At 54.4% G+C, this 59,963-nt stretch overlaps 2 protein-coding genes and 1 long non-coding RNA gene across 6 annotated transcripts in view; 2 read left to right on the top strand and 1 right to left on the bottom strand.

Moving 5' to 3' along the window:
* Positions 1 to 3,163, top strand: part of IL1RN (interleukin 1 receptor antagonist) — a 6,503-nt gene extending 3,340 nt beyond the window's left edge. For both annotated transcript variants that reach the window (XM_070046853.1, XM_030837395.3), the window contains 2 exons: positions 508 to 620; positions 1,832 to 3,163. In XM_070046853.1, coding sequence (XP_069902954.1) covers positions 508 to 620; positions 1,832 to 2,047 — 329 coding nt within the window. In that variant the 3' untranslated portion in view covers positions 2,048 to 3,163. The remainder of the gene's footprint in view (positions 1 to 507; positions 621 to 1,831) is intronic.
* Positions 3,164 to 14,015: 10,852 nt separating this feature from the next.
* On the top strand, positions 14,016 to 51,631 carry PSD4 (pleckstrin and Sec7 domain containing 4). Of its 3 annotated transcripts, none has more exons than XM_060309585.1 (17): positions 14,016 to 14,105; positions 34,946 to 36,030; positions 37,138 to 37,263; positions 37,563 to 37,641; positions 38,133 to 38,514; positions 42,311 to 42,520; positions 42,958 to 43,038; positions 43,174 to 43,286; positions 43,496 to 43,554; positions 43,712 to 43,801; positions 44,823 to 44,866; positions 45,216 to 45,376; positions 46,451 to 46,521; positions 46,613 to 46,776; positions 47,301 to 47,445; positions 47,727 to 47,870; positions 49,391 to 51,631. In XM_060309585.1, the coding sequence occupies exons 2-17, from the start codon at positions 35,059 to 35,061 to the stop codon at positions 49,646 to 49,648; spliced, it is 3,099 nt and encodes a 1,032-aa protein (XP_060165568.1). In that variant the 5' UTR covers positions 14,016 to 14,105; positions 34,946 to 35,058; the 3' UTR covers positions 49,649 to 51,631. The 3 variants fall into 3 exon arrangements, with proteins under 3 accessions (XP_060165568.1, XP_030693258.2, XP_060165567.1); XM_030837398.2 differs by having other exon boundaries at positions 42,344 to 42,520; XM_060309584.1 differs by having other exon boundaries at positions 38,373 to 38,514; positions 42,344 to 42,520.
* Positions 40,480 to 47,907, bottom strand: LOC132598242 (uncharacterized). The gene is made up of 3 exons (XR_009566242.1): positions 47,803 to 47,907; positions 46,427 to 46,603; positions 40,480 to 42,509 (listed from the first exon to the last, which is right to left on the bottom strand). It is a non-coding gene; the product is annotated as an uncharacterized lncRNA (long non-coding RNA).
* Positions 51,632 to 59,963: the final 8,332 nt, after the last annotated feature.

Below are 59,963 nucleotides of genomic sequence, written 5' to 3' on the forward strand. Positions count from 1 at the left end.
TGTCCCCGTCTCACTCTTAAAGGGTGTGAGACCCACCTTTCCTGTCCTTTTGGTAATTCTCCTAATGAGGACACAGAGAGGCTGAGATGTTCACTCCCTCACGAGGGCATGGAGACTACCGAGGGGAAGAGGCAGGTTCAGAGTCACCCAGGCTCCTGTGGACCAAGCCCTGGCGCCCCACTCATGACCTCGTGTGCTGTTTTCCCTGCCCATGGGCAGCACACCTGTTGACCTAGAGCGCAGGGGTCCTGGGGAAGGGAGGGAAGGATAGAAATCACCCGGAGCAGATTCTAGGTGCCTTGGACCTTGAGGGGTAGCTAGCTAGTGTGCTTGGTTTGATCTTCTGTTGGGATGCAGACCAGGAAGGGGGGCCCTTGCTGTCCTTCTGACCTTGGGGTTTTACTTAAGGGGCTGGAAGAATCCCCGGGGAGAGTCCAGCCTGCCGTGTCTTCGTCATCTGTGCCTCCTCTTCTTTACAACCCGAACTTCCCCTTTGTCCTTCCCCAGAGAAGATAGACGTGGTGCCCATCGAGCCCCATGCTATGTTCCTGGGAATCCACGGGGGGAAGCTGTGCCTGGCCTGTGTCAAGTCTGGTGATGAGATCAAGCTCGGGTTGGAGGTAAGGACCGTCTCAGATTAACGAACACCTCAAACTCGGTGGCTTAAAACAAGCACAATGGGTTCTTTCTCGTGATTCTGTGGGTTGACTAGGATCAGCTGGGCAGTTCTGTGCCACGTGCTATAGCTGGGGTCCGTGCTCCAGGCTCTCTCCCCACGGGGTCTCTCTGAGTTCAGCTGCCCTCTTGAACTTCCTTATGACACGAGTGCTGGCTTCCAAGAGGGATTACTCCAAAAAGACAAACCTCAATGTGCAAACGCTTATTAAACTTTTGCTTGTATCATACCACTAATGTCGCACTAACCAAAGCCAGTCAGGTGGCCAAGCCTAGCCTCGACGAGGGAGGGGACTACCAGGGTGTGGACACCAGGAGGCATGGCTCCTTTAGGGACCTCAATCTCGGTATGCTGCTGTCTTGCCCAAGGGTCCCCAGCCCACTTGGACTTGCCCTCTTTCGGTAAAGCCAACCTTTGGGACCATTCTCTTCCAACCCTTATCTACTCAAACCCATGAGCTGGCATCCCATCCAAGACCCTGTACTCCCGTGCAATATTTCTTATTTTTGCGGTGGGGTGGGGGGTGAAGCATGCCGTGTGGCTTGCAGGATCTCAGTTCCCAGACCTGGGATTGAACCCGAGCCATGGCAGTGAAAGCCTGGAATCCTAACCATTAGGGCACCAGGGAAATCCCCTGTGCAAATCAATGGGCTACTCAGCCCTGGGAAAAGAGGGCTTTGTATCAGGGGATTGTTGGATAAAATCTCAACTCAGATTGTGAGTGGCCGTAACTATGGCACTGTCCCTTCTGTCCGCTAGTGGACAGACACTTTATTGGAGCGGGGCTGCCTGCTCTGTGTGGCGCTGGAGTGACCACGATAATGCAGTAACGTCTCGCATGGACTGCGATACCCGGCCCACCTTGTCCACTGCTCCCTCTCTTGGAGGTGCAGACACAACAGACCGCCAGCCTCCACAGGCCTTGGCCTCTGCTGATGGTACCATGTGTTCCCCAAACATATTGGCCGAGGGCTGGAGTGACCAGATTTCCCCGAATCAAGGTGTAACCGTGGGACAGCCTCCTTGTGTCACAAGACCCGGGACGCTGGGTGTCCTGCCATGGTCTTTGGGCCAGCATTTCTCCGTGGGCAGTCACGGGGCCAGGTCCTGGGGGCTGGGGTACAAGGACCTCTCTGCTCTTTCCTTGGCCCCCAGCCGGTAAACATCACTGACCTGAACAGCAGCAAGGAGGAGGACAAGCGCTTCGCCTTCATCCGCTCCGACAGCGGGCCCACCACCAGCTTTGAGTCGGCCGCCTGCCCCGGCTGGTTCCTCTGTACCGCGCTGGAGACCGACCAGCCCGTGGGCCTCACCAATACGCCTCAAGATGCTGTCCAGGTCACCAAGTTCTACTTCCAGCAGGACCAGTAGCGGTGCTGTTCAGCATCCCTTGCCCCCCACTCCCAGCACATCTATGACTCCAGAGATGTCTCTCCCTCCCACCCGGGGGCTCGCCATGGTTGCAGTGAGCGCTCAGCGGGGCAGCCTTGGCCGGGGGCGGGGGCAGCCCTCGGAAGGAGGTACGAGAGCCCTGGGAACAGCCTCCTCTACTTACCCAGCCTCTACGAGGCCTCCGCCAGGTCTTTCTAAAGTGCACATGGGATCACGGCCCCGATCAAAGCCCTCAGGGTCGCCTGTATCTTCAGGGTAAAGTCCAGGCGCCCTGGCCAGCCCCAGCCCCTCCCTCACTTCCCTTCCAGGCCCCAGAGCCCGCAGGCCACTCGCTGACCTGCCCCCAAGGGGCTCCCATTCTGCTCTTTGCAAACTGGTACTTTTCCAGGGGCAAGAGTTTCAGGCTCTGTGGCAAAATGGAAAACAAGCGTTTCCTGTTTTTTTTTTTCATTAAGCCAGCTTTGAGAGAGAGTCCTTTATTTGGAGATGATGTCCTTTCTGGAAGGGGGTGGAAGATTAAAATATCCCCTTGTTTAGGAAATGATGGTGAAAGGAGGTGATAGCTTTTCCTCTTTGTCTTTCTTGTTTTTGTGATGCCCTGACCTGTAAAAATGAAAAGTTAGTGGACTAGGTTGGTCCCCTAGTGTTTTTCTTTCTGGAACATTCCTATAAGTCTAGACCGCCCCCCGGCCCAGGCCCCGAGCGCCGTGTCCACTGCAGACCTCCTGCAGCTGCCTGCAGTGCTGTCCCCTTCCCTGCCCTCCCGTCAGAATCCCCCAGCTCCCAAGACACAGCACAAATGTGGCTTCTCCGGACCTCCCGGGAGGAATGAATCGCTCCTTGACCATTTTAGCACTTCCGACACCCTGAGACTTGTTTGGAAGATGTTGTGCCTCTGTCTGTCTCCCCACCATCCTGTGAGCCCCTGAGAGCAGGGACCTTAACCCCCCCCCCCCATGTCTTAGGTCTCTGCAGGGCCAAGCACATGGCCTGGCCCTCAGTAGGTGCCCTCAGTGAACGTGTGTTGTATGTGTTGAGTGGAAAGTTTCCTACTCCCTGTGACCTGAGCTTTGTTTTACAATAAAACCTTGAAAACTTGAAAACTCATCTACTTTGCTGGCTGTGTCCATGGCCTTGCCGGGCTTGGGGCAAAGAGAACTGGAAAACGGGGGCGGGGTGGAATGTCGAGCGACAGGCCTTTCAAACCCTGGGGCCGGGCCTGGGTGTCTCTCCTCTGAGTCCTTTCCTCCTTGGGCCTCGCTCTCCTCGAATAACAGGAGAGCAAAGCTCTCTGCCAGGAAGGTGTGCAGCACCATCGTCCACAACAGCCTCCAACTGGAAACAACCCAACCCCCCAGCCCAGAAGAATGAACACGTAAACCGTGTACGTTCGTACATACAAGGTAACGCTCGACAGCGAAGAGAATGGATAAACCGCCATTGGCTGCAGCCACAAGACGGATGAATCTTACAAACACCTTGTGGGCTTCAAGGATCCCCAAAGCATGCGTAGAGCACGATTCCAGTTACAGACAGTTTAAAACAGGCAGATGGAACCGTCGTGGGGAGGGATGCAGAGACACAGAGAACAGCAAGGACGCGCCCTGCCTGAAAGCGGGGCGGTGGCCCGAGGGGCCAGGCAGCATTCTGTTTCTTGGCATGGGCGTGGTTAGGCGATTTTCTGTATGGATGTTATATTCACAGTTTTGAAAGGTCTAAAAATAAAAAGCCTTGCCCCCTCCCCCCATCCTGGGATGTGAGGGAAGGGGGCACCTGGGAAATGGTGAAATTAACGGGTGGAATGTTGAATGTGGCCCCATGAGATGGGAATGCAGGACTGTAAGAATGACCGTTTATCAGACACCCCTCGGCTAAATAGAGTCAGGCCAGCAAGGGGCACTGTCCCTTCCTGGGATTCTGCCGACTTCTGGGCTGGGTCCCGGGAGTCCTAGAGTCAGGCCCCGCTGGGCCCACAGCCTGCTGTGTGATGTTGGCCAAGTCACCTCCCTTTCCTAAGCCAGGTCCCTCCTTCTCCCAGGAAGAGTGTTGACTTAGATTGGGGTTTTCCAGACAGAGCTCCCTGGATGCCTCTCTGAGGTCCCTGGAAACAAAGCCCATAAAAGGGGAATGGAGAGGCCAGGCTCCATCCCTAGGACTCAGCTCCCACCCAGCCCTCTGCTTCCCAAACTGGACTTCCCTGCAGGGCTTTATCTGAAGAGATGTCCTTGCTACAAACAAACAAAACTGAGCAGGTTAAAAGGCAACTGATTGGGAATTCCCTGGCAGTCCTGTGGTTAGGACTCGTGCTCTCACTGCTGAAGGCCCGGGTTCGATCCCTGGTCAGGGGACTAAAATCCCATAAGCCATGTGGCACAGCCAAAAAAAAAAAAGGGCAACCGACTGGAGAAAATCTTTAAGATCTCGCCTAGGTCCCAGATCCTAAGACGACGATGAGGTCGCCCCACTGCTCAGCTTTCTCTCCCTCGTGTGTAAAACGGAAGAAGCCGCTTGCTCCACAGGGACAATACACGATGAAGTGAGACGATATGAGTGAAACGCCGTGTGTGATAAGAGTGTGAGTGTGGCTGATATATTTTCAATCTGGGTAAAAGGAGGACGTTCAAGGCAGAAAACGCTTCCAGGCTTCATGGTGACAATAGCAGCTAACATTTGTGAGGCTCCGTAGACATCCTCCCCTCATGAAACAGGAGGTGAAGCCCAGGGCTCAGACACCATGCGATTTGGTTAAGCAGCCAACCGTAGGTTAGCAACAGGCGAGGCAGTCACATAGCCACGCACGCATGTGAGCCCGGGAACTCTGGAGTCACTTCCTGGCTCTCCTGTTTGCAACTGTGCTCATGGATGAGTTAGTTAAAGTGTTGGAGTCTCAGTTTTCCTACCTCTGATGCAGAAATCAGCCGATGCAAAGGGCTGAGTTATTTAATCTTTGCAACAACTTTCTGTGGTCCGTAGGAATGTTCTGATTACTAGTATTAGTCCAGCAGGAATCAGTGCTCAAAGGAATCTGTTTGAAAGCCCTGCTGCTCAAAAGGTGGTCCATGGCACAGCAGCAGCCTCACCTGGGAGTTAAAATGCAGAATCCCAGGCCTCACACCAGACTTACTGACTTAGGGTCCTCCTCTCAACCAGATCTCCAGGTGACTGGATGCATCTTAAAGTCTGGGCAGCTCTGCTTTGAAGGGAAGCACTCATACCATGTATAAGCTCTGGCTTTTTTTTTTTTGCGGTACGCGGGCCTCTCACTGTTGTGGCCTCTCCCGTTGCGGAGCACAGGCTCCGGACGCGCAGGCTCAGCGGCCATGGCTCACGGACCCAGCCGCTCCGCGGCATGTGGGACCTTCCCAGACCGGGGCACGAACCCGTGTCCCCTGCATCGGCAGGCGGACTCTCAGCCACTGCGCCACCAGGGAAGCCCTCATGGTTTTTTTGTTATTTTGGGTTTTATTTTGGCATTTTTGTTGTTAAACTGACTCTTGTAATTACAAACCCAAACATCCTTGCTATCCCTCCCAGTAGCTCCCTGATGGTACCGAAAACTCCCCTCTTACCATCTCCTCACTTTGGCTTGAAATGTTCTTTAAGAGAGGAAAAGCTTTAAGCCGCCCTCATGTTGCTAGAACATCAGCTCCACACACGCAGAGCTTTCATCGGTTTTGTTCCATGGTGTATTCTAAGTACCCAGCTTGGAAGATACTGGGTGCTCCATAAATATTTGGTGAATAAATAAATCGGCCACTGACCTCTCAGTAGGGCTTAACGTATTTCATTGGTCAGAAAATTTAAGGAGAGAGAGGACTCGGACCGGGGAAGTTTTAAAAGAAACCTAGAGAAAGGGAAAGGCCTCCGAGTCTAGGAGGCTTGAGGTATCTGGAGGCTGATGGAGGAAGAAGATCTGACCACCAGGTGGCAGCAGCACACAAAAACTTTACTGGATGATGTTTTCGGGGAGGTACATCACAGCAGGGGTCCGTCCAGAGGCTACACAGTAGCAGGTCCCTGCTTAGAAGGAGAGGAGGACAAGGGGACTTGGGGGAGGGGAGCTCCTGTGTGTAGGCGATGTCACTCAGTAGCACAGCAGGAATCTCTGGGTCAGAGAGCTGCAAAGGTCAGCAGAGGACATGCGGGGGGCCAGGGTGGGTCTGTTCTGGGAAGGCCCCATAGGCTCCTGCTTGGTTACAATCCCTCTTTTCCTTGACACACCTCAATCTTGAAGCGGGAGAGGTATGGGACAAGAAAGGGAATAATACAGTTTTGGATAGAGAGGTTAATCCTAAACTCGGCAGAGGAACTCCGTTTTACGGGGATTTGGTTTCAGGAGAAGAAGGTTTTCTATTTTCTTAGTCTTGTTAAGACACTTTGAGCTTAATTTTGGGGGGACATAGATTGTGCTATAACTGAAGGTGTTAAATCGGGGCAAAATCCTTGCAGATCTTGGGCAAACCAAATAATTTTGTCTTTTCTCTTCACGTAACGATGAAATCCCTAAGTCATAATGGCAGATCTCAACATGCTTGATATTAAACCCAACTCTCAGAAAAGTTTGGAGAGCTAGTGAAATACCCTATTTCTGTTGGGGTTCTTAGCCCGAGAAAACTTAGAGAGATGTTCAACTTTCAAAAGAAAATTTTGCCTCTGGGTCTACTGCTGTTACCCAGACTTGGGGGGGCGGGAGCGGGGAGGGTGGGTGGGTTTGAAAACTCAGTTCAAGAAATGTCCACCAGGGGTCAGCATTTTCTTGAAGATAGTCCGATTATTCTCTTGTTTTGGGAAAAATCTTGGGAAGACAAATAACTATTTCAGTTTATGCTCTCAGGGGTGAAGATTTAGTCTTTCAAAGATTCCCTAAGAAAAACCTGGTTTTTCACTCCACGGAAAGTTTATTGTCATTCACCTGTCAGTTGAGCTGTAGTTTAGTCCTGATATGGGCTATTTACACATGGGAGTCTGACCACTGACAAGCACCCAGCAAATGTTGTCTTTTATCCATGTCTATTCTCCAAAGGGTGTGACCTGAGAGATTCTAAGGGTCTTCTTACACCTGCTTGAAAGCCAACATACTGTAGTCCTGTTTCCAGCTAAGGACCACTTACCTGGATGATTGATTGACATGTGGAATTAACCCCACCCCCTACCCACATCCACACCTCCACCCAGGAAAGAACACACACCCACCTTGCCGGAACTCAACACAGGAACCCCTGCGGCATGTCTGCAAGGGAGACGTGCACTTTTTCATGTTGGAGGGTGGTGGCTGGAGCTCTCCATAACAGATAAACAAAAAAGCCAAGACCCTCATTACCATAAGGACTAGATCCATAGAGTGAACAGCGGTGCCTGCACCCTCTCCCCAGGGAAAGTCCGCGCAGGGTCAGATGACTCGGAAAATTTGACTTGAAGTCAGAGTGGAGGAATGATCTTGGTGGCCAGTGAACTCAGACAGCTTCTCTTGTTGCTCCACCTCCACTCTGCGGGTCTCCCTGCAAAGGGAGTGGAGTTCTATGTCCTGGAGTCAGGCACCCCCTTCCATGGGCCGTGATGGAGTCACTCTGCCACTTTCTTCTCTCTCCTTGGCAGCATTCATTATGAGTCATGGATGTTTTCTTTCCTTGTGTCACAGGCCATGTGGTCGGAGCACGAGGACGGGGGAGAGGTAGGCAGGGGCTAGATCCTGCTGGGCTTGGCTAGTGATGGCTAGCATTATAGTCTGTCCTAAGGCAGGAACAGGCTTTGGAAACTCTGAATCCCTTACCGCTCCAGCACCTTGTGCCCTAATTCGGAGTGTCCACTCTCTTTCTCTGCACCAACTAGTTTCTACTCAACTTTCAAATCCAGGCTCTTGGGCCACTTTTTCCATGAAGGCATTGAGGACCATCCATGCCAGCCCACATTAAGCCCACTTTCTTGAAACTTCCACTAGGACCTGTGGTTCAGAGCACTGATTTGCATAATACTGATGAGGTCTTTCCAGGTGGGCAAGTTTCAGCCGTCCCCTGAATAACCTAAGGTAGGGACTAAGTGTTTTGCATTTTGCAACCCCCCAGAGCACCTAGCCACTTACCTGAAACTGATTTTAGGTTTCTCCCCTGTCCGGAAGTAGAGTGTTCCTGTGAAACCTTTCATAAGCATGAATGGCATAAAGTGAAGAAGAAATTAGCTTAGGACACATCTTGCTAACAGATGCACAAAATAAATCGAGCTAAAGCACAGATGCTCACAGACACAGTTCAAAGCTATGGTGCCTTGATGCTGAGATGCTGAGTATAGCTCCCAGGGAAGGAGCTCAGGGGTGCTTAGGTGCTACTCCTGCTTCTGGAGTGTGTGCTGCCTCTGTAACGGTTGGCTGCAAAACAAACGCTGATGCTGTTTTTGCTTTTCTCCTTTTTTTGTAAAAGCGAAAATCCTCTTCGGATTCCATTGGTGAAAACGGGTACTAAGTAAGTCTTTTGTAAAAAAGAAGCGGTGTAATGCAAACTTTCGAAAAGCGGGGGATACCTGTAAAACTTGTTGCAAATACGTTCTGAAGTATATTAATTTCATGTGCATTTCCCTTTTACTCTTCCCTTTCCATTTTCTTCACTGAGACATCTGCACAAATGGCACCTTATCCGAGAGGTCTTTTTTGACTATCCTGCCTAAAATAGCATTCTTTCACCCAAAGCCACCTGGGACTCTTTCATTCGCTCTCTCTGTGGCCTGTTTATTTTTCTTCCTAGCAATGATTACTTCCTGACATGTTATATATTTGCTTGTTTGCTTATTTGTCTATTCCCCTACTACATCTCAAGCTCCATTAGGGCAAGGACATTCCCCCACATCAGTGCCTGATTATTAATTCAACAACCTTCATGGAGCAAGGACTCCGCATCAGTTCCAGGTGCTGGAGATGACACACAGAGCGCCCCCTAGCGAGCTTAGCCAGGAGTGGAAACCAGTTCAAATACCCACGCGTAATTGGTAGTATTTTCCCATAGTTAATTGGTATTTCCAGTTTTTGTCTTCTTTCTTGTGTGTTGTGGGGTGAATTGGGAAAATAATGGTACCTTCTCCTGGGGTAGATATGGGGGTCTGCGGGGACAAATTGGGTGTCTCTGTGTCCCTGTTGTGAGAACCACAAAAATCTCGGTAAGGCTACTTAAGCTTCCTGAGGTTCATTTTATTCATTTGAAAAACCAAAATCATTATACTTCTCAGAGTCGTTTGGACGATTAAATAACATATGTGAAAGTACTCCGTATAAAAGCTCTCTATAAAAACCGTTTTAATAATGTTATAACCCAAGTGTCTCCAGCCTGTGGAAGCAAAGCAGATCACACCACCTGCGTGTCGTGGTCCCGATCCAGCTCCCCCTTAAGCCCCTCACCATCCTCTGATAGGAAGCCTCTCTCCACCCAGTATTTCTGGATGACCCAATGGGGGACCCTCACTCATGTCTGTCACAACCTTCATCCCCAATCTCCCTCCACTTCCCTCCTCTCCTTATCCATCAACGTCTGTGCCAAGCAATCTCTCCAGATAAGTCCAGAGTCTCCAGTTCTCCAGGTGTCCAAGAGGGTCCCAAGAAAGGAAAAGAACATCTATTTTCTCAGCTTTTGTGCCACCAGTGTAGCACTTGTGTCCCCAAATAGCACTCGATGTTGCCCTTAGGTCCCCAGTGAAAAATCTGGCCTGTCATCATTCGTTTCAATAATACACACATTCCCAAGAAGAAGCAACATTGTGTAGGCATAGTAAAGTCTGATCCCAGTTTAGAGAAGAAACACAGGAAGCTGTGTGCAGAGATGGGGCCCTTGGTCTCGTGTTCAGAGTGCTGCAATGAACAAAAACTCTCAGGTTTTATTTAGTTGACAATATTTTTACTTGGCTTTCTATTTAAAACATGTTTTTAACTACTACAAATAGAACTACCATATGACCTAGCAATCCCACTACTGGGCACATACCCTGAGAAAACCATAATTCAAAAAGAGTCATGTACCAAAATGTTCATTGCAGCTCTATTTACAATAGCCAGGAGATGGAAATAACCTAAGTGTCCATGATCGGATGAATGGATAAAGAAGATGTGGCACATATATACAATGGAATATTACTCAGCTGTAAAAAGAAACGAATTGAACTATTTGTAATGAGGTGGATGGACCTAGAGTCTGTCATACAAAGTGAAGTAAGTCAGAAAGAGAAAGACAAATACCATATGCTAACACATATATATGGAATTTAAGAAAAAAAAATGTCATGAAGAACCTAGGGGTAAGACAGGAAAAAAGACACAGACCTACTAGAGAATGGACTTGAGGATATGGGGAGGGGGAAGGATAAGCTGTGACAAAGTGAGAGACTGGCATGGACATATATACACTACCAAACGTAAAATAGATAGCTAGTGGGAAGCAGCCGCATAGCACAGGGAGATCAGCTCGGTGCTTTGTGACCACCTAGAGGGGTGGGATAGGGAGGGTGGGAGGGAGGGAGGGAGACGCAAGAGGGAAGAGATATGGGAACATATGTATAACTGATTCACTTTGTTATAAAGCAGAAACTAACACACCATTGTAAAGCAATTATACTCCAATAAAGTTGTAAAAAAAAAGCAAAACATGTTTTTAACTGGATACAGAGCTATAAGTTAATAGATTTTTTTCTTTCAGCCCTTAAAATCAATGTCCCATTGTCTTTTGGCCTACATTGTTTCTGATGAGAAGTTAGCCGTTATTCCTATCATTGGGTCACTGTATGCAATGTGTATTTTCTCCCCTGGGTCCTTATAAGATTTTTCTCTTTATCTCTGTTAAGTCAGGAACTGTGAAAAAATCCAAGATTTGATTTTACTCTGCTTGTAAGCCAGCAAGTTAGCATGTCACAGTTTTCATAGATACTGGCAGAAGATAAGAGATAATTTATGACTCATAGCAATAGGAGAGGAACATTGTTGCTTAGGTCTCCCTACCCCAATTCCCACAGGGAGATACGATGAGGTCCAGATGTTGCCTGCACAGACAGTGGGCCATGCTATAGCAGAGGAAGCCCAATGTTGGGAGGCTCTGATCTTATGCAGAACGTGACAAACTTGCCTATCTCCCCTCTGGCAGGGAAAGATTGAGGTATCTCTTCATTCCAGGTTAATACAGATAGAGATGTTTCCCTCCCTGGAGGAGATATATTTATATTCCTTTTGGTTGTTTATTTTAAAAGTAATGGGGATCGTATTTCTGCTGAAATTCCCTCTCTCTTCACCTTTATATCTACCTTTTGCTGTAGGTTCTCTAACATTTTTATCATAATTTTTATTTTTAATTCTTTATTTTTATTATTATCTAATTTTTAATTTTTGATTCCAACATCTTATTTGTCTGTATGTGTGATATTGTGATATAATAAAAAATACATATTTGGTCTCTGACACAGAACTCCTAAAACCTCTTGTAATTTCCTGAGTGAGAAGGTGATAGGAGCATCTTTTGTTGTAATACTTGGGGTTTTTTTGTTTGTTTTGTCCCCAGTTTTTGAAATAGCTCTGCAGTGACAAAGGTGAGAGTTTTTTGTTATTCATAACAGGCAGCTTTCAACAACACCTGAGTTTATGCTAATGAGGTGACTTTTGGAAAGGTCCTACAGATGGGGGCTGGTTGCCAGGGGAACCAGTCATGTGATTAGACGTTTGGAACTTTCAGTCCTACCCCTTGACCTCCAGGGAGTGGAGAAGTGCTAGAGACTGAATTCAGTCACCAGTGGTCAATGATTTAATCAATCATATGCCTACGTAATGGAACCTCCATAAAAACCCTAAACAACTGGTTTTGAAGAGTTTCTGGGTTGGTGAATACGTCCATGTGCCAGGAGGGTGGTGTGGCTGGAGATGGTATAGAAACTCTGCACTCTCTTTTTGTCCTATGTATTCATTGCATTTGGTTGCTCCTGAGTTATATCCTTTATAATAAGCTGGTAATAGTAAGTAATGTGATTCCTGAGTTCTGTGGGCCATTCTAGCAATTAACAAACCTGAGGAGGGGATCCTGGGAGTCCTCAATTTATAGCCAGTGGGTCAGAAGTACAGGTGACAACCTGGGACTTGCAATGGGGGGCAATCTTGTGAGACTGGGGCTTTAACATGTGGGGTCTGCACTAACTCTGGGTAGTGTCATAATTAAATTGTAGGACACTCTGTTGGTCTGAAGAGTTGGAGAACTGATTAATGTGAGGGGAAAACCCACATGTTTGATGTCAGAAGTACTGAGAGTGTAGAGGAAAACAGTTTTCCTTTAGTGGGTATATTTTAATTGACTGGGTTTTTTTCCCCCTTTTGACCACAGTTCACATTTTCTGTTCACAATGTCTGCTATTTTGTTGTTATTGTATGGTAGACATTGTGAATGATGCATTGTAGATGCCCTGGATTCTTTTATTTTCCTCTGAAGAGTGTCAACTTTTGTTCTAGCAGGAAGTTAAATTATTGGAAATGCAGTTGGTTTTGCGGGGGCTTGGTTTTAGATTTCTCTTGGCTTGCCCCTAATCCTGGGGTAGATCCCTTAATCCTGGAATGCAGTCTTTACCCCTTAAGTGTGGTCATTCTGAGGTGTCAATGGACAGTCCAAAGTGCTTGCCAACCCCCTCTAAGGTAGCAGGACTTGACTCCACATTCCCCAGCAGCAGGCAGCTAACTGCTCAAATCTCTGCTCAGCTATACTTTTCCTTTGGGTCATGTGCATCCTTGCCTCATGCGTGTTCATTCAGGAGTCAGCCACGGATTTGAGGGAAGTTTGCAGGCAGACGTTGGACCTCTCCCCTTTGTGGTTCCCTCCTCTCCAGGATTCTTCCCCTCAGGGAGTGACCCCTCACCTCCCAGCCCCCATCTATCTACATCACATCACTGCTTATCTCTCCTGCTAGGCTGCAAACTTTTGGAGTATTTGGTTCAGTTTTCTATCCCATAGTGCCTAGTCAGTGTCTGACATACATACAGTAGGTGCACAATAAATGTCTGTAGCGTTAACAAGTGAATTACTAATAAGTTGTAGGATCGCTGATCCTACAGTGATGACGGTCTATGTGGCCTTGGTCAGGTTGTTTCCCCTCTCTGTGCCTCAGTTTCCTCATTGTATGGAAAGCTGCCTACCTTGTACGGTGGTTGTGAGGATTAAGTATTAAGACAGGTAGAGAGCTAGTGCCTGGCGCATCAATAACACTCATAAATTATTAGCTGCTGTTGTTGCTTGAGGACCTTCAGCATCCCATAGAGACGGACTTCTCCACGTTGTCAATCTCTATGGAAGCTGAAATATCACTGGCTATACTGGAAAAATGGAATCAGCTTCTAGTTTCACATATGGTGTCTTATATAGTTACAGAAATGGAAACCAGAGAGTGGCATCAAGTGGAACATTAAAAAACAAGAGCTTCTTGCCAATATCACTACGTCTGAGGACATGTTTGCTAAAACAAATGGAAGTTTCAAGACACAACTATTTGCTTCCAAGCCACCGATCCCCAAACCAGCTAGCGAAAGTTCACCAGTTGTCTGTAAGTCAACAGTTACAGACAGCTGAAATTCTGAGCTGAGATAATGCAGTTTTTTCTGGCGCCCACGAAAGAACTGGCACAGAATGGGCTTGGAGGGACTCGGATTTTGACCCGGCTCGGGGCGTGCACCCGTCTGGGGCTGGTCTGGGCTTCCGGCTGGTTTCCGAGCTGGAGGAAGACACCGGACAGAGGGCTCGGGGCGCCGGCGGCCCAACGGGGACAGCGCAGGTCGTGCAGGAGGCGCCCGCCCGCCGCCGTCAGACCAGTCGGACGGCTTCGCCCGCCCCGCCCCGCGCCGCCGGCCCGGCCACCGCCCTCCGTCTCCCCGCCGGAAACCCAGTGCCTCGCGCGAGCCGCGCGCCGGAGCTGGACCGGCCTGGTCCCCCGCGCAGCCGCCGCCCCGCGTTCCCCGCCGTCCCCGGCCCGCGCCTGGGCTCCGGGCCATGGGGCGCCCGGGCGGGCGGGCGGGCGGCCGGAGCAGGAGCCCAGCGGGACACTGGTAAGGGCAGGTGGGGCCCCGCGCCGGCCTCGCTGCGGAGAGTGTGCCGCGCACTGGGGGCGCCGCCGAGCGAGGGAGCATCTGCGCAGCCGGGGAGAGCGGGAAGAGGCTCCGAGGGGCGAGAGGCGAGTAGGGCTGGTGGGGTCCTCAGCGTTCAACCTCATCAGGGGGCAGGGCCGCCGACAGCAGGGGGATGCTCCCTGAGAGAGTCAAACTGCCCGGCCTGGGGTGCGGTGGCTCCACAGGCTCTTCCAGCCGGGCGGGGTGCACCTGGTTGCAGGAGGCGCCCTTAAAACCATCCAGCATCAGACCTGGGCGACACCGAGGGCCTAACTCCTTATCTCCCGTTGGCCTCCGTGGCCCCTAGGCCGGTGACCCGGCGGGGCCCTCCTCCCTGCTCCCTGCTTGCTGGGAGCCTGGCCAGTCTGGCAGGCTGCCCCCGCCAGGAGCGCAATGGGATGGAGGAGAGCCCAGCTCTTCCCCACTCCCTTGGATGCTGGAGGCTCTCCTTGGCCCTTCTCCTTGACCCTCCTGGGTGTGTCTGGTCAGAAAACACCAGAGGTTCCTAAGAAGGTAAACAGTGTCTCTGCCCAGCAGACAAACTCACTTTCCCCTCTAGGGTTCTTTCTGGCTCTAGGATTGAGTTTAGCTTCTTTCAGTAAAACAGTGGAGCCAGGGCTGTGAGTTCCTTGCAGGTGTTTTTTTCCCACTTTGCCAAGTGTGCTGACCCAGGCCCTTGGGTCCATGGCCTGCATGTCTAGGTCAGGTGGGCAGCATCAACGTGTAGGCCAGGGCAGCTGAAGGCTCCACCTGCCCCTGACCTCATTAACCCAGTCCTTCCCCTGGCCCAGAGCTGATTGGATGTAATTAGCAACTAATTGGATGTCTCGAGCCCCTCTACATAAGAAACGTCAAGGTCAGGTTTAGACAGCAGATAGTACCGAGTGATTCATTTCTTTCTTCCTTTATGTGAGGGTTCTGAAGAAGGGTCATTCATTCATTCGTTCATTCATCCATTCATTCAACATATATTTACTGAGTGCCAACCACTCTTCAGGCATGAAGGCAGTGGGAATACAGCTGCTCTCATTTATATGAATTGCGGGAGAGAGAAAATAAGTAAGGAGATGAATCACATTCGTTCAGAGAGTGATTAAATGCTGTAAAACAAAACAAAACAAAACAAAACAGGGTGATGATGGGCATGACCGTGAAACAGATCAGAGAACTTGGCCCTGAGCTAGAAAAGGTAGCAAGCAGGCTTTCTAAATAAGGTAGGAAAATGGTACCATCTTCAGGCCCTCAAATTCTGGGGGCACAGGATAGGATGTCCTCTGTGACCATGAACAGGGACTTATGAGCTGCCTACAGGGGATCAGTGTATAAAGGATGAGAGGTGAGTAGCCCCCCTGTGGAGTCCTGAGAGTGTCCTTCTTGTTGGGAGGCTTAAATCTGAGGTGGAGGTTTAAGCTTCCCCAGAAGACATATCCTGTTGACTCGATTATTTGTTCATTCATTCAACAAATACTGAGAGCCCACATGTTAGGCACTCTTCTGGGTGTTAAGGATACATCACTGAACAAGACAGTCTTTCCTCCCTAGAGCTTATTTTCTGGTGGAGAGAAATGGACGGTAACAATAGCAGCAATTTTAATGTCATGTCAGATAAATGCTGTGAACAAAAGCAAAGCAGCTTAAGGGGTTAGAAGGTGAGGGGACCTCCTGGGTTCAATAGGGTGGTCAGGACAGGCTGTGCTGAGGAGTTGGATGTAGACAAGACACAGGCATGTGACTAGCTGGGAGAAGAACATTCCAGGCAGAGGGAACGGCAAGTGCAAAGGCCCTGAGACATGAAGGAGGCTGGAGCAGGCTGGGCATTGCTGAACAGGAAGGAGGCCATGGTGGCTCTGAGAGGTGAGCAGGCATCTCTGGGGCTCTCATTAGAGGAGGCAGGGGCGGGGCTCAGCCTGCTGACCGGAGGCATGCAGGAAGGCAGGTGATGCTCTCAACTGCCGCGGCAGGAAGATTTACATGCTCCCAAGAAAACTCAGGGTCAGGCCTGGAGTTTTACACTAGCAGGGAACAGGTGATCACCAGAGATGGAGAGCGTGTCTCTTGGCAGGAGAGGTATCACTGACTTTCCTTATATGCAGCGTCCATCCAACAACATGGGCTAAAGTGGGAGGTACACACCAAGTTTTCCAAATCAGTAAAGACTTGATATGGGGAGAAAAACTGTTGCCTTCTAGGAAAATGCCAATAATCTTCTGTTTTTCAGAAGAACGATCTCATTAGTAGACTTAAAAGGAAAACAGGAGAGGATATCGGGCATGTACTATATGCCAGGCTCTCTTGAGCACTTCGTGTGCAAACACGGATCATTCTCACAGCACGTCTGTGATGTATGGACCACCCCGTTTCACAGATGAGAAAACTGAGGCCCAGCGAGAATAAGACAGTTGCCCACTTTTACACAGCTAGTAAGTGAAGAATCAGGACTTATCATCGAGTGGTGCAGTTTTAGAGCCAAGTGCTCTGAGAGAGAGAGAGAGGTTTTGGCTAAAGGGATGTTTGTCTGCAGTAGAAAGGGTCTCCAGGGTGCCTCACAGCAGGGGCTGGTTAGAGAGAAGACAGCAGGACTTATGGGTGCATTCCACTTCTTTTCTGCTTTTTAAGATAATATTTGCATGGGTTAAAAGTTCTTTTAAAAATATTTTGAAAGGTACTACTTGCCTGTGTTAAAAATCTTTTTACAAGTGTTGGTTCAAACAGCCCTTAAGGAACACAGTGAGAAATCGCCTTCCTTCTCCGGTCCTGTGATTCCCTATCTTTTTTAGAGGCAATTGAGAATACTTGCAGACCTATGTTCTATTTGTAAATGAACATATACATATTATACTTTTTCTTTACGCAAATAATGAGAATATGAATACTCAGGTCTCGGACTTCCCTGATGGTCCAGTGGTTAAGACTCCACGCTTCCATGGCAGGGGACGGGGGTTCGATCCCTGGTCGGGGAAGTTCCGCGTGCCGTGCAGGCGGCCAAAAAAAAAAAAAAAGAATACTCATGTCTGTACCTTGTACCACGCCCCCCTTCTTTTTTAACTTAATATACTTATTCAGATTCAGGACATATAGATGTGCTTCATCCTTTTAAAAGAAATGTGTAATATCTCACTGAATGGATTTAACATATTTATCTAGCCAGTCCTTTATGGTTTTCTAAATTGTTTTCCCCATTTTCATTTGTTTGTTTGCTGTGATAGACAACTCTGCATTAAGGATACTTGTACCTACATCTTTGCTCACTTCTGTGACTGTTTCAGCAGGCGACATCCATAAATGTGTAATTACTGATTGAAAGGCCCTGTGTATCTTAGATTTCCGTTGATGCCGGCTTGGTGTTATAAACTGTTCTTGCCGATTTGGCAGACCAAAGAAATGGCACCACATGGTCGTTTTAATAGGTGTTTATAGTCAGCGGCGTTGTGAGTCTCCTGTATGTTTTAAACCCTTTGTCTTTCTCTTTCTGTGGACTGTTCATGTCCTTGGCCTGTGACCTAACTTGGATTTTTGTCTTGTTGTTATTATTGAATTATAAGGGATCTTATGATGATTTTCTCTTCATCCCTCAACTCCAGTCCCGCTGACTGCCCTTCACCATCTTCCCTACCTTTGTCCACAGCAGCTACTCTGATATATTTATGATACGTTTATCCTGGGATCTGGACTATTTTAGAGAAATATATGATGTTGATTTATATATGCGTGTATTTTAAACTTACGTACCTTGTACTGTGCTACAAATCATGATCTTACTTTTAAAGCCGGTGCTGTTTTTTAAGAAGATTTATCTAGCTGCTCCCTGGACACTCGGTTTGTTGCTTCTGACCGCTGCATTGCTTTCCGTGGTTGGAATTATGGAATTATCGTAACGGTCGATTCTTACCGGCTTGGTCTAGAAAGCTTGTTTGGAGAAATGGCATGATGGGGGTGAGCCCTGGAGGCTGAAGAGGATTGGATAGGTGGAAAGGGGGATGGGGAAGGGAACAGAGCTGACCAGGAGCACAGCATGAGGACACGACAACGTGTGAAATTTCCAGGAACTATTCCGGGGAGCCCCATAGACTGGGGGTGTGGTTGAGGGTGGCAGTGTGTGGTCCTAGGAGAGGCTGGGTGTCTCAAATGCCCTGTTGGGTTCTCCCTAAAGGCAATGAGGAGAGGTGGGGGTCAGCCAGGAAGGATTTTCAAGGGCAGGAGTGAGCTCCTGGAGGAGAATTGGGACAGACTGTGGACGTGCACCTGAGAGGCAGGAGGTCCCTGGGGCTCTCCGGATAGGTGACGAGCAGAGGGGCTGCCGGGGACGGAGAACCAGCAGGACTGGACGCTGGAGGCATGAATGGTGCCTGCTAACTTGGGAAATGGGGCACATGCGATGCTGCAGACAGGACCTGGAGCGCAGGGCTGGGCACGGGGCGGGGGTGCGGGGAGGCATGCCCACGGGCACGTGGACAGGTGATCGGGCACCTGTTGATTCTGAAGTCCTGCTCACCTGGCTAAAGGATTTCCGTTGGCATTTAGGACTCCAGGCTGGGGAGGGTTCATGAACCTTCAGCGAGTGGGTAGGAGATGAACGTGTGGGAGTGGGTGAGGTCACGATGGGAGAGCATTAAGTGCAAACTAGGCCCCACTGGAACAAAGCCCCGGGTTGTGGGTGAACAGGCTTGAGAAGTGGATGGACAGGCTGGACCAGCAAGGAGACATGGATGCACTTTCGAACTCTGCCCTTTGCTGGCTCCGCAATCTCAGGGAAGCATCCTCTCGGCCTGGGAACCTGGGCAGGGGTGGGGCGGGGGGTCCTTGTAGACAAGGACGGCCAACGAGGGGTCCCTGCCTTCCTGACATCTCTCAGTGTGCCCTTGGAGGATGAGTGGAAGGGCTGAGGCGTACAGGAGAGAAGAGGCCTCCGGAAGCACAGGTGTGCGGGCTGTCTCCCTGGGGAGGAGCTCGGGGCCCCAGGGCCGTTCCTGCTGGAAGCTGCTAAGCCAGACTGCCCGCTCTGTCCCTGTGGGCAACTGTTGATAGACATGATCTGTTCCAGCTGGCACAGAGAGGGCACCGGGCAGCCTAGGGCTTTGTTGCTCTGGGCAGGCTTATGTGAGAGCACCCCCAGGGTAACACCAACCTTTTGGGGGTGGGGGGGCGCCCAGACAAAACCCCCTCTGAGTCTTGTCTCCCTCCTTCGCGATGTCAGCGTATACCTGTTCTCTCTCTTTTTTCATAAAGTTGTTTTTTTAAATTTTTATTTATTTTATTTTTGGCTGTGTTGGGTCTTCGTTGCCCCATGTGGGCTTTCTCTAGTTCCGGTGAGCGGGGGCTACTCTTCCTTGCAGTGCGCGGGCTTCTTATTGCGGTGGCTTCTCTTGTTGCGGAGCACGGGCTCTAGGCGCGCGGGCTTCAGTAGTTGTGGCGCACGGGCTTCGTTGCTCCGCGGCATGTGGGATCTTCCCGGACCAGGGCTCGAACCCGCGTCCCCTGCCTTGGCAGGCGGATTCTTAACCACTGCACAACCAGGGGAGCCCACCTGTTGTCTTTTTTATGCAACACCAGAGCCTTGCTTTTCCTCTGGTTGTGCAACCTGAATTTCCTTTTCTGTCAGTCAATGGCTGATGAAGGCTAATTAGCATTATAAGGAAGACCCTCGACACGTCTTCCTCCAAAAGAGTAAGTGCTTGAAAGGCTGGATTCAGCCCACTCATTTACATAGCTTGTCATGATTTTTGACAGAAGAGTTTTCCACCTATACTCTTTTATTTCATGTTTTTCCTTGAATACACACAATTTGAAAAACACAACATGAAGTAGGCATTATTTACTTTAGCGAGATCCTTAGCAACACTCTCTGTGAAATCGTGGGTTTTTTTAATGCATATTCAAATACATGCTTAACTATTAAAGATGTTTATTATGTGTACCATATGCCTACTTAGGCAAACACAGCTTTAGGTTAGTGGATTCGTGGAGGAGATCATCTTCGCTATGTGGGAGACGGGGAAAAAAACCTTTTCCCCTGCCCTCTAAGATTTTGTCCCTGGGACCTGCGAATTAAACTGGCAAAAGATTAACAGTAGAAAAAGGTTCATTGGCCTGCACGTGGGAGCCAGTCAGAGAAGTAGCTGGCTTGTTAAAGTGTTAAAGGCTTATATACCTAAATTAGTAGGGAAGAGGGAGCGCGGAGAAAAAGCCTTCTCTGGGAAGAACAAATAGGTTTCTTTTCCAAAGACAAATGGGTTTTTAGAACAAATGAGAAATGACAAAGTAGTGATAATGTTGGTCTCCACAGGTGTGAGTATTTTTGCAGTCTCCTTGTGGGCCATAAATCTCTCCTAGAGAAGGGGTTCGGGGTAGATTTTATTGAGTTCTCCCTTCTGGGAATAGATCTGCCCTGCAGAAGGAATTTATGGCTGCCTTATTTCTCAGAATTTGCTGCTTTTAGTCAGATAAGGAAAGCTCTGAGAAGGCTTCTTACTGTAACCGTCAAATCTCAAATGTCTTCATCTCAAACTTCATCCCAGTTCTGGGGCTCCGAGTAGATCCCTACACCAACGTCAGAGAGGTCACCCTGCAGGCAGTTGAGCGGTGGTAGCAGTGAGGGGTCAGAAACAACAAATACCCATGCAGACCCTCTTAGGCCCACCCCCGTCTCACTCTGGTCGTCCACTGGCAACCTGGTGGGTAGGGGGGTTGGCAAAGACCTCCCAGTCTTTAAAGTGAGCAGGGAAATTCAATCATTATTTAATTCCACAAATTTAATTTATTTTTGCTGATGACAAACATCATACTTATTTATTTATTTATTTTTTTTTGTACATACGTGTTTATTTTAAACAGCAGGTACACACCAAAAACACATAAAGAACTTAACATCATGTCTACTGTTACCACACCCAGATAGCCGCTATCAACCAGTGTTTTGGTATTTCATTGCCTAAATACACACATTTTTTTTTTTGCGGTACGCGGGCCTGTCACTGCTGTGGCCTCTCCCGTTGTGGAGCACAGGCTCCGGACGCGCAGGCTCAGCGGCCATGGCTCACAGGCCCAGCCGCTCCGCGGCATGTGGGATCTTCCCGGACCGGGGCATGAACCCGTGTCCCCTGCATCGGCAGGCGGACTCTCAACCACTGCGCCACCAGGGAAGCCCAATATGCACATTTAAAAAAAATTGAGACCATACTGAATATACAATCAAGTTTCTTACTTAATAATATGCAGTGAGAATCTTTCCACTTCATGAAATACTCTTCAAAAACAAGATAAAGGTTGCTGAGGTTCGCTCGATGGTTCTATCATAATTTATTTATCTGGTTCCTGGTGGATGTTGAGGTTGTGAGCATTTTTGCTTTTATAAGTATCTTAGCGCACATGTATTGCAACAGATGTTTGTAAGCATCTTCTGGGTGCCCGGGGGCTCAAGGACAGATGTGAATAACTGTAGAGCCCTACTCTCTGCTTACCTAAGAAGGACAGACCTGTGACAAGTGGCTGCAGGGAAAGTGCTAATCTGAAAATACAGGGTGGCTTTGGGAGAGAGCAGCTGGGGCCGGACTTTGGTGCCAAGGAATAAGAAGGCCAGGGAGTGGTGGCCTGGGCACCTGTCCACAGTAACCACAGCAAGGTTACTGTACCCACTGCGGGACTGGGCAGCCGAGTCCAAGAGATAGAAGCTGTCACTCACTTTCGTAATAATCACTTCTGGCCCTTGCCCAGGAAAACAAGGGCAGCCTTGGTGCCCATGTGTGTAGGGCGGTTGGTGATGGTGCTGCCGCTCTCCCGTGATCCCTTTCCTCACTGCCCTGCCTCTGGGACACGTCTCCCTCCCAGTCTAAGACCACAGGTGTTAGGGAGGGGCACCAGTGGCCCCTGCCGTGGGCACAGTCCCTAGAAGCCCTCACCCTGGCCCTCCCTCCCAGCTGCTGGCCAGTGGGACTGTCACCATCTACTCTGGCAGAGAAATATTTAGGAAGGCAAGTGTCCTCCTGTCTGTCCTCCCTGAGGGCCCGGGCTTGTGGAGGCCTGAGAGCTAAGAGGGAAAAGGGCATTTTCTGGAGGAAGGAGCAGGTGGCTGCCTTACTCCCAGGCCTCCCTAAAGGACAGAACCTCTACAGTGACAAATTCAGGGACATGGGGGCCCGTCGAGGTGCTTCTGGCCCCGGCTCTCCCCCGGCCTGGTAGCCGGTACCCCTGGAACGATGGTAGTGAGTTCCATCACCGTTGGAGTTTTCATAAGGTCTGCGTTGTAGAAATGAGCTCAGGCTGGGCCATGAGGAGCCCTGCTCCCTTGGAAAGCAATCCCAACTCCTTCGTATCAGCAGCGTGTAAATGGCGACAGGGTATAGCAGACAGTGCATTTGGTTTGGCAGTCCTGGGTTCAAGTCCAGCCTGAGAGGCTGCTCTGACCCTAGGTCTCCTTATCTGTTCTGTGGCGTGGGGATCGTAACACCCCACCCCCACCCCGGACTCTAGGGTTTGGAGATGCTGTTTGTAAAGGGCCTTGTGAGTGGCAGCCCCTAGGGGCCCTCTGTGTAAGGTAGTGAGAAGCCAGGTGCCCATTCCCTTCCTCTGCTGCCTCCCGCCTCTCACCGCTCTGCCTCTCAGGAGGGCAGGCTGTGTGCTGAAAGCCCCAGAGCTCCTCTCCTGGAAGGTGGGCTCCACTCCACCCTCTGCGCTCTGATGCCACCTCCCCACCTGTGCTGAGCAGCTTCCGCTGCGGGCAAACAGGAAGTCACTCACCTCAAGGGAGGCAGGAAGGCTGCCTGCCCCTGGGCTGTGGTTGGGTCCGGAGGCTGCGTGTCTGCTGGGCCCTGGGGAGGGGGACAGTGGGCGGGGACCCCCAGAAGTGGGAGGGGGCACCAAAGATCAAAGCTCCCCACCAGCAGGGGCTCTGGGCACCAGAGCTAGTTGCCCTGCGCCTGCCCACACTGAACCACACGCCCTGTGAGCTGGAGGCCCCCCTTGCCTGTGGCCCGCCCCTCCCCCCGCCCCTCCCCCACCCATCCAGTTTTGCTCCTTGCATCTTGGGAAGGAGGTGAAAGTGCTAGGAGACGGAACAGAGCTGGCGGCTGCAGGAGTCTGGGAGTCTCTTCGAGGAGTTTGCTGTAAGCAGGAACCCCCCCCCCGCCACATCCCAAATGCCCCCAAATGCACACACCAGTCACGTATAAGACCTGCTGCCTGGGAGGAGAGCGGAGAGGCCGACTCCGTTTCCCACGGTGCTGCTCGATGTGATTGAGGGTCAGAAGACAGCAGTTTTGACTCATGCATTCATCAGGTTTGGGAGCAGTTATGAGCCAGGCCCTCTGCTGCACAACCTGGGTAGCGATAGAGGCGAGTGGACCAGTCCTCGCCCTTGAGAAGTTTACAGTCAGGGGAAGGAAGGAGACTCATAAGTACACGGAGGAAGCCGATCGCTGGTGCCCGGGCTGACCGGCAGCGTCTCAGCCCCAGGGAGCCCAGCCTGGGATGGGTTCAGGGCTGGGAGTGGAGGGGGAAGACCCTTGTCCTCGGCTCCTAATCAGTCCTCACCTCATGGTCGCCTGGCTTCTGCCCGCATCGTGCCTCCAGCCCCCACCCCCAGCTTGTTTGTAACCTCCGTGCGCCCTCGTTCGATGGTCACTTTATTCCTCATCTTGCATTACTTTCCAGTAGCGTTCGACACAGCCGACCACTTCCTCCTTCTGAAGTTATCTTTCTCCTCTCTTGTCTTTCTTTGGTGATGACACACCCTCACGCTGTTTCTCTTACCTCCTGGACAGCCCCTGCTGTTCTCCTCTGCGGGCTTTTCCTGGGGAGGCTCCGCCAGCCCCCCACGTGGACCACCTTCCTGCTGGTCACATAGGAGCTCCTTTCTTCAGCCCAGCCCCTCCAGTCAACTCCAGGTACCAGCTACTCCTGCTTGAGTATCTCACAGATATCTCAAGCCTAATATTTATTTATTTTTGAAATTATATCTTTCTATTTTAACCTTCCAATATATTATTGTTACTGCTTTATACAGTTTTAATGTTTACTGCATCTTTACCACTCTTTGCTCATAATTTCTTCTTACATCTCAGACCCTCCATCTGGGAGAATTTTCTTTCCTCCTAAAGTGTAGAGCTTTCCTCCTAAACTGTAGAGCTTTCTTTAGTTTGAGATCTCACTTTCTTAGATTTTGTGTATCAGAAAATGTCTTTATCTCATCCTTGTTCTTAAAAGATATTTTCATTCTATATGAAATTCTGGGGTGGCAGTTACGTTTCTATCACCGCACTGAATATTTTATCCCACTGTGGCTTCTGTCACTTAAGTTGAGAAATCTGCTATCAGCAGAATTTCAAACCTAATATTTAAAGATGAAACTCTTGCTTTGCTCCCTGAAGCCTCATCTCCCCACATCTTTCCCATTTGAGCAAATACCATTACTACCCATCCAAGTTGCTCAAGCCAGAAATCTAGAAGCTGACCTGGACTTCTCTAGCATCACTTACGTGGCAGATTCTCCCAAGCATCCCCGATATAGATCCCACATCCTCTGTCTCACCTTCTCTGCCGTTTCTGCTGCCCTCCAAACCACTGTCCCACCTCCCCTGGACTGTCACAGAGCCCCTGCCTGGTCTCCCTGCTCTCACTGCGCCCTCCACTGTCTGTTCTCCATGCAGCAGCAGGTGATCTTAAAAATAAATACGCCTGTCACTCCCCTGCTTAGCCCTGGGGACCCCACGGGATCTGGCCCCATCCTCTTCGGCCACCCTCCCCTAGGCCAGCCGCACTGGCCAAGCTGGCTGGCTTTCTGTTCCCTTCACTCCTGGAGACCTTTCCGGTCTCGGGTAAGAAATGAGACATGCAGTTTCATCTGCCGAAAATGCCCACCCTGCACTCTTTACGTGCTGCCTCCTCTTTATGGGAATAAGGTGCCCCCGGTCTCCCTTCGCAGTGAGCTTCCCCACTGCTCACTTTCCTTTCTCCCCGTCCCATCCCCCCGCCAGCATTTATCACAGTTTATAATCACACACCGATTACTTCGTCGCTTGTTTATTTTCTGTCTGTCACTTGATTGGAAGCTCCTGAGGATAGGGGTCCTGTGCTTTATTCCTGACGGTCAGCAGCTTCTCGCGTTGGGATGGCGTGGGGCCGGCGCTGACTGACCCGTGGCCACGTGCCGGACACCCTGTGAGGCTGGAGGCCTGAGGGAGGGTTTGCGTTTGGGCCGAGGCGACTTTAGGTTTCTGGTTTACCTGGCTGGGCAAAGTGTTGTAAAATCCTCCACACAGAAGGACGAACAGCTTGGGGAAGGTTACGAACCCGGTTTGTGTTGCGCTGACCCGGAGATAAACCTGCCGCTAACATTTGCGAGCTCCAGAAAAGGGAACAGTGGAGGCCCCCCACCCCAAGACGTGTTCGGACGTGTCAGTGTTATAACACCGCACCTGATGAACTGTTATACAAAGTGTGTCCTCTTTTCCTGCCTGTCACTTTGATGATGACCTGGGGGTCCAGCTCTGAATGAGGGTTCGCAGCCCCTGCTGAATGTGGCGGCAGAGGCCACCCCAAGCCTTTAGCTCCTTCCCTTTCTTTCCCCTGCCCTGGCTTGGTGCCGCACGTGCACGGAGGGCATCGACCCGCCCCCAGGTCCAGGCCCTCTCCACCCCCTCGCTGCCTCTCCCCCTCGCCCCAGGTCTAGGGCTGCACAGAGCAGTGATGTCCCCGGGGAGGATCAGGAGTAGAGGTTCCACGGGTCCAGGAAGCAGAGAATCTCAGGCTTCTGGGTGCCCAGAGAAAGGCCTGGTGGGCACGTCCCTGTGGACTCCTCGCCATGCGCGTGCGTGTGCGCGTGCGTGTTGGGGGGCGCAGCTGGAGCCACGCCCTGTGCGCTGTGGGCCAGGCCAGCCTGGGTCTGAGGCCCTTGGATTCTGGGCCTTGCAAGTCGAGGAGTCTTCTGGGAGGTTGGATTTATGAGGACTAGAGTTCAGGGAGGGGGCCGGGGTCTTTGGACCCTCAGCAGGGAAGCTGGTGGTCACTGAGACCGGAGAATAGATGGTGCGGAGGGAGGAGAGCACGGTCCGGTGAGCGTGGTTCCCCCAGCCTCGGACTCAGACTCCTGGACCCCTGTGGCCTGTGGCCTGCAGACATACGTTGGGAATTCAGCCGTGGGAGATGGATGACAGTCGGTCCATGCGGTCAGATGCTCTGAGTTCTAACCACAGCTTCGTGATTTCCCAGCTGTGCCACCGTGGGCAGTGGCTTAACCTCTCTGAGCCTGCCTCTGGATCCATGTAATGGATATAGTAACAGTTCATAATGTAAGTGACAGGGGGGACTCAGGGGCTATTGGGGAACCCTTTGTCACTGTAGGACAGTTACACCAGGTGCCATTATTACCTACCCAAGACGGCCGTACACAGATTGAGGGAACAAGAAAAGTTACCAGCCCCAGGGCCCTCCCGAGTCCCACCGAGTGCCCTGCCAGGACCCGAGAGCTGGGCAGAGATGAGAACCTAGTGACAGAACGTGGGGGGGAGGGATGGGGCGTGTTCACAGTCCGGGGCGCTGCGCCTTCCTCTTTCTTTCTCCCAGGCCCCTGATTCGGGGCTGCGTGGAGGGTGGGGGACCCCCGGGAGCCGGGGCAGGGGGCTGGGGCCAGAGGCGCCAGGCCTGGGAGCGGGTGCTCTTGTCTCAGGGCAGGAAGTGTGAGGTGCAGCGCAGCTGGGGAGCCCCAGAGGCCTTGGGGCAGCAGGGGGGTGAGTGTGGTGAGGGGAACGGAAGTCGGAAGCTGCAGCTGCCACGTTCCCCATTCACAGGCCAGACGGACGGGGCAGCAGGGCCGCTCCCGGGGAGCCGGGCCCACACACCCCTTCCCGGGTCCTCTGGAGGTGAGCAGGGTGGGCCTGCTTCGGGTGGGGGGCTCGGAGGGCGCCGGGGGGCGGGGATGTGGAGAGTCCCGTGTGGGCCCTGGCGGTGACCGCCGGGGCAGGTGGGCAGGAAGAAGGGCTCCACAGGCCCCTGCGTGTGCACCTGCTGTGCGCCCGACCTTGGGCTGCAGCCCCATCCTTCCCCTTCCTCCTCTCCGTCCACCGGCCCCTCCCAATCTGGCCCTTTCTGGGATTCCTGCTCTGGCTCCCACGTACCCCAGCCTCCCCGGAGCCCCTGGGGGTCTGCAGTCGTGAAGTGGCCAAGGCCCCTCCCTCCTAAAGCTCCCGTGAGCCTCCCCAGGTCCCTGGTGGCTGCTGGGACTGGTACCCAGCAGGGGCTTCTGTGGCCAGAGGGCTTCTGAGCCTTGACCCCTCGACCCTGGAGAGAAGGAAGCCATTCGGGCTGGGGCTTTGGGTGCGGTCATCGTAGGAGCTGAGACTCGGGGCTCCCGCAGGGAGGACGGGTGGAGGGGAGGGGCCCAGCGTGCTGGTTTGCCTGGGCAGTGCTGGTTTAGGCCCGTCGACCTGTTGGGTAACAGGGACCAGCTCACTCTCAAAGGCTTCCCTGTTTGGGACACGTCGGGCCTTCTAGTTGTAATTGTTCATCTCAGCCACTGCCCCCTTATTCTAGGGCCTGAGATCCTGTGGGTGGAGTCAGTCCTGCGCTAAAAGGCTGGCAAGGGTGACCTGTCATCAGCTGATAATAAGTACCCCAGAGGACCGAGGGGCCTTAGCCAGGAGGCCTGTCTCCCAGGGCTCTAGGGCATCACAGGCTCCCTCCTCTACAGATAAGGAACCAGCCTAGGGATTAGAATCCAGGCTCTAGGCTCTCTGTAGTGGGAGGGGGAGATCCAAGAAGGGGTGAGGGAGGCCCAGCCTGGCCCTGAGCCTTTGCTGTCCTTCACAGGCAGTAGCGTCTCTGGAGACCCTTTGGCCCTCTCCGCCCACCCTTCCCCCCATCCTCTCTGCCCCTACCCCGTCCTCTCTGCCCTCTCCATCCTCTGTCTCTGCCTGAGTCTCAGCTGACCCCACCTCAGGGTTCTCAGCACCAACTCGTGTGTGTGCGCGCGCGCGCGCGCGCGTGTGTGTGTGTGTGTGTGTGTGTTTCTCTCTGCACATTTGCATGAAGCCTCCTTCCTTGTGGGCAGGATGTGGGGTGGCCCCCAGTCAAGTACCTTGGGTGCTCTGGCCCCGGGTTCAGGCAGGGGCGTCTGTCCTGCACCTTGAAACTGGAGACGCTCGGGGAGCTGTCCTCAGGGACAGCACCCTTAACCTGGCTTCCGCCCAGGGCTGCTGAGGGACAGGACAGGTCACCTCCTAAATCCCTGGATGGGCCAGGAGCCTTTTCTTTTTGCATAGGAAGGAAACATTTCCAGGGCAAAAGGAAGCAGTTTTCTGAGTTGGAAGCTTAAAGGGAGAGAGAGAGATGCACACTCCGGATAGGACATCCCGGGCCGACTCCTGGGGGACTGAGGGAGCCCACTGGGCTGAGTCCGTGCTGTCAGGGAGGACAGGGAGTCCGTGTTTGTTTGGCTGCAAGCCAAGTTAGTCTGAGCATGACGTAGTGTTTCTGAGCACCTCCCAAGGGCTGGGTCCAGCATTAGCACTCAGACCCCCTCCCACTGTATAGCAAACCTCTCAAGGAGCTTTATCCATCTTATTTCCTTCTTTCACAGGCAAGGAACCAGGTGAAGCTTTGGACCAGAGTCACATGGCTCGTCCATTGTAGCTAGGATCTGAGTCTAGTCTGTGAGCCTCCAGGTGTAGGGTGAGTGGGGGCCGAATGCAGGACATTCACGCTGTCATCTTTCGCACTCAGGCAGGCTCTCCCCCGGCCTCCCATGGCCTTCAGCACCTCAGGGCACAGGCTCTGTGCCCAAGCGGGGGGTGGAAAGCAAACCCACTCTCAAAACGATGATGCAGGTGCCATCTGGGCTCCTTCCTGCCCTAAGATCAAAAAGACATTGGTCTTGGGCCTCCCTGGTGGCGCAGTGGTTGGGAGTCCGCCTGCCGATGCAGGGGACACAGGTTCGTGCCCCGGTCCGGGAAGATCCCACATGCCGCGGAGCGGCTCGACCCGTGAGCCATGGCCACTGAGCCTGCGCGTCCGGAGCCTGTGCTCCGCAACGGGAGAGGCCGCAACAGTGAGAGGCCCTCACAACAAACAACCAAAAAGACCTTGCCTTGAAGCCCAGGGTGGGTGGCGGGTGGTGGTGGGAGGGACTTATGTCCCCCTGGTCCCCGAGCCGTGGATTTCTGTGTCCTTTACCTCCCATCAGCTAATGCAGGCTCAGCCCCTGCAGAGGTTACTCCGCTCAAGACAGGAGCCCTGGGGGCTGCCTAGTGCAGCATTGACTCTCTCCGCCCCACCCCATCCTCAGCTTCCTCCCTAATACTTCCTCTCACTGGCTTCTGGACTCAGAGCATTTTTTTGCATTCCAAAGAGCCATCACACTTCTTCCAGAGCTTTTCCTTAAAAGTTTTCTCTTCCTGAGCCACCACGATGCTTAGAAAAATGAAGGGCTGCTTATTTCAGAGATAACAAGGCCTACCTAAGAAGCCTGTGGCAGATGCTTTCTCCCTCCTTTGTTCTGGTTAAGATGGCTGAGCGATTTCAAAAGCCATATCGCTAAGCCTCAAGGGTGAAAAAAAGGTAAACCAAGAAAATGCTAGACACATGAGAACTAGGCTCTGCTCCCCAGTTCCTCTGTGTGTGTGTGTGTGTGTGTGTGTGTGAGAGAGAGAGAGAGAGAGAGAGAGAGAGAGAGAGAGGGAGGGAGAGAGAGAGAGAGAGAGGGAGAGAGAGAGAGAGAAACTTCTTAAACTCGCATTTCTAGTGGAGAGCACAGGACAAGGTGGTTGAACCGGTCCTGATGTCTCCTTTTCTCTGTCCAGCTACTGCCTCAGAGCCAGAACCCAGATGAGCATTTTGGCTGCTGGGTTGGCCTGGCAGGAGCCACCTCTGGAAAAGCTCTGCCCTAAGGGTTCTGGGCTTCCTGGAAGGAAGGTGTGATTGGCTCATGGCCAGACTGGCCCTCAGGGGGGAGTCTTCATGTTGTAATGAGGCTAAATCTCTTTCTCCAAGCCTCAGTCTCCCCAGTCCTGTAGGAAGGTTGTTGAGGAGGGGGCTTTCTGAGGATCCATCCACCCATCCACCTACCCATCTGTTCATCCACCCCTTCCATCCATCTATCCATCCAACTGTCCCTCCATCCCTCCTTCCACGCTTCCATCCGTCCCTCCTTCCATGCTTCCATCCATCCATCCACCCACCCACCCATCCACCCACCCATCCACCCACCCATCCATCCATCCCTCCCTCATCCCTCCATCCCTCCTTCCACGCTTCCATCCATCCCTCCTTCCATGCTTCCATCCATCCATCCATCCATCCACCTACCCACCCACCCACCCATCCACCCACCCATCCATCCATCCACCCATCGATCCCTCCATCCCTCCTTCCACACTTCCATCCATCCCTCCATCCCTCCATCCCTCCTTCCACCCTTCCATACATCCCTCCATCCCTCCATCCCTCCATCCCTCCATCCCTCCATCCCTCCTTCCACCCTTCCATCCATCCACCCATCCATCCATCCATCCATCCATCCATCCACCCATCCACCCATCTACCCATCCATCCATCCATCCATCCCTCCCTCCCTCCATCCCTCCATCCCTCCTTCCACCCTTCCATCCATCCATCCATCCCTCCATCCCTCCATCCCTCCTTCCACCCTTCCATCCATCCATCCATCCATCCATCCATCCATCCACCCATCCCTCCATCCCTCCATCCCTCCTTCCATCCATCCATCCATCCATCCATCCACCCATCCCTCCATCCCTCCATCCCGCCTTCCCTCCTTCCACCCTTCCATCCATCCATCCATCCATCCCTCCATCCATCCATCCACCCATCCATCCCTCTATCTCTCCATCTTTCCTCTTATTTTCACAAACATTTCTGGAGTGCCACCTCTGAGTCAGGCAGGCCCTGCCCTGAACAGTGGGGGAAACAGGTGAATTAAAGTGACTCTGCATCAGAAGAAATTCATGCTCCATTCAATCCATGAATTCCCAAAAGAATTGATTTATGGGTGGGAAGAGAGAGTGCTGCTTAAGGGAGCTACAGACCTGGGTTCAGATCCCAGCGTCTCCACCCACCAGCTGAGCTACCTGGGCACAGTTCTGAAGCTCTCTGAACCTTGTTTCCTTAGTAGTAGGAAGGCGATGTCACCACGTGTCTCACTCGTGGAACTGAGCCCACAAGACTGAGTCTGGGGCTGCAAAACGTGAGCTGGGTGAGTGGCACACCGCAGGGGCGGGGCGCTCTTGACGTAGGTTGGGCACTCTTGACATAGGGTTGGGTTGTCAGGTACAAGACAGAGCGCAGAGCTGAATTTGAATTTCAGATAAATAATGAGTCCGTTTTCAGTATAAATACGTCCCCAGGATTGAGCATCCTCTATTGTTTACTTGCTAAATGTGACAACTCTACTGAGGGGCCATGTGCACCTGTCTGCCTGCCTGGACCCAGGACACCCGCCACCAGCCTCTGTAACCCCAGGTGTCTCATGGGTGGTCCTGAGCTTCTCAAGTCAACACTAACCCTCAACTTTCTAACGACTGGAACTAGAGGCTAACGATATACCACCAGAACTTTGACGTTGGAGTGGGTATAACACAATTGGTCACTAAAACGATTGTCGGTCACCATTTCCACAGCGAGACAGCAGTAGCGGGAAGCACAAAGAACCTCCTTCTTGGCGATTACATTTTGGGAATGGAAGGCAAGCTAGAACCACGTGGGTTAACACACTAGGGATTACACTGTGGAGTAAATGCTCTGAAATAAGAGAGAGAGATGGCGTGCAGACATACCTCTTTCCCCACCACGTGCTGGATCTGTCCGTCCCTGCTTCCCCCCCAGGTCCCCACCTCACCTCCCTTGGGTCCTTCAGTTCCCCTCAGGCCCCAGACATCTGTTGTCTTCTCCTTTGGTCTCTGGAAAGCTGCCTCAGCTTCTCTGATTTTTCTTTCCCTTGGAATCCATGGAGGAAGACCCCATTTCTTCTGGGAAGGCCAGTCCAATCCTCGTTTGTGTCTAGCCTGGTCATTAACATTTACCTGTGTGGCTGCTTCGTTTCATATACATACTTATTTATAAGGACCTATTGGCAAAGAGGGACGTGTGGGACTCCTATCTTGTTAAAAATTGCAGGGCATCCTTTCCACCAGCCGCTCCCCAGCATTTCCCATTCCCATGATTGGCATTTGAACTTTCCTGTCAAGTGATTCACTAATGAGAGGAGGGGAGTTGATGTCATTTGGGTGGAATGCTGCGATGCTCCTAAGGCGGGCGCACATCGGATAGAATGTGTGGAGGAGGGAGGGCAGGGTGGGGTGTTTCCAGAGGGGAGCCAGCTAGGCACAAATAGACCAGGTCTTGGCAGGGACGGAGGGTCAAGGGGTCTGGGAAGGGAGGTGGAGATGCCTCGTGTTCAGGTGCCTGTAAAGTTGGTGCTTCCCGGCACCTCTGCCTACCATCTCCTACATGCAGCCGCCTTCCCAGAGTTTCCTGTACCCTAAGGGCTGGTTGCTTGAGAAGCCTGTGGTGGGGCGGGGGGGTGTCTCACCTCCTTTCTCACACTTCATCATTCTCCAGACAGGCCTGGGGAGGGAGGTTGGATCCAGAGGGCTTGCCCGAGTATAGACAATGGGTTCTGGGTGCACTCCCTCCCTCTCTCTTGGTGATAGGACTATAGCAGGGCTCTCCCCTGGGGTGGAGAGAAAGAGCCTCGAATGATGACTGAAGCTGAGCTAAAGGAGTTGGAGACGCATAGGAGGATCAGAGTTCAAATCTATTGGCTTCAGAGCATCAAATACAAGATGAAAAGTAAGAAACGGCCCCACCTCTTGGGAAGTCCCAGTCTATTGGGGAGGCCAGCTGAGAACTCAGTGGTAGATGGGCCCTTCCTGGGGTCTAAAGCTTCCGAATCCTGAAGCCCCAGTTCAGCAATTACAGTTTCTTGCTGTGCTCACAGTGAAGAACATGAGGATTGGAACAGAGGGAGCAGTAAAAGCCCAGAAAGAGATTCTGGTTTTGAGAGACTTTTTTTTTAACATCTTTATTGGAGTGTAATTGCTTTACAATGATGTGTTAGTTTCTGCTTTATAACAAAGCGAATCAGTTATACATATACATGTGTTCCCATATCTCCTCCCTCTTGCGTCTCCCTCCCTCCCACCCTCCCTATCCCACCCCTCTAGGTGGTCACAAAGCCCCGAGCTGATCTCCCTGTGCTATGCGGCTGCTTCCCACTAGCTATCGATTTTATATTTGGTAGTGTATATATGTCCATGCCACTCTCTCACTTCGTCCCAGCTTACCCTTTGAGAGACTTGTGGGACGATGCTTTCAAGGGGAGTTAGAAACTTAAATTCGTGCGGGTCCTTTCTTGTTTCTCTCGGGCGCCTCCTGAAAGAAGGAACAGTGCCCGGCTGAGGTTTCTTGGTGACCTTAAACAGAAGGACCCCACCCAGCCTTTGTTGCCCAGCTCTGAGTGTTCCCGTTGATTGAGTGTCTCGTGGTGGGCCATGAAGTAGGTGGGAGTGAGTATCAGGAAGTTACGCATGGTTACAAGTCAGGAGCAGGGGTGTGTGTGTGTGTGTGTGTGTGTGTGTGTGTGTGTGTGTGTGTTCACGCGTGTGTGTGCTTTTGTTCCCCCAAATATTTCAGAATGGCTTACACGTACACACAGTCCTCAAAATAGAGATATGTGAGTGAGGAAAGTGAGGCAAAGGGAAAATAAAAGCTGTGACGTGGTCTGGGGTGCACTTAGTACGGGAAGTGTGTGCATAGGGCCTGCGGACTTAACCTGCACTTCCTGAGGGCCAGTACCGAGGGAAAACAGGTCGAGTTACGAGTTTCACAGTGTCCACAAGCCAGTTGTTCTGAAGAAGCAGGGCCACCCCGAAAGCCCTGTAACCTGGGCACCACACGCAGGGGATGGAGATGCGCGCTTCTAGGAAACGCCCCATGAAAATCCTTGGCCACATCCGATTAGGCCCGGTGCAGAGTGCCAATGCGGCCGACGCGCCGGGCAGCTCTGAGCAGGCATGGGGCAGCCCCAGCTTCCCGCTCCCCAGAAGGCATCAGTCTCCTCCCTGTGCGGCAGGTCTGCCCCGTGGGCTGAAACCTCCTCATGCAGCAGCCCAGGCTGGGCTTCCTCCTGAGCCAGGCTTGCATGGCTGTAACTGAGAACCGGCCAGTGAGCGTGGCAAGGATGCAGGCCCCCAAAGACAGGAGCCGTGGGAGGTGGAAACAAGACCAGCTGCAGCCTTTCATCCCTGGCTCCCTGCTTCTCCCTCGAGTCTGTCCCATTCCCCTCACCGCCAGTCCAGGTCCGTTTGGCTCCCACGTACATTGGTTTCCCCGTCCTTTTTTTTGGTTTGCCGCTACTTTCCCGCTATTTTTTTTCTTTTTTTTTTGCTCCCCCTCCCCCCTCGCCCTCCCCCCTTTCCCGCTATTTTGAGACATTTCCACCTTCTGCTCCTGCTACCAACCATCTTAGCCTTGGCATTCTCCAATCCAGGTTCCCCAAAGAAGGGTCTGGCTTGCCCAGTTCATCTCTTTCAGCTCAGCCACTCGGGCCACCCTCAGCCACCAGACGAGTGTCTTTGGGGCAGGTGCGAGCAGTTGCAGTTGTGGGTCAGACGGCGCGTGTGGCGCACTTCTCACCCCCTCAGGGCTGCGGAGGGCAGCGGCCCTTGGCCTGGGTTATGGATGTGGCAGGCGCTCGAAACCACGTGTAACTCACTGGACGTGTGCTTCCAGGGGCTGAGAGCCCAGCGCTAACCTGCCTTTGCTTTGGGTACTTCCAGGGTAGATGTGGGGTCCCAGTCACCCCCCTGGCCGGCGACCCCTCTGATCAACACAATGGGCTTGTGAAGGCGGACGCTTCTGGGGACTCCTGTGCAGCTTTACTCTGTGGAGGATGGGTGACGACGGACTCTGTGAACACCCCAAACCCATGGAATTGCTCGACATCTGTTTGGGAGACCACATGCAGCTCCACCCAGGAGCACACCTGAGGCAGACACGCGGCCGCCCTGGCCCTCTCGGACCTTGCGGGGAGCAGACCTGGGCCTCTGACCCTCCTGATTCCACGAGGCGAGATGTTCATCCCGGGGGCTCCAGCCCAGAGCCCGCGCACCTGGGGAGCGACTCTTCCCAGGAGGGGGCAGGGCAGAAAGCGGCATTCCCCCGGTCACCCCGGGACAGCCATCCTCTGGGGAGCCCGAGGCAGAGCCAGAGCACGTCCACCCAGGTGGTGTTCTGGGCGGGCATCCTGCAAGCCCAGATGTGCGTCCTGGACCTTCAGGAGGAGCTAGAGAAGACGGAAGGGATCAGAGCTGAGCTGAGATGCTGCCTCCCCACGGCGTCTCCTGACCTCCCCACTTTCCCCTCCAGCCCGATGGGACCCCGGGACTCAGGCCTCCACCGCAGCACCCCCGTGGACGTGTACGGGGCCTCGGGGGAAGAGAGCAACGGGCCTGAAGGGGAGAACCGGAAGCCGGCATGGCTGAGGGAGGGCGCGCCAGAGTCGTCCCCGGAGTGGGGTCCCGAGGAGGAGAGCATATTCTTTGACAACCCCCTCTTCCTGGAGAGCCCTTCCTCGGCCCCCAGTGTGTCTGAAGCGCGCTTTTCCTGGGGGTTCTCAGATCCCTGCACAGATGTGAGGACCGGGCCCCAGAGCCCGCAGACCCTGGAGCCCTCACCCCCAGGAGGCAGTGTGCCGTGGGAGCTGGGCAGGGAGCCGGATCTGGGGGACAGCGCAGTGGATCCCAGCGGGCACACCACACCGCCATTCCCTGTGCCCACCTGTAGGCTGCACTCCTCCTCCTGGGCTGTGGTGGGCACCACCGAGGGGGCTCCCGCAGCACCTCCCGGCCAGGAGGAGAGCGAGGTAAGCAGAGCCCTGGGAACCATCCCCAGGCTGTGCATGGGGACACGGAAGGAAGGGCCTTCCTCTGTGGTCACCAGGCCCAGAACTCTCTTCCCAGGTGCTGGGGCCTTTGGGGATCCTGGAGCAATAGCGCAGAAAGGCAGGCCCAGCGTGGCCTTCAGAATGAGAGGGAATTTTACGGGCGCCATCCTGTCAACTGAACATGACGGCAATTAATGTTAAGGCACAGATGTCTCCCATCTCGCCAGCTCCGTGGACACATTTGGAGAACAGACAGCTCCTCCGGTTGCCGCGTGTTCCAGGCCCACCTCGGGCTCTCCCCCTCCCACCTTGAAGACATTCCCAACTGTAACAGGGCAGTGGTCAGCCTGCTGGGGTGACCTCTGCCCCTGGTGGGGAGATGTCTGCTTTAAGAGTCCTCTCTTTTGGGGAGAGATTGCAGCATTTTGTTACTTTTAGCTCACGTGAGTCAGTGCGTCCAGTGTCACCCGACCAGGCCCACGTGACGATGGCAGAGGTCTTGATATCAACTGGCACAAGTCGTAGGGACAAGTTATGTGAGCGCATTTTCCCCAGGGAGGCCTCTGCTTAAGAGATAAGGAAACTCAACATGGCAGAGCAGGACTGTAACTTTCTAATCTCTGTGGTCCCAGAGAGCAACGGGGAAGAGCTCATAACCAGAGCAGCTCTCAGCTGACCCCGAGATCAGAGGAGCTGCTGACACTGCCCAGGCCCCTCCATGCACAGGCTGGGGTCCCTGTGCAGGGCAGTTGTGCCTGTGTCCTGTGATGTGCATTCTGGGGCCTGGTTGCTCTAGGGCCCCTGGAGTCCTCAGAGGGAGACCTGGGAGCCCTGTCCTGGGAGCCGGCCGTTTGCGCTCATCTGGGATGGCAGGGCCCAGCCCAGTGCCTGGGGGCTGTCCCCCTCTCTACGGCACAGCCCCTCCTTGGGCAGATGCTACATGAGACAGGGCCATCTGAGCAGACAGAGCAGAGAAGACTAGAAGTCAGTGAGCATGGATGAGGCCCCAAGGCTGGAAGGGTGTCGGGAAGGCCCTGGGAGCAGTTTCCCTTGGGCAAACCTCTCTCTTCTCCTTTGCTTCCCGAGACCCCTCTGGGAGACAATCTTGCCCCTGCCCCGGCTGCAGCATCCTGTGTGGACAAAGCATTGACCTGGGAAACAGAACGTGTGGGATCTGATGCCAGCCCTGCCACGTATCCTGTGCAACCTTGGGCAAGTCACTTCCCCTCTCTGGGCCTCAACTTTTCCATCTGTAAAGAAGGAACATGAAGCCAGTGATTTCCAGGGCCCAGCACCAGCACCCCTGGGATGTGGGTCCCATCTGGGGTGCCACTTCTGAACTGAAGCCCAGACCAGGGTGTGAGGTCTGGGTGGGAGGACAGCAGGGACGGGGGTGGGCCCTGTATACTCATGGTCCCTCTTCCCTCCCTCTCCTCCCCCATGCCTTCACTGCCCCCTTCACCTCTCAGTGCCTCCGGGGCTCACAGATGCGTCTGTGTCTCTCTCAACAGGCCCTGCCCAGTCACGAGGGCTGGCAGACCAAGGAGGTTCCTTCCTGGCCCCAGGGGCCTCTTCGCCCCCAGGACAGAGGTGAGATCCAATATGGGATCTGGGAAATTGGGTGGTTGGAGGCTTTGGAATCTGGAGTGGGGACAGAGGGCCTTCCCCGGGGGTGTCATTAAGGAGTCCCCTTGTTTTGTGTTGGAGCCAGACAGACTTGGGCTTAAATCCTGCTTCTGCCTCTGTGGCTTCATCAGTACGATGGGTTTTAAAATACTCATCTCATAGAGTAAATGAAGAAATGTACAAAAGTCCCAGCCGTTTGGATGCCTGGGTCTCAGTGGTTTAGCAAGCCCTGAAACCCCGGTTACCTTAGGGCTGAAGTTCTGGGAGTCGTCTGCCCGCTGTCCCTACGTGTGGTGTGTCACTGCCCGACGGGGGACAGAATGTGCCGCTCCAGGGAGGAGCCCTGGGATGGGGGAGCTGCTGGGGGTGGCAGCCCAGGCTGTTCCCTGGCTCTGCCCCTTGGCCCTCAGCCTACTCCTCGTCCCATGCCAGCTTTACTCTACACTCTTCCTCAGGTGACAGGCGTGCAGAGTGTGCCCAGGAGTCTGCTCCCTGCACTGTGTCCCCTGGCCCCCGGGGGAGCCCAGCCTCTTCGTCGGAGCCGAGCAGCCCTGAGTCTGAGGCCAGAGGCCCCAGCCCCCGGCCCAGCCCCCTGTCCTCCCAGGAAGGCAGCCCGCAGCTCTGGGGCCGCCACCGGGGCAGCGTTCTTTCCACGTGGATGCTAGGTACTTCAAGCCCTTCATTCCTGGAGACAGATGGGGCAGCGCCAACTTCCCTGGAGAGAGAGAAGGCAGGAGAGGCCCCAAGCCCAGGGAAGGAAGTAAAGAGTGACGGCCCAGCCGGGACTGCCGAGGCTGGAGCCAGGCAGCCTGACGTTCTCTTGACCTCTACAGAAGGGTGAGTGTCGTTCTAACCACCCTCTGCCTCCTAACGATGCAGGCATTTAAGAGTACCCGGTATGATTCTTTTCCCATATGGGTCCTTACAAAATAGTATAGTTCCCTGTGCTATACAGTAGGTCCTTGTTGTTTATCTATTTTATATACAGTAGTGTGTATCAGTTCATCCCAAACTCCTAATTTATCTCTCCCTGCCCCCCAACCCTTTCCCCTTTGGTAACCATAAGTTTGTTTTCTATGTCTGTGGGTCTATTTCTGTTTCGTAAATAAATTCAGTTGTATCCTTTTTTTTTTAAGATTCCACATATAAGTGATAGCATATGATATTTGTCTTCCTCTGTCTGGCTTACTTCACTTAGTATGATAATCTCTGGGTCCATCCGTATTGCTGTAAATGGCATTATTTCATTCTTTTTTATGGCTGAGTAATATTCCTGTGTGTGTGTGTGTGTGTGTGTGTGTGTGTGTACACATACATACCACATCTTCTTTATCTACTCATCTGTTGATGGACATTTACGTTGTTTTCATGTCTTGGCTATTGTAAATAGTGCTGCCGTGAACATTGGGGTGCATGTGTCTTTTCAAATTATAGTTTTCTCTGGGTCTATGCCCAGGAGTGGTATTGCTGGATCATATGGTAACTCTAGTTTTTTAGGGACCCTCCATACTCTTCTCCATTGGCTGCACCAATTCACATTCCCACTCCAGTGTGTAGGAGGGCCCCTTTTTCTCCACACACTCTCCAGCATTTACTATATGTACACTTTGGGTTGATGGTCATTCTGACTGGAGTCAGGTGACGTGAGAAAAGCACATTGGGACTTAACATACTAATATCTGTTAAGCCAGGATTATATGACTGGAGGGTCTGGTAGCACAAGAAACCAAAGAGCAGACAGTCATCCACGTGGGGCAGGACTTGAATGTGTCGAGGCAGAGCCAGGGAGACGTGTCCACGGCTGGACACCAGGAGAGGACCAGGGGTGTGTGCAGCGAACCTGACCTGACCAAGGCCATGTGCCCAGAAAAATGGGGGCCATGCTAGGCAGGTCTGGGGAGAGGGAAGGCCAGAGCTTGTGATGTGGGGATTACGTGCCGCTTTGAATTTGAGGATGTGTCTGGGAGGCCCAGGGCGCTGACTCGGATCTCAGGGGAAGCCGGAGCAGCAAGGAGAGGTTTGATTGGGACCAAAGGAATGGTGGATCTTGGTGGGTCCATAGCAGGACTAAGTAACCCTAGAACTGTGACCAGGGGTAGGAATAGTCCAACTGGAAACCATCCTAGATGTCCACCTGCCCCAAGGATGCTGCATGAAGGCTGTCAGCCCCTAGGTTCTCTACATGGGGAAGGGGTTTTGTTGGCCAAACAGGGGTCATATGAAAGAGACCAGGGGAAACAGTGATGGTTCAGGTCGTGGACCTAGTGTTGGACTAACTGGAAGATTAACTCCACTCCCATCTCGAAGTCATTGGGTGATGGTGAACCCCAGGCAGTGCCAGAAACCAGAGAAACCAAAGAAGCCTCTTCTGCAGCTGGAAAGCTACACTGTCCCTGAAGAAGTTCAGACTAATCAGAAGAGTCTCTAGGTGTCTAAAAAGAGAGGGTTCATGATACCCAAAATTAAAGTTAATTCAACCCCAAATAAAAGTAAATCCACCTAAAATGAGAACCATACTTTCATAGTAAATAATGAAAAAAGGTTTAATTGATGCTTTTCTTGGTAAATGGCACTAAATATTACATAAGTAAATTTATTTAATCTTATATTTAATACACTATAGGAGATTAATTTTCCTGGCCTAATTTGGTGGCCCAATGAGATGTCTTTCATTCATCCTTAACTTTCACAGCGAGGTCATAAGGGTCTATTTAATTTATCATTTTATTTTATTGTTTTATTGTCGGCCGCACTGAGGTGGCATGTGGAACTTCCCCAACCAGGGATCGAACCTATGCTGCCTGCAGTGGAAGTGTGGAGTCTTAACCACTGGACCACCAGGGAAGTCCTATTTTATTTTATTTTTTTATATCAGCTTTATTAAGATATAATTCACATACTATACAATCCATCCATTTAAAGTATACAATTCCATACCAATTTATATTTGCCCTGTGGGGTGTTTTTCCTCAAAGTGCCTTCCCATCTAGATATTATTTGAGTAACAACACTCACTGACTAGGTCTTTTTTTTTTTTTTTTAGATGTTGGGGGTAGGAGTTTATTAATTAATTAATTTATTTTTGCTGTGTTGGGTCTTCGTTTCTGTGCGAGGGCTTTCTCCAGCTGTGGCCAGCGGGGGCCACTCTTCATCGCGGTGCGCAGGCCTCTCACTATCGTGGCCTCTCTTGTTGCGGAGCATAGGCTCCAGACGCACAGGCTCAGTAGTTGTGGCTCACGGGCCTAGTTGCTCCGCAGCATGTGGGATCTTCCCAGACCAGGGCTCGAACCCGTGTCCCCTGCATTAGCAGGCAGATTCTCAACCACTGCGCCACCAGGGAAGCCCTGTCTAGGTCATTTTTGTAAAAGTATTTGAGGGCTTTGTCAGCTGATAATCTAAGTAGCTCTCTTTAGATGTGACAAGCGTGTCATTATTGTCATTTTCTCCTCTTCGGTTGTTCACGGGACTAACTCTTCCCGTTCCTCACTTGTCAGTGGCTTCCCAGGTGATCCCTGGAATCTTCCAGCATCACTTTCACGGCCTTCACAGAATCCTTTCCGGCAAGATTTGTAACTTCACTTTTCAGTTGGTTTCCATTACGTTTGCCCTGCCTTGTTGGATGTGATGAGCCTCAGGAAGCAGTGAGAAGTTACCGGCACAGACGCTGACCCCGTTGGGGGCAGAGACGTACATTTGTGTTAAGCAGAAAGGGCTGTCAGGTGCAGCTGCATTTTATAAGTGGGCAGTCTGTCGGTGAACGTTTTCATACCGTGATAAGTTTTCTTATCTGTACAACTCCCTAACTGCATCCTAATAGTGGATGACTATTCCACTAATGAGGAAACCCCAATACCTGGTTGCCATGTTGCAGGGAAAACGCAAGAGTCAGGTAGAGATGGGGCCGGGTGACTTCTGGGATTCTGAGTGTTCTCCGAGTCTACCGTGAGGCTTACTGGGGCCTGTGCAACCTCTGCAGGGCACCATCCAAAGCCCCTGCTGGAAGGCCCCCTCCTGTACCACAGGGCTGCCGATACAGGAAGGCAGGGGATGGAAACCACCTGTGGCAACCCCAGCATCACCGTCCCTAAAGCTGGTCTCGCCTTCCGTTCTCGCTTCATCCTTGCACCTTCCTTGGCTCCAGATCTAGGGGTGGAGGCTGGAGGCTGGAGCTGGGGGAGGGGAAGGGCGGCAAGGAGGCATGATGGGGCGGGCGGGACAGGTGAGGGACACGAGTGGCTGCTGACCTTTGGGGAGGTATTCCCACCCCTCCTTGGGATGGACTAAACACCACTGGGGTCTTCAAAGGGCTGCACCTGCCACCTGAGGTGAACTCGGCTCAGAACATCCCTGTGGTTTACCTTAGGAAGTGCTGGTACCGAGCTCCGCTCCAGCCCTTGCTAGCTTCGTGTGAATACTGCCCTCTCTGGGCCCTCCGGGCGCCCAGGTCAGGCCAGGCAGGCTGTGACCCTGCCTCTTCCCTGGGGGAGGCCCTGGTCCGGCTCTTCCCCGGCCACACGAGGCCCTGGAGCTCCAGCTCCTGCCCTGAGCTCTGGGCGTGGACTTCTGAGCACACCCGCCCCTACGACTGACCTCAAGGATGCTTGACCCCGAGCCCCTCTGTGTCCATCCCAAGTGGGAGTCTGAGGTCACTGATGGACTTTCGCAGGCTTCCTGAGAGCCCCGTGCCCCACGCGCAGCCCCCAGAGGAAGGCCAAAGGCCGCCAGCTGGAGGCAAGGTGGAGAATGGCGTCAGGACCGACAAGGTGGCCTGGAACTTGGCCTCCCGCCTCTATCGCCTGGAGGGCTTCCGGAAGTCCGAAGTGGCCGCTTACCTGCAGAAGAAGTAAGGGGCTTTGAACCTGAGCAAGGCCGAGGTCGAGTCAGGAAGGGAAGCAGCCAGTGGGCTCCCTGCCCGCCCGTGTCCCCCCAGCCCGACCGCTGACCTCTCGAGCCTTCATTCCTGTCCCGTCCACTGCACCCCTCACCCCTTTGCCCCCCAGACCCTTGCCATGCCTGCCTCTTCCTCTTAGTCACATTCGTGTCACCCTCGACCCCTGCTTAGAGCCGCCGGACCCGGCGACCTGCCTCCCCCACCCCAAACCCATGTCCCTCCCACTCAGCGTCGGATGGGTGCCAGTGCCCTCTTGGAAACTAGGGTCCAGCCTGGCTGTGCCTTTCCCTTGATCTCACCCCCCCCCAGCCCCTGTCAGGCCCCAGGATATGTGCAGGCCCCCAGTCCAGAACCCCAAAGCACGCTTCATCCCCACTTTCCCTCCACAGCAACGACTTCAGCAGGACGGTGGCTGAGAAGTACCTGTCCTTCTTCCAGTTCGGAGGCCAGAGCCTGGACCGTGCGCTCCGGTAACAGCTGGGGGCCTTCTCTGGGGAGGAGGGAGGGATGGTGGGGGGCAGTGGTACCACCGGCAGGGCTGGAATCTGATCGGCCCTGAGCTCTGGGGCTGCTGGGCTCTGCCTGGACTCTGGCCCTCCTTCCAGGGACTTCCTCCACGCCCTGGTGCTCAGTGGGGAGACCCAGGAACGCGAGCGGATCCTCTACCAGTTCTCCAAGCGCTTCTATCACTGCAACCCTGGGCTCTTCTCCTCAGTAGGTAGGGAGACGCCGGCCCTTTGGGGGAACCGGGCAGAAGGATGGCAGGGAAGTGTCCCCAGTCTGCTTGGGGGTTCACTGGGTGGTGGCTGGTGGGAGTGTGTTTGGGGGGCTCTGGGGACCCAGAAGCATTTGGGGCTCACCCTGCCCAGGGTGGGCAGAGGAAATGCAGGAGTCCCGGTTCCAACGAGCTTTCTCTCTGGGGGGCAGACTGCGTGCACACCTTGACCTGTGCCGTCATGCTGCTTAACACGGACCTGCACGGACAGGTGAGAGCCTGGGGCTCCTGGAAAAGGGGAACCGAGGCCTGGGATGGGGTCAGGGAGGGCCCTGGGGACCTGGGGAGGGTTCGGAGTAGCCGGCCGGGGGTCTTTCTGTTGGGGTCGGGCATGTGTGCCAGTGACGCCCCTGTCCACATGGCCACAGAACCTCGGGAAGAGCATGAGCTGCCAGGAGTTCATCACCAACCTGAGCGGCCTGCGGGACGGCGGGAACTTCCCCAAGGAGCTGCTCAAGGTACGCACGGGGGCTGCTCAGGGGCCCGGAGCCTTGGCTGTCTGTCCCAAGGGCCACGTGAGCTCACGCCCGGCTTTGCCGAAACACCCTGGAGAGGACAGGCCTTCCTCACTGAAGGGAACGAAAAGTGTGGGTCCCGGGCCAGCCGTATCAGCGTCACCTTGGAATTTATTAGCTTGTGTGAATTCACAGCCCCCCCCCCCCGCCCTGGACCTACTGAATCAGAATCTCAGCCTGGGGCCCTACGATGTTCTGTCATGCTTCTGGGTGATCCTTAGGCCTGGGGTTTTGGTTCTCAGGGCAGAGCTTCAAGTAGTAAAAGTCTAGAGCTAGGATTCGGGGGCCAGAGGTTCCAGGGTTTGGATTCAGTTCACTCCTTAGCCAAGGCAGCTTCCTCCAGGGCGAGTGACCATGTTACAGGGTTGTTATCACAACCTGCCTAGGCCAGGGCCTGGCCCACAGTCTGCCTTCCTAAGCAGTTAGAGCATTTATTCTCTTGTCTAGTCAGTGAACATTAATTGAACACTTACTAGGTACCCGGTGCCCCACTGGGCATGGCCAGGGCTACAGAAGCCAGCCAGCCACATTGATATGAGGACTCTTGGTCATATCATTTCAAAGTCACAGCACCTCGTTTATTCATTCACTCGCCGTACACTGACGGCCCCGGTAGTCAGCTGTTCCTGTCGTGTCAGATCCCTCTGGGCAGGATGGTATGTGGGTGATTCGTTTCCCCTTCAAGGGAACTGGTTCAGGCCTCGCTGAGCTCAAGTAAGGACGAGGATCGCTTTGGTCATCCCTGTGTCTCTAGCTCCCAGCACAGGGCTCGGCACATGCCCCGTACATTGTTGCATGTGTGCACGGATGCGCGGACGCATGGGCTGCTTCCTGCTCGGGGCAGAAGGGCAGCTACGTCGGGGTGGAGGCAGCAGGCTGCAGCACGCCCGTCCTACCTCTGCCAGACGGAATGTGCACCCCACGGCCCGAGGCTCCCGGGCCCACCTGTATGTTTCTGTTCCAGGCCCTCTACTGGTCTATCCGAAGTGAGAAGCTCGAGTGGGCTGTGTAAGTGAGACCCATCTTGCTTCCCCTCCCTCTCCCCTGCCCTCCCTCCACCCACCCACCTGAGTTGGAGAACTGAGTTGGAGCCCCTGGACAGGGCTCCCCTCTATGTGGCTGGAGCCAGAGGCGGGGCAGTGGGCCGGGGAACACCTGAGGAACCAGAGGTGGCGAGGGTATGGGGATGGTAGGCAGTGATGGGTTGCCTTTGGAGGAGGACTTCTCCGGGGGGGGCGGTGTCCTGAGGTGTGGCTTCCCAGCAGGAGAGAGAGGATGGGGGTCCTGAGGTGGTGGTGGGCACCTCCCGATGGCCTCTGGCCGGTCAGCACCCCCAGCCTGATTCTCTGATGTCCAGGGATGAAGAAGACGCAGCCAGGCCCGAGAAGGCCCAGCCGTCTTCCCTGGCTGGCAAGACGAGCAACCCCTTCCTCCAGCTGGTCCAGGACCCCACGGCGCCCACCTACAAGCAGGGCATCCTGGCTCGGAAGATGCATCAGGATGCGGACGGCAAGAAGAGTGAGTGTCTGCCTGCTGCCACGCGGGGGCATCTGTCTGCCCGTGAACGGGGTGTGTGTGCAAGTGCCGTGTCCAGGGACACCGTGCAGAGAGACGGCACGGGCGGAGGACAGGCAGCCCATGTTCCTGCCTCAGTGCTGACCGTGAACCGGGGTCTGTGTCATGTGCTGGGGGTGGGGGAGGGGTGCAGAGACAAGATAGACCTAGGGACCCCCCACCCCCGAACCCCTGTGCTATGGTGGGAATTAGACAAGCACACCAGTGTCTGGTATAAAAGGAAGAAAGAGCTGCGTGGTGTAGGGAGGCCTCCATCGAGTGTGGAGTGTGCAGGAGGGCAAGGTTTCTGGTTTTGTTTTGGGGTGGAACGTGGGGGACAGGATAGTTAAGGCTTCTGGGACGCAATGGTCTCTGAGCTGAACCTTGGAGGAAAAGAGGGCCTGATTCTTTGTAGTTGGGCAGAGGGATCCCCACCGAGAAAAGAGCACGGGGCGTGTGAAAGAGGATGGCGTGAGGTGCATTGGGCCTCATCCTGCAGACTGTTGAAGGCTCTGGAGCCGGGCAGCCACGTGACCAGAGCAGGAATGGGATCCCAGATGGGCTGGGGTACGGTGACCCGCCAGGGAACTGGCGTTTGGCCGTGAGAAGTCACATGAGCAAGGGCAGGAAGTGACCGTGGGGAAGCCGGCCTTCCGCCCTAGCATCTGAGCCCCTGGGCGTCTCTGATGGGACCAGAATGATGTCCGAGAAGAGCTGTGCTTGTGGGCGGGGCGGGGGCGTGTTTGGAGTCAGTGGGCGGGGCGGGGGCGTGTTTGGAGTCAGGACGGTCTGTATGAGCCTCGGCTTTTGTGGTTGTTTGTAAATAGTGCTGTTTTGGTATCTGCGAGTGGTCGCCCATGTGTGAGACACGGTACTGCCCGTCTTTGTGATCGGTTGTGTTTTGTTGTGCTCAGGCATGTCGCTCTACACCCCGGGGAGGGACTGGAGTTGGTGGAGGGGAAGCGGGGGGACAGTGTGTGTCTGAGGGTCCAGAGGGGCGGCCACCACACCCACCTTTGTGTTCTGCTCCTGGGGCAGCGCCGTGGGGCAAGCGCGGCTGGAAGATGCTCCACACGGTCTTGCGAGGGATGGTCCTCTACTTCCTGAAGGTAGGAAGGGAGTCTGCACCCGCGATGGGCAGCACGGGAGGACGAGCAACTGATGCAGACCTCTTTTCTGAGCCCGTGTGCCCTGTGGCAGGGAGAGGACCACGGCCTTGAGGGGGAGAGCTTGCTGGGGCAGATGGTGGACGAACCGGTAGGGGTGCACCACTCGCTGGCCACTCCCGCCACCCACTACACCAAGAAGCCGCACGTCTTCCAGCTGCGCACGGCCGACTGGCGCCTCTACCTCTTCCAGGCACCGTGAGTTTCGGGGGGGGAACAGGCAAGCGGCAAGGCCCCAGCTTTCCTCCCTGACCCCCCTCATCCTCTGACGGCTACCGGCCCCGCCCTGGGGGGGAGGTGGCGTCCTGACCAGTCCACCTGAGATGGGCTGCTGGCCGGGGTCCGGCTACAGCTGGAAGCCGGGGCTTCCTGCTTCCGTCCCCTGCCCTTGGCTCACTTCGCCACTGCACCACCTCTTCCCCGAAAGTCCGACTGAGCCTCTCAGTTCCAAACAGAGGATTCCAGGAAGTCACGAACGCTCGATCATTTTTTGGCATTTGATATAAACTCTATTGCCTTCCCAGATTTGCCTCTTTGTCTGCTGAGAAAAACCACAAGCGGGGGTCAACCACCTCGGCCAGTGGCAGGACTTCTCTGGCTTTTGTCGGCTCTGAGTCCTGAGCTGCCGGGCTGCTGTGCAGACCACGGGAGGCTGAGGGCGGGGATAGGTGATAGCACCGGCCTCTGTGGTCCTGGGGACAGACGGCCGCCTCTCCCTGCAGCACTGCCCAGGAGATGATTTCCTGGATGGCGCGCATCAACCTGGCCGCCGCCACGCACTCGGCGCCGCCCTTCCCCGCCGCGGTGGGCTCCCAGCGCAAATTCGTCCGGCCCATCCTTCCCGTGGGCCCCGCCCAGAGCTCCCTGGTACGGCCCGGGGGAGGGGTGGGATGCCGCGCGGGAGGAGGGTGCACCCCGGAGGACTAGGAAGGAGATGAGAGGCTGTGCAGCTGGCCTAGGAAAAGTTGGGGGGGAGGGGGAGGGATGGGCTGAACACCTAGGCCCGGGATCGGGGATCGAGGTGTACACCTGAGCCCAGGAACGGAGGCGGGGGGCGGGGGTGTGGGGGGATTCTTGGGCTGCCCACCTGGGCCCGGAACGGAGTGGGAGGGCTCGGAGCAGCTTCCCCCACTGTCTCCCGCTCCCAGGAGGAGCAGCATCGATCCCACGAGAGCTGCCTGGATGCTGCCTCCGACGACCTGCTGGATCTGCAGAGAAACTTACCGGAGCGGCGGGGCCGCAGCCGAGAGCTGGAGGACTACCGCTTGCGGAAGGAGTACCTGGAGTACGAGGTGAGGTGCCCGCGCCTCACCTTCCGCCTGGACCCTCTGCCGCCCTCTCGTGGCCGTGGCTGTCCCTGCAGCCTTGGCTCAGGGCAGGGGGAGGTGCTCCTGTGAGAACACGGGGTGCTGTGTGCGCTGTCTCCACACGAGTGTGTGCACACGCGTGCGCAAATTGTGTGTGTCCGTGTGCACTCGGGCCGCTTCCCCTCTTGTCCTGGGGGCACATAGCAGCTGCTTGTCTGGAAACACTCTTAGGGAATGTTACTTTCATACATGTCTTTGCTCCCAAGAGTATATTTGGCTTTTCCTACACTGAAGGGAAACCTATATTTTAACAGAATTATTTCTCCTAATACCTACCTAATAATAATAATAGGCAGTATTTCTGAAGCTCGCATTGCATGGATTATCTTATTATCTAACTACTCTGGGGATAGGGGCGGTAATCCTCATTTTACAGACGAGGAAACTGAGGCACAGAGAGATTAAGCGACTTGTCCAAACCTGATACATTTTCAAGAGACTCCAATTACATCCGTGCCTCGTGTATGGTCGTAACTAAGGAATGACCTTTATTAGCTCTGTGATCGATGCTGAAACATTTTTTCCCACCCAGCACGCACCCTGCACCCAAATTCAGGAGGAGGATAGGCGAGGGGCATTGTGGGAACAGAAGGGGTCACAGGCCACCCAGGGGCAGAGAGGGGAGAAGGGAGCGTCAGTGTCACCTCCTGGCTGTGCCCACCGGCCCTCGCGCTGCCCTCTCCCTTTCTTTCTGGTTTATCCATTTGGCGTACTGGCTGCATCCATCGCTGTGAGCGCGCCACTTCCCAGAGGCCCCGGCGTGTGGCCGATAGGACCCAGCTCTGCACGCGGCATTCCAGCCTCTCTCTACCACTTTCTGACCAGCTGGGACCTTTAGCAAGGCCCACCCCTCCCTAGGCCTCACTTCCCTCTTTACAGAGCAGAGCAGTGACTCCCACCTGACCTCCCAGGGCTGGGATGGGGATCCAGCGGGCTGGAAGGTGGGAAAGCACTAGGTAAACTGGGAGCTGTATCCGAAGGATGCTAGTTACAGGGGCCCAAGGAGTGTTAAACAGATGAGGGTAGTTAGCGTCATACTCTCCAGATGCCAATTGTTAAAACGCCGCGCAGACTCACTTAGGGCTGAGTACAGATGTGCACTGTGTGTGTGCAGTGCTGCACAGACCTCGGGCCTAGTGGGTTATGGGTCTTCTAGTGTCTCAGCGATGTAACGTGCTCCAGAGATGTCAGTCACGGCACTACACGGTGTTGGCTGTTAGACCAGGGCTGGACTTACAGGTGTGACTATAAAACACCCAGGGAACGGCAGGATCTGCAGATACGGTTGCTTAAGCAGATGCTAGCCTTTGGCCCGGCGCTCTTTCTGCAGGAGTCCTTATCGCCATAGCGTCCTTCACATGTGAGCTGTCTGTCCCTCACGATCCCAGCCCCCTCCCGACCTGGAGCCAGGGTGGTGCTAAGGCGGCGGGGCCCGTGTGTTGCAGAAAACCCGTTACGAGACCTACCTGCAGCTGCTGGTGGCCCGTCTGCACTGCCCGTCGGATGACCTGGACCTGTGGGAGGAACAGCTGGGGAAGGAGGCTGCAGGCCCGCAGGAGTCCAAGCCCAGCCTGAAGAAGTCCCACTCCAGCCCGTCCCTGCACCTGGATGAGGCCCCCACCACGGCCAAGGTCAAGCGCAACATCTCAGAGCGCAGAACCTACCGGAAGATCATCCCAAAGCGGAACCGCAATCCGCTGTGAAGCGGATGCCCCTCACCGACTCTGCCCCCACGGCCTGGGGTGGGTGTGGGATGAAGCCCCGAGGAAGAGCCTCATCTCAGCGGGCGCATGGTGGCGATGAGGCCCTGCCCCTCCCCCGCTGAAGGATAGCCTTGCTTCCCTGTGGTCCCTCGTACACAGGAGTTTTCCCAATACTGCTGCCCCCTGCCCCTGGCTGCTCCCGAGGGCGATGGGAGGTCAGGAATTTGGCTCCGCTCCCACAGCTCATCCCGTGTCACCCTCCATCTCTTCAGAAGCCACAGCGGACACCTTTCCCAGGCCTGCGGGCAGCTCAGTGCTTATGTGAGAGTCAGAGTACTCGGGGACCCCCGGCCTCCGGGACAGAGGCCGGGGCAGCAGAGCCCTCTGGGCAGACAAGCTAGGGGAGCCGCAGCCCTGAGGGTGGTCTTGTTCTGGGAATCAGGTGGCCTGCTGGGAGAGGTCCTGGGAGACCCCAACCAGGCCCCGCCCACTGGGGGGACAGCCTTCTGGGTAGGAGCAGGGATGCGGCGAGTTCAGGGGCTCAGTGAGGCTGACCCTGGGGCCCCTGCCTTTGTCTCCTCTCCCACACATCACCCACTCGCAGTGGGCAAACGAGAGAGGCCCTGCCTTGCATGGTCAATTGCTGATCATCAGAGCAGAGCCGATGGCGGTCAGTGAGGGCCGGAAGGGGTGGCGGCCTCCAGAGCTTGGTGGAGAGAGCCCTGGAACGAGGGGCCTTTGCCTCCCCAGAGCAGGGAAGGAGTTCTCTCCGGGTTCAGACCCTAGGGAGGCTGAGGGTAAGAGGTGGTGACGCGTCCGTATCCGCTGGGGGCTCTGGAGAGTTGGGGGGTAGGGTGGGCAGAGGCCTGGCTCCCTTCCCTGAAAACTCCATGCCCGAGGGGCTCCAGGACCCTCCCGGACCCCTCCCCTGGCCCAGCCTGCTCCCAGGGGCCTTTGCCACCCTGCCTGGGAAGTCCCCTTGTGCTCCGTCGGGCTGTTCTCCGGGGGCGGTTCCGGGCACTCGCGGACCCGAGGCTCTGCCTGTGGGAAGGAGGCTGGGCTGCAGGGGCAGCCACCATTGTCTCTGCTCAGCCGAGTGTGCGAGCAGGCGGCCCGCCAAGAGGGGCCTCTCCACTGCCCACCTGCTGGCTGACGCACGGCCCCTCCGGCCTTCCTGCCGGCGCTCTCCTCCCCTTCGTGCTTGCAAGCAGCCTGGAACTCCACCAGGTGGGGCTGGCACTCGGGGGCCACGAAGGGCGTCTGGCCAGGGCCCAGGGCCGGGCCACACACCCAAAGCGTGCACAATAAATGCCAACAAAGAAGGAGGTGTGTACGGGTGTAGGGGGAGGGGAGGGTCAGCCAGTTCCGGGCAGCTGGGGCCACCCGCAGGGTGGCAGGCCGCATCCCTCTTGCCATGTGTGCGTGCATGTCTGTGTGCGTGTGCATGTCTGTGGGCGTGTATGTAGCACACTGAGCAGGTGCAGGGGTCACATATGTAGTTTGTCACAGCTGGAGGGGACCTCAGAATCATTTAGTTATCCACTCATGTGTTCATTCTTTCATTTCACAAGTAATATTAACTACCTTTTATGGGCCAGTACTATGGGATTCAAACACGGATTAAGCGCATCCCTGGCCTCCAGGAGATGACTGTCCTGCTCTCTGGTTTCCAGTTGGCAGTGTAGAGACACGCTGGAGACATTCCCATCCTACACCCAGGGATTCAGATACAGTAGATCTGGGTCAGGGACACCAATAGGTATTTTTAAGACCCCCTGGGCAACTCTGATGTGCAGTGGCAGTTAACAGCCACGGCGCAGTCCGGTCGTCTCATTTGATTGAGGTGGGAGCCTAGCGCCAGGTGGACGTGACTTGGCCCAGGAGTGATGCTTACAGGCTGAATGGCCGTGAGTGGGTTATTTGACCTCACTGACCTGTATGCTTATTTCTAAAACCCGAATAAAAGGCAGAGGTTGGTTTGCAGGTGTGCATGTGTGTCACATTTCCATGCTTCTTTGCTCTTGCAGAACTGGCATCTCCCTTTCCCCCCGGGCATGTGAGGCCTTCAGAGCCCGGTGACCGTGGCTGCCGGGTCCCCCTCTGGCCAGTGCTGTCCTGGCCCCCGTTGGCCTGGAGGCCTGGGGAGGTGGAGGTGGGTTGTTGGGCTGTGGTTATGACATGTGACCACCAGGGGGCGGGCTTGCATCTTCCAAGCCTGGGCGGCCCAGTTGTCCAGCCAGAGCTTGCTCCTGGAAGAACAGGAAGTTAGGCCTCCCCCAGGCCTTCCCCCCTGCCCCGCCCTCTCACCAGAACCAGGCCCTTCCACTTCCCCAAACCCACAGTGGCCCAGCCAGGCCTCCCACCATCTGGGGAGGTCTGATCCAAGCAAAGGGTTGGGACTTTGACATCTTCCTGCAGATGGAGAGGAAGAAGTTTCTGGAACCTTATGGGGACAGACTAGAACTCCCTACAGAACTGTCCCAAGGAACCTACAAAAATGGAAACCAAATGAGCACCCAGTCCCGGTCCTGGGTTTGGAACAGATCAAACCCCACGGGCCTAGACTCACCTAGTGTCCACCCTACTCTTCTTTCCTACTCAGCACTGGGTTGGTCCATATCTTTGCAGGAGAAGGGGATGGGCACAGGTTCTTGGTGAACAGCTCAGACTCCATAAGGCTGGTTGAAGTTTGCCCTCGGTTCCTCCTTTCCCACCTAGGGAGCTCAGCTAACCAGGAGATACCCCAGATGTAACCTCTTCCTGGTCTCTCAGCATCTCTGCTCCATCTGGCTTTCTGCTGAAGACATTCATTTGTTTGTTGTTTGCCAGGCACCAGGGAGGAGTTAAGATCACTAGGGCCCGAGGTCTGGGTCCTTTCCTCTGGGGGCTCCGAGTCAGATGGAAACAAGTGGGGCGTGTCCTGCTCGGCAGGAGCTGGGCTGGAGGGTTGAGGTGGGATAGAGTGAGAGACACACGGTGGTCAGGGTGGGCTGAAGCTGGATCTTAAAGGACCTGGTGTGCAGCCCAGGAGGGTGGGTTTCGAGCAGAAGAGTGACGGGTTCATGGCTTGGGAGATAGTCTGGGAGTTTGGCTTTAAGAAGATTGAATGACTTGAGTAAATGAGCCTAGAATAGGGTAGATTATGGCCTGGAGGTGTTTTATACTATGCATGCAAATTTTCTGTAAGTCTAAAATAAAAAGGGGGTGGGGGGAAGAGAATGCCCTGGAACCTTGGGACAACCTGGCCATCCACATCTGGCCACATCCCTCTCCCTTCCCCCGACCCCCCAACTTGCTTGCTGCCCATACTTAGGGGGTGTCCTGAATGCCACACTCTGCGTAAGGGCCCCTTCCCACTGCCCCCTCTGCCAACACCTTTGCCTCCAGCTATCCTGCATCTAACTGGCCCCCATCTCCACCTGTTCCCTGCCTTCTGAGGAAGCGATGCTCCGTGCATTCCTGGAACTGACCCTGCCCCTCCCTCGTGCCCACACCCCTCCCCCTCCCCATGTCCTGCCTACCCTGACCTCACCCTCAGGGGTCCCATCTGGGTTTTCGGCCTATGCTCTACCCCTTCATTATCTTGCCTCGCAAACAACTTGAAGTATCGCCATCGGGAGGAAAAAGAAGAGCCTGCACTTGACCGTCTGCTGCCTGTAGCCGAGGTCCACGGATGTGTGGTCTTTGCCAGCCCTTTCCCTCCCTCCCCTGGTCCCGTTCACACCTGGCATGTTGGCCTCCAGCCACTGCTCCCCACCTACGACCCTCAGTCATCAAGCTTCCTCACCTCTCAGCGACCTTTGGCCCCATGTGCGCCCTGATCTGTGGAACCCGCACAAGGCCCAGTGTGATCTGGCCAGTCTGTTAACTTCTTGTGCTTCCGTTTGCTTCTCTATAAAATGGGGATAATAGCACTGCTTACCTCACAGAGTCCTTGTGAAGATTAAGTGAAATTATGCACGTAAACAGCTCGGAACAATGCCTGGCACAGAAGGAAAGCCTGTTAGCTATTAGTACCGGCCTCGCCGGCCTTCCTCAGGCACCCTCCCGCCTCTGGACTCCGGTTCACATTCTGCCCTCAAACATGGGGTCCTGCTCCGAGGCTGGGCCTCTGCACTCAGCTCTCCCTCTGCCTGGACTTTGCAAGTGACACATGTAAACTCACATGGGCTTTAGCAGAATAGGACATTGTTCAGCTCCAGTAACTGGACAGTCTGTGTCCAGGTCGGGCTCCACACTGAGCCAGGAACCTGTTTCTCTCTTGTTCTTCTCCCAGGCCTAGGAGGACAGGGGCAACCCTCACGGTACCGAGGTGCCCCAAGAGCTCAAGACTCCCTCTTCTTGGTACAAATCTAGCGCGCAGAGAGTATCTGCTCGTTGGAAATTTCAATCTCAAGTCCAGGGTAGGGTCTCGTCCTTTTTTTTTTTTTTTTTTTTTTTTGCGGTACACGGGCCTCTCACTGTCGTGGCCTCTCCCATTGTGGAGCACAGGCTCCGGACGCGCAGGCTCAGCGGCCATGGCTCACGGGCCCAGCCGCTCCGTGGCATGTGGGATCCTCCCGGACCGGGGCACGAACCCGCGTCCCCTGCATCGGCAGGCGGACTCTCAACCACGGTGCCACCAGGGAAGCCCCAGGGTAGAGTCTCTTTGAGCAACATACCTTGGGCCACGTGCCCACCTCTGAGCCAATCACTAGGGGCCTAAGGTAATCAGAGGCCTCCTTCCGAGATGGGGGTGGGGTGTGGAGGCAATGCCACCCAAAGGATGGAGGGGGGAACATCTGCTGAGAGATTCGGAGTGCTAGGACTGGGAAGAGGCAAAATCCCTTGCCGTCCACATGCCACCTCCCCCGTGAAGCCTTCCTTGACTCTTCTCCCCCCGTTATTCCCTATCACATCAAAGCCTAACTTTCTACACCCCTCCCCTGCCCTCCCCTCCTGTCTTTCCTGTCTTTTTGCTCCCAGTAGAACATAAACCTCCCAAGGGCGGGAACAGGGCTGGTTGTTTTCCATCGTATCCCAGGGCCTGACTCCTGGTGTTGAAAAAGGTAAATCTCAAAACTTCATCCTCCCTGGGCTTCCGGAATGCCACGTTCTCCTGGTTCGTCTTCTACTTTCTTGCATGTTCTTTTCTGTCTTTTCTCCGCTTGTAACCTCCCCGCGGCCCAGCCTGAACTCAGCCTTTTCGCCAGGGGGATTCTCAGAGATCTCACCTGGCTGACTACAGGGCTGTCGCTTTAGCTTCTGGGAAGAGTCTCCAAATCTAAGGTTTCAGTCCTGATCTTTGCTCTGAGTTTCAGACCTGGAGTTCTGTCTGCAGGACGTGGTCCCTCAACCAATCCTCCTGGAAATGGTAACTTTCTGTACAGATGTTACTCATTACACGGGAGAGTGAACTTAGGATCATCTCCCCTAAACCTGTCCCCGGCTGACTCCCCTTTTCTATGAATGATTCTGTGACAGGTCGTCCATTGCTTTGAAAGCCAACGTGCCAGGATGATGAAGAGATTTGAGCCAGATGGGCCTTTGCCTTCACCTTGGGTGTCAGGTAGAAGCTTCTGGTTTTCTGGATCTCTTTGTCCCCATCTGGTGTGACACAGACAGGGTGGGGAGGAAGTACATGCACAGAGAGGCGCTGACTCCCTCACTGAGCGAATGAGGCCTGGCAAGTGACCGTGACAACCCTTTCACCTGGCCGCCAAGAGACTCCAGGCCGATTTGCAGCTCAGGTGCAGCCGCTCAGGACCCACTCTTCCACCCGTTCTATATTTTCTGTGCTCCTGATGCTTTATTTCGTATTTGTAGTTCACTAATTTATTGCATGCATTTCCTGTGAGCTGTCTCAAATCCTCTCTGGAACAAGGTGGGAATACATTAATATTTAAAATAAAATAAACAAAATGTCAGCTTGTGTGTGTGTCTTAGGCTGGAAATTCCTTAAGGGCAGGGACCATGTCTGTTTATATAGCACCTGGCACGGTGTCAAATTGAAGCTTAACAAATGAATTTTGATGAAGACGAGAAAGAAGCTGCTGGCACGAAGATACAGAAGTTTGGATCTCACCCTCGCGCCAAACCTCATCCAAACCCCCTTTTCGCAAGGGGTGACCTTCCTCAGGCCCCAGCCAAATCCTCCCCCTGTTCCCGCCCATCCAGGCTCCTTTCCGTCACCGCTGCCCGTCCAGACTCCCCACAACCAACCCCGTCCTCACCCACACTCTGCTCTCACAAATGCTCCCCTTTTTCCCCAGTCAGCCCTCACTCGGGTCTTCACCCCAAAACGCCCGGCCCACCCTTCTACCCATTCACCCCGTGCCCCAGCCCCGCAGGCTCAGGCTGGGCAGCAGCGTGTGGTGCTAGGAGATGCCACCGGCTGAGTGTTTCAGGTGCCAAGGCACGCGGAGGGACCTCCAGCCAGGCGGGGACCTGGCAGAGGGAGGGGAGGGGATAAGGTGCTTCAAACCTCCAGATGCAGCAGTTAGAAAGAGGACAGAGGCAATGATCCTTCAAATTGCCACATCTGTATAATCTGCTTTTTATTTTCTGCTTCATGAAGTTTTATTTCCCATTATTTATTCACTCCCCTTCCTCCCCTCCCCCACCCCCGCTCCTCCTTTAGCAGGCGACATGCTCAGATGGGCCCCGAGCCTTGGCCTGGGTCTCCGCCCACCCCCGCCCGGCTGGCTGCGGGGAGAAGGCACCTGGTCCCTTTCCGATGACGCCCTCTCCTCTTGCCATCGTCGTGTTTCAGCCCCCAAATGCCCCTCCCTCCATCCTCCAAGGAGAGCTTGGTGCAAATGTGCATGGGGGAACGGGTCACAGAGGTGAGGCGTGTCCCCAAGGCCCCGGTCCCCGTAACCACCCCGAGCCGGAGCTTATAGCCGGAAAGGACCCAGGAGATGGAGATGTCGACCTCACAGCCAGGGGGTGTCTCCCCGCCACGTGCCATCCGCCCGCCTCCTCTCCCGGACCTCTTCCCGACCCTCTCTACCCAGGACCTTCTTCATCCTCCCTTCCCTCCAGTTCTTGGACCTGTGGTCAGGGTGCAGGGGGTTACTGAGATGGGAAGGAGGGGGACCAGCCAGGACTGCAGGGAAGTGAGGCCCTGAGCATCCCCTCACGCCCCACCCCCACCCCGACCCCGCTCCCACCGTAGCAACAAAGATGCAGCTCAGAGAAAGACCGGGGCCATCAGGTTCTAGTTAGTCACGGGGGGTGGGGGGGGCAGGCCCCCAGTGGCTGCCGTGGGGTGAGAGGGTGTTTGGGAAAGGACGCTTATGTTGTGAGTCTCCTCGACGTTGAGTCTTCTTGCCTAGCGCCCTCCTTAGCCCTCGGTGGGACCCAGAAGCTCAGGACGATAGCCCTTTTCAGGCCCGAGGTTGAGGGCTTGCAGTCAGTGTTCTTAGAGCTGCGTCTTGAAGACGCTACGGATGCTCAAGAAAGGCCTGGGAGGGCCGTGAGGGATTTTGCAAATCTTACCTGAAACCGGACAGCACTTTATGTCCCCTCTCTTTTGGCTTTTATCCCTTTCCCGTCTTGCCCTATACTGACTTTTATAAGTCTCATTTTTTAAATAAAAGCTCTGAAGTTCCTTGTTTTTATTCTGGGTGACGGTGGGGGTGGTATGATCCCGTCCAGTTCATCTTGTTTCCTTCTAGGTGCCTATCACGGGGTCTGGCACAGAACGGGGGGGTTTAGGAACTATTTCTGAATGAACAGGTGAATCAGTGAATGTGAGAACTAGGCCTTCTCAGGCCCCAGACTGTATGAACTGTGGCTAATTCACTTCGCTCAGGTTTCTGATTTCTGTCCCAGCCTGGAATCCTCTGGAAGCCTGGCTTTAGCCCAGCCAGCTGAGGCAGGAGCCCAGGGCCCTGGGTGGGTGGGCCACCAGAAGCCAACCACCCCCCACCCCACCCCGAACAGAGACCGGATTCCGCATATGGAAATACGGTGTTTGCCTGATGGAAAATTACCAGGGGAATTTGGTCGAAAGAGGGCTTCATACCTGAACCAGTCAGATGAGTCCCGTAATGCCCTTCACTGCCCAGGTGGCCACTGAATCACGGTGTGACGGCTGGACATCGTTCTGGCCCCAGCCACGTATTTTACGCAGCTGAGGATTTCCCTGGGGTTGCCAACCGGGGAGGCAACCAGGGCGGGGACACAGCCCCACACCCAGGCCTGAGCTCTGGAGCAACGCTGTCCCCCAGGGGGGTAAACAGAGGTGTTACGATTGCCATAACTAACAGCTCCAGCGACACCACAACCTCAGCCCCTAGAATGTCTGGCCAGCAGGCCCTTTCCCTGATCGCCATCATCAGCATAGAGGGGGAGGGCGTGGCTGTACTTCCTACAAGTAAAGCCTCAGTCCTCACCGCGGCCAAGGGGCCTTGCCCCCGCTTCCTTCTTTCTTACCCTCTTCCCTTTCTCTCACTTCTTCCCTTTGGTGAAGAAGTAAGTTTCCATTCGGACCGAGCTCACCCGTACTGATGAACAATGTCTTTGCCGCAGCAAGGTCCCCTGGGGAGGCGTGTGGGTGGGCTGGGGGATGCTCTCCTGACCGGGCCCACGGGGGTGCACTCCTCTCCCCAGGGGGTGTATGGGGGGAACCAACGTTGCCCACAGCTGGGGGCCTCCACTCAGGACCCCCAGGAGGCACGAGCAGGACGTGAAAACCGGGGCCTGATGGCAGTGGAAGGGTGGGCTGGAGGGGAATGTGAGTTCCCAGGCCTGGGCTGTTAGGGAAGCTAACTAACGCCCGCCTCCCTGTAAAAAGCAAACACATCTAAAACAAACAAAAAGATTTATTTGTAAATGAAAGCGGTTCTCATTCGAGGCAGGGCTGCGTGTGTGATGGTGCGCACGCACGTGTGGGCTTGGGCTCCCGTTACACGGGGGAGGATGCCTTGGCTGGAGAGGAGGGGGAGGGGAAGTGGGGCGTCTCAGAGGAGGGGGGCGCCGGGAGGCGCGGTGGGGGGAAGGGAGTTGGCGTCATGCTGGTACTAGTTTGATTTATCCCTAATGAGTTCTCAGCACATGGCTGCTCCGGGCTCACTCCGGGAGCCAGCGCGGCCTCCCGTGGGCCCCAGCCCGCCCCCGACTCCAGAACAGACGCCACTCACTCAGAAAAGAGCCAATTTCCACACTGCACAGTCTGCTTCACTCAAGGGGAAATCACATTTCCCTGGGAGAGCCGGAGGCAGCGCTTCCCTCCCCAGCCTGGCCGGCTGCCACCGGGTACAGATGCAGAGGAGCTGGGCCCTGACCTCCCTTCTCCCCCAAAACAAAGCCCCACTTCCCCCAGCCCTCGCCCCAAATCTCAGGGCAGCCTCTCAGCAGCTGGGGCTTAGCCTTTGCCGCTCAGCTCAGCGAGAGAAGGAGATAGGGGGACGTCCGGGGAGGATGCTGCCGGGGCGGGGACCGGCCTTCCTTGCTCCCTCCAGCTTTGTCCAGGAAGCCAGGCACCGGGTTTGGTTTGAGGGGCTTAGAGATGTGGCGATGGGGTTGCTGGTGGTGTGTGTGGGTGCATGCGCTCGAGCAGGGAGCAGTAGGGAATCGGGATCTGCCATCAGGAGATAAGGACCTCCAGCATCCGTGTCCCGAGAGCCCCCAAGAGCCAGAGGAGGAGAATAAAGTAATGAGAAGAGTAAGAAAGCAAGCGGAAGGGATGGAAGGAGGGAGAAATGCTTCCAGCATTTCTGAGCAGACACGGGGAAAGTCTAAGCCCTCCCCACCATTCACTGCAGACACAAAGGTCTCTCAAAGGAATAATTGCTTCGGACTCAGCAGAAGAGGGACTGCTGAGATTAAAAGAGGTGGGAAAAGGAAAGAGAAAGGTGCGAGGGAAAGAGAGGAGGCGGCCTTTGTGGGCCGGGATGCTTTCATCACAATCACCGTGGCAGCTGCAGGTACCAGGCTGGGTCACTCCCTGTCTGCGGGTGTCTCACAAACTGAGGCAGGGGAACAATCAGACCCCTGCCTGCGGTGGAAATGCTTTATGACCCTAAAAGTTGGAGAAGGGGCGGCCTGGGGGGGACATTAAGGGTCAAGGAGGCGGCCCCATAACTCTGTCCCTCCCTACAAAGTGATGGGAGCCTGAGGTCTCTGCAGAAGCCTGGCCACATCCAGCTACTCAAGGACTTAGATTGGGATGCAGAGTTGGCCTTAGATTAGGGGTCGGGCTGTGGCCCCAGCTCCTCTGAATGACCTTGAAAGATCCAGTCATCTCTTGCTCTCAGTTTCCCCAAGGGCAAAACGGGGCCGATGTGCAGAATCGGAGACACAAATGGATGGGAATGAGTTTTGTAAACAG

The sequence above is a fragment of the Globicephala melas genome, chromosome 12 (assembly GCF_963455315.2).
Source record: "Globicephala melas chromosome 12, mGloMel1.2, whole genome shotgun sequence".
NCBI lineage: Eukaryota > Metazoa > Chordata > Mammalia > Artiodactyla > Delphinidae > Globicephala > Globicephala melas.

What these genes read in the sequence shown, in the direction of transcription:
- PSD4 (XM_060309585.1), top strand. Translation starts at nt 35,059, where the DNA reads ATGGGTGACGACGGACTCTGTGAACACCCCAAACCCATGGAATTGCTC. An exon ending in TGGGCTCTTCTCCTCAGTAG is followed by an intron (nt 43,287 to 43,495) that starts GTAGGGAGACGC and finishes TCTGGGGGGCAG; the next exon opens with ACTGCGTGCACACCTTGACC. An exon ending in TCCCCAAGGAGCTGCTCAAG is followed by an intron (nt 43,802 to 44,822) that starts GTACGCACGGGG and finishes TTTCTGTTCCAG; the next exon opens with GCCCTCTACTGGTCTATCCG.